The sequence below is a fragment of the Sphaerodactylus townsendi genome, linkage group LG01 (assembly GCF_021028975.2).
Source record: "Sphaerodactylus townsendi isolate TG3544 linkage group LG01, MPM_Stown_v2.3, whole genome shotgun sequence".
Lineage (NCBI taxonomy): Eukaryota > Metazoa > Chordata > Lepidosauria > Squamata > Sphaerodactylidae > Sphaerodactylus > Sphaerodactylus townsendi.
Window position 1 is genome coordinate 13,946,009 of NC_059425.1, and position 64,252 is coordinate 14,010,260.

At 55.7% G+C, this 64,252-nt stretch overlaps 2 protein-coding genes across 3 annotated transcripts; one reads left to right on the forward strand and one right to left on the reverse strand.

The window, feature by feature from the left end:
* Positions 1–3,079: 3,079 nt before the first annotated feature.
* MSTO1 (misato mitochondrial distribution and morphology regulator 1) lies at positions 3,080–5,886 on the forward strand. 2 transcript variants are annotated; one of them, XM_048511327.1, is made up of 4 exons: positions 3,080–3,380; positions 4,402–4,506; positions 4,597–4,715; positions 5,346–5,886. In XM_048511327.1, the coding sequence occupies exons 1-4, from the start codon at positions 3,130–3,132 to the stop codon at positions 5,576–5,578; spliced, it is 708 nt and encodes a 235-aa protein (XP_048367284.1). In that variant the 5' UTR covers positions 3,080–3,129; the 3' UTR covers positions 5,579–5,886. The 2 variants fall into 2 exon arrangements, with proteins under 2 accessions (XP_048367284.1, XP_048367294.1); XM_048511337.1 differs by having other exon boundaries at positions 3,084–3,380; positions 4,600–4,715.
* Positions 5,763–57,521, reverse strand: GON4L (gon-4 like). The gene is given in 38 exon segments (XM_048511267.1): positions 5,763–6,282; positions 7,171–7,273; positions 8,132–8,930; positions 10,590–10,782; positions 12,092–12,205; positions 14,624–14,743; positions 14,979–15,122; positions 15,972–16,115; positions 17,230–17,427; positions 18,370–18,551; positions 19,813–20,095; positions 20,662–20,772; positions 20,775–20,938; positions 20,941–21,076; positions 21,079–21,198; positions 21,200–21,387; positions 21,390–21,750; positions 21,752–22,243; positions 22,246–22,359; positions 23,593–23,709; positions 26,438–26,588; positions 27,225–27,369; positions 28,898–29,069; positions 30,361–30,447; positions 33,144–33,339; positions 35,114–35,217; positions 37,418–37,458; positions 38,480–38,581; positions 41,164–41,356; positions 43,968–44,141; positions 45,647–45,766; positions 48,122–48,217; positions 51,242–51,292; positions 52,669–52,719; positions 52,846–52,920; positions 53,818–54,017; positions 55,054–55,200; positions 57,003–57,521. Coding segments are annotated over 38 exon segments (6,831 nt in total). The 5' UTR covers positions 57,496–57,521; the 3' UTR covers positions 5,763–6,132.
* Between the last annotated feature and the right edge of the window lie 6,731 nt (positions 57,522–64,252).

Here is a 64,252-nt window from a genome sequence, read left to right on the forward strand (position 1 = left end):
GGGGGGTGGGGGGGGGGGGGGGTGGGGGGGGGGGGGGGTGGGGGGGGGGGGGGGTGGGGGGGGGGGGGGGTGGGGGGGGGGGGGGGTGGGGGGGGGGGGGGGTGGGGGGGGGGGGGGGTGGGGGGGGGGGGGGGTGGGGGGGGGGGGGGGTGGGGGGGGGGGGGGGTGGGGGGGGGGGGGGGTGGGGGGGGGGGGGGGTGGGGGGGGGGGGGGGTGGGGGGGGGGGGGGGTGGGGGGGGGGGGGGGTGGGGGGGGGGGGGGGTGGGGGGGGGGGGGGGTGGGGGGGGGGGGGGGTGGGGGGGGGGGGGGGTGGGGGGGGGGGGGGGTGGGGGGGGGGGGGGGTGGGGGGGGGGGGGGGTGGGGGGGGGGGGGGGTGGGGGGGGGGGGGGGTGGGGGGGGGGGGGGGTGGGGGGGGGGGGGGGTGGGGGGGGGGGGGGGTGGGGGGGGGGGGGGGTGGGGGGGGGGGGGGGTGGGGGGGGGGGGGGGTGGGGGGGGGGGGGGGTGGGGGGGGGGGGGGGTGGGGGGGGGGGGGGGTGGGGGGGGGGGGGGGTGGGGGGGGGGGGGGGTGGGGGGGGGGGGGGGTGGGGGGGGGGGGGGGTGGGGGGGGGGGGGGGTGGGGGGGGGGGGGGGTGGGGGGGGGGGGGGGTGGGGGGGGGGGGGGGTGGGGGGGGGGGGGGGTGGGGGGGGGGGGGGGTGGGGGGGGGGGGGGGTGGGGGGGGGGGGGGGTGGGGGGGGGGGGGGGTGGGGGGGGGGGGGGGTGGGGGGGGGGGGGGGTGGGGGGGGGGGGGGGTGGGGGGGGGGGGGGGTGGGGGGGGGGGGGGGTGGGGGGGGGGGGGGGTGGGGGGGGGGGGGGGTGGGGGGGGGGGGGGGTGGGGGGGGGGGGGGGTGGGGGGGGGGGGGGGTGGGGGGGGGGGGGGGTGGGGGGGGGGGGGGGTGGGGGGGGGGGGGGGTGGGGGGGGGGGGGGGTGGGGGGGGGGGGGGGTGGGGGGGGGGGGGGGTGGGGGGGGGGGGGGGTGGGGGGGGGGGGGGGTGGGGGGGGGGGGGGGTGGGGGGGGGGGGGGGTGGGGGGGGGGGGGGGTGGGGGGGGGGGGGGGTGGGGGGGGGGGGGGGTGGGGGGGGGGGGGGGTGGGGGGGGGGGGGGGTGGGGGGGGGGGGGGGTGGGGGGGGGGGGGGGTGGGGGGGGGGGGGGGTGGGGGGGGGGGGGGGTGGGGGGGGGGGGGGGTGGGGGGGGGGGGGGGTGGGGGGGGGGGGGGGTGGGGGGGGGGGGGGGTGGGGGGGGGGGGGGGTGGGGGGGGGGGGGGGTGGGGGGGGGGGGGGGTGGGGGGGGGGGGGGGTGGGGGGGGGGGGGGGTGGGGGGGGGGGGGGGTGGGGGGGGGGGGGGGTGGGGGGGGGGGGGGGTGGGGGGGGGGGGGGGTGGGGGGGGGGGGGGGTGGGGGGGGGGGGGGGTGGGGGGGGGGGGGGGTGGGGGGGGGGGGGGGTGGGGGGGGGGGGGGGTGGGGGGGGGGGGGGGTGGGGGGGGGGGGGGGTGGGGGGGGGGGGGGGTGGGGGGGGGGGGGGGTGGGGGGGGGGGGGGGTGGGGGGGGGGGGGGGTGGGGGGGGGGGGGGGTGGGGGGGGGGGGGGGTGGGGGGGGGGGGGGGTGGGGGGGGGGGGGGGTGGGGGGGGGGGGGGGTGGGGGGGGGGGGGGGTGGGGGGGGGGGGGGGTGGGGGGGGGGGGGGGTGGGGGGGGGGGGGGGTGGGGGGGGGGGGGGGTGGGGGGGGGGGGGGGTGGGGGGGGGGGGGGGTGGGGGGGGGGGGGGGTGGGGGGGGGGGGGGGTGGGGGGGGGGGGGGGTGGGGGGGGGGGGGGGTGGGGGGGGGGGGGGGTGGGGGGGGGGGGGGGTGGGGGGGGGGGGGGGTGGGGGGGGGGGGGGGTGGGGGGGGGGGGGGGTGGGGGGGGGGGGGGGTGGGGGGGGGGGGGGGTGGGGGGGGGGGGGGGTGGGGGGGGGGGGGGGTGGGGGGGGGGGGGGGTGGGGGGGGGGGGGGGTGGGGGGGGGGGGGGGTGGGGGGGGGGGGGGGTGGGGGGGGGGGGGGGTGGGGGGGGGGGGGGGTGGGGGGGGGGGGGGGTGGGGGGGGGGGGGGGTGGGGGGGGGGGGGGGTGGGGGGGGGGGGGGGTGGGGGGGGGGGGGGGTGGGGGGGGGGGGGGGTGGGGGGGGGGGGGGGTGGGGGGGGGGGGGGGTGGGGGGGGGGGGGGGTGGGGGGGGGGGGGGGTGGGGGGGGGGGGGGGTGGGGGGGGGGGGGGGTGGGGGGGGGGGGGGGTGGGGGGGGGGGGGGGTGGGGGGGGGGGGGGGTGGGGGGGGGGGGGGGTGGGGGGGGGGGGGGGTGGGGGGGGGGGGGGGTGGGGGGGGGGGGGGGTGGGGGGGGGGGGGGGTGGGGGGGGGGGGGGGTGGGGGGGGGGGGGGGTGGGGGGGGGGGGGGGTGGGGGGGGGGGGGGGTGGGGGGGGGGGGGGGTGGGGGGGGGGGGGGGTGGGGGGGGGGGGGGGTGGGGGGGGGGGGGGGTGGGGGGGGGGGGGGGTGGGGGGGGGGGGGGGGGGGGGGGGGGGGGGGTGGGGGGGGGGGGGGGTGGGGGGGGGGGGGGGTGGGGGGGGGGGGGGGTGGGGGGGGGGGGGGGTGGGGGATGGGAATTGTAGTCCATGAACATCTGGAGCACCATAGGTTGACCACCCCTGGACTAGGGTGTCAAGCTTCACTTATTTGAAAACTTGATCCTTATTTTATTTTGGAAGGGAGGGTTGCGTACCACAAAAGCATAAAAGGCTTGCTATATTTTTAAAATAACAACATCTGCCTCTGCCCTCTTTCTGAGCAGACAGATGGAACGGCTGTTGCATGGAATTCATCTGTAAGGAGAGGAGCCAGATGGCCAAGGTGGGGGATGGGTTTTGCTATTCACCTTCCCCTCCAAATAATTCTGGTTTCTCAACTATGGGCCATTGGAGAAGACATTTTTCCTCGGTTGTAGAGCGTCACTTACCATGTTTTGACCAAAACAACATTTCCTCTTGAGGCAGTTTGATTTTGCATCATGCTTACAGCTCTGACTGATATGGGTGTTGGAGAGTCCGATCTTTTCCAATCCTTTCTCTCTGGGTAAATGTCATATGTCAATCATATCCCTCAAAGAAACCCAGTAAGTCCCTTATTCCCATTTCTTTGCCAGGTTGTAACTGCAGTTGCTGCAACACCCTTTCCCATGGCCCCATCACAGTCCCTCCCTGATGCTTTGTGTACCCACCAGTCAGGCCTGCCCTGGAGCCCGCTATCTTCTTGTGGCAAGCAAGGAGACAGCTGCTGTTTTGCCCAGTCTGTTGTGCTGCGGGGAATTGCCAAAGAACGCCTGGTCAGGTAGGAAACTGAGACAAGCTGCTGAGTTTTGCATTTCTGAGTCTCTGTCTGGATCAGCTTCGCGGGGTCTGGAGGGTTTATTCTTGCTGCTGTGGTTCCTCTGCCTCGGTGGAACTGTGGCAGCAGAAGGAGCTGGCTTAAAGGCAAACTGATTTTAGCTGTAAGGAGAAGTTAGGACTGGTCACTACCAGTAGAACACTGGAGAAACCATCTCATAATCTGACCTAGTCTTCACTGAAATAAGTCACCCTGTATCTGGATTGTACCGCTGCAGAATGAAGGTGGAGTGGGGTGTCACATGAAGGACACTCATGATACTTCCTGATAGGGAAACCAGCATGTCAAAAAGAAAGCTAAACGAAGAGGAACAGCAGTGGCGTAGTAGTTAAGAGCAGGTGGAGTCTAATCTGGAGAACCAGGTTTAATTCCCCGCTCTGCCACTGGAGCTGTGGAGGCTTCTCTGGGGAACTAAGATTAGCTCGTGCACTCCCACACACGCCAGCTGAGTGACTTTGGGCTAGTCACCGCTTTTTGGAGCTCTCTCAGCCCCACCCACCTCACAGGGTGTTTGTTATGGGAGGGGGTTGGAAGGCAAAGTAGATTGTATTCCCCTTTGAGTCTCCTTATAGGAAAGAAGGGGTGTGTGTGTATAAATCCAAACTCTTTTTCTATTATCCCCATACACCTTTAACAGGAGACCAGTCTTTTCTGGTGACATTTACCCTCAAGCCACGCACTCCAAAAAGAGTTTGACTTGCACAACCCTTTTCAGCTCCTAGGAGAGAACAAAAGCTTGCAAAGGAGGTCACTGCTGCCAGTCACTATGATCGGTTGGGCACATAGTCTGCCTGCCATTTGAAACAGATCCAAAGCCCAGGTTGGGATGGTATTTGTTCTTCCTTGGGTCTGTTCAGAGAGACCGGGGTCACCCGAGAGACTGCAAAACCACTTGGGGAGTCGTAGCTTCAAGAGGAGCGTTTCCATGCCCTTATCAGCCAAGCCCTTCTTGTGTCTCTCAAAGCAAACCCCCTCCAGGCTGTGAGCCCAAGTCTGTCCTCCACATGTGCGAGACAGGAGAGGAGGTCCTGGCCCGCTACTTGTACACAACGTCCCCCACCACCCTCAGGTGAGTGAAACTCACCACTTGTGGGGGGGGGGGAGCAAGGGAGCAGGTTGACCCCTGCTCTTGCCGGTAACGCCAGCTGTTTTTGTGCAGCAGCACCCTGCACCTGCTACAGGAAGGTTGCCAGCTGCGGGCCCCCTATCCCCAGTTCTTCTCCCCTCTGTTGGACAAGCGAGGATTCCTCTTGGCCGCACCTACAAGGGCCTCAACAAGTAAGGAGCCAAGGGGCGGGTGTGGGTATGAGAGCCGACATTGGGACAGAATGGCCAAGCAAGGTGTCCAAGCAAGGTGTGCTGCAACTGCTGCCATTTAGAATTTGGGGTGTGAAGGGGCCCCTGAAGCATTGGGCAATGAACAAGGTCAGCTGCGATGCAGAGGACAAGCGGGGTGGGGGGCATCTGCAGCATCGGCCTTCCTGTCCATTTCATTCAGAAGGCCACCCAATTAATAGAGCAGGGGTAGTTTTCAGCCAATCAATTGATATCCTGTTTTGGAATAATAACTGGTGATATGGAAAGACCACCAATGGGGGAATTCACTTGTTATAACCAGGGGGCCACAAGTGGGATCAACTGTGTTTCACTGAGTTTGGGGTGCAAGCTCCTGCCCTGATAAATAATACTGACTTATCATCTTCCCTATCACGCCCACATGGAATTGCCGAGGGATAGCTGGGGCAAATCCCCACTTGCCACGAAGCAAAGGGCTAGCAGCTCTGCACAAGGCATAGCCCTGTTTGAGACCCAACCAGGGCAGAGAGCTTTTTCCTCTGTGGTGCTCCGCCAGGTGAAGCATCGCTCCTGCAGCCCAGGCCTCAATCCCTTTCTCTTTCCACCCTCCAGCTGTTGAAAGCATTCCCGTCATCAGTGCCCTGCAGTCTTCCGCTCTTCTGCACAGAACCCTTGGCGCTTTTTACAAAGAACTGCACCAGTTGGACGTCCGGCGCTGGGCAAGCTTCTTTTCTGTGGGAGTTGAGCTCGATGACTTCCAAGAGGCCTTGGAGCAGCTGAGGACATTGTCCCACTGTTACAGAGAGAGTGGAGTGGAAGAAGAATCGGGGGACGAAGAGGACTGACTGTCCCTTGTGCGAGGAGGCCTCTGGGAAGACTGTAAATAAATCGAGCTGGTGTGCCTCTTAACTGCCCTTCTGTTTCATGCTGCGATACGGGTGGTTCACAAGGACACTCCACACCCACATGCCTTCCACTCCGGAACCTTGCTGATTGGTGCTAGGAACAGAGGGAAGCTGATCCATCTACTCCAAACGAATGGCTTTATTCATTAATATTAAACTGCACAATAAATATTCATACAGAAGAGGCACAGGAAAGACTGTACACCATTCCTACTATTAAAATATTTACATCACGTATTGTCCAAGAACAAGTGCAGCCCTGTCTATTTCCACTGCACAGCAAACCCCCTTTTCCCGAGCAACAGTTCTTCAAAGTCAGCTCCTGCTGGATATTTGGGCGTGGGGCGGGCAGCAGCCGGTATTCTCACCAAGTTGCAGCACGGAGGGGTGGACGAACTCACTGTTGTCCCCAGAGCAGAGCACTGCAGTGAACAAGATACCTCGTCCCCTCCTCAAAGCCACAGTCAGGGGCAAGAACACAGTTTCTGTGGCCTTCATGCCTCCTGCTCTTCTTCAGACAGAGCGGGATCTTTGTCCGAGAGCTGGTCAGTGTTGCCAGTGCTGGCACCATCATCTTCATCGTCCGAGCTGACATCACAGGCCGTGTGAAACAATGCCATCAGCTCCCTGAACCGGTGGGCCACCTGAGGGAAGAAGGGCACAGGTTAAAGGTCCAGAAGAACCAGAGAGAGATTCCATCAATTCTATGGCTTTGCTGAGCTGAGTTTCCCAAAATAATTAGAATAATTGTAAATGTCCTGTGTCTTGTAAGCCTCGGAAGGAGACTGGATAAGTGCACCACCTGCCCCAAGCCACTCCTTCTCAAATTCACCACAGAAGTTGTTTGCATCCCCAAGTAACTCCCACGGATAACTTGGAAGCGATGTAAAGTAACTCTAGGAAGTACCAGAAACTTCGGTAAAGCCACAGAGTTGCCGGCAAATCCTAGGGCTCCTTTAAATCACTTCTGCTTTTTCACACAGTAGTGGCGCAACCACTGTGATGCCCCCCTCCACAATTTCCCAGCACCCAACCCTCCCACCTGTCGCCAGGTATGCAATCTTAATGGGGATACATGTTCAGTCTGCTCCTACTCAGACAGAATTAAAAGACCCAACCATCATAACATCAATAGCAAGGGGAATGGGATCTCTGGATATCTTTGACTAAAGAAGGAAGGCCATGGCAGTAAATGTGAAAATAACTATAGCTCAGCACACTTTTTTCCAAAATCTTATTACTTCTTGGCCACATCCCACCCACCTCTCACCCACCTCTCAGCGATGCTTTCTGAGAATAACCTCATCCTTGTTAAAACCTCCGCAGCCAGTCCATTCTCTCCCTTCTGGCCCTGAGAGTCCTTCAACCAGTGCTCAGTTCAAGTGGTGGGCCAAGCAACTACATGGCCCAAAGCTTGGGGGGTGGGGGTGGCACTCCACTGGAAAGCAAGAAGCACGAACCCTGAGCCCTGCTCTCCAGTTAAAGTGGGAGCCTTTCCCTTCCCAGCCGTTTTGTTTCCCCGAAAGACTCACATCCTCAGCCGTTTTGTTGCGTAGCTGCTGCGAGATGGCCCGGAACGTGTCTTCTTGAGCGCCTCGTTCTTGGCAGGTGGTCAGGATGACGCGGTCAGCTTCCCTGCAAGAGAAACCCCCCCGTTCTAGAAAAAAGCAAAGCAGATCCCTGGGCCAGCTGTCATGATGCTACTGACCAGCGATCGCAGTGAGAAGCATTCCGGCCCTTTACTCAGTGTAAGGCACATGTCAATACAGTCCCACCAGAATGGGGCCACTGACCAGCGCTATCCACTCTCATGGTCTGCATTGCAACTGACAAAGCTGCTGACCTCCTGCCCTCCTCAAAAAGCCCCTCTTCCATCACTCTTCCCCTACTCATCCCATCCACTCCTTTGGAACCTGCCATTGTAGCGTTCTCCTATCTGTGTATGTGCTCCCTAATCCTCAGTGTGGGCAAGCAGACTTGATTGAACGGATCTCAATGGGAGTGCTTTTGATTGTGTGTTCCTGCATGGCAGGGGGTTGGACTTGATGGCCTTGTGGTCTCTTCCAACTCTTCCATGATTCATTAAGGCGCTCCACAGGCTGAGGCAGTGGCTCAATGGTAAGGCATCTGCTTGGTACGCAGACGATTCCAGGTTCGATCCCCACTGTCTGCTTGGCCCGCAGAAGGCCCCAGGTTCAATCCCCTCAGGCGTGAGACCCTGAAAAGCCACTGCCAGTTGAAACAGAGAAGACTGTTTAGCCTGTGGGAAGCCTCCACGCTCCTTGGGCGTCGTGAATGGACTGATGACCTGACTCAGGGTAAGGCACATGTCAATACAGTCCCACCAGGATGGGGCCCTTACCGGCAGGCAGGTACAGCTTTTTTGTCCCATTGCAGACCTTCCTGCCTGCTGCGGTCCCTGTGAATAAGATCCCCCCCTGCCCAAAACTACACTGTTTTCTCCAGCCTTGCGGTTCACGCCTCAGCACCTACCTGGTCCACAGGACGACCTTCTCCCCCGTAGAGCTGACCTTGATGTTCTTGGCGCAGACCATGGCTTCCGTCGCTCTCTGCTGCAGCTCCTCCCCCCTCGGCCTGGGCGGACGGGGCAAAGTACGCTCGGTGCCTGCCCCCGATGGCTGTGGCTCTTGCAAACTGTCACTTGCAGCCAACGCCCCTGCGGCCTTCACCTTTTGATCGCCGGCTGGAGGTCGTGGGAGGCAAGCGCTAGAGGGTTCTGTGCGAGCCAGCAAGCTACAGTTCTTTCCCGCTCCTGCCTTCGGCCCAGGGTCTTTGGGAGGTGACCTCTCTATTTCCTGTTCTTTCATTTTTGTGTCTGCAGAAGCAGCCAATTTTGCCCCCTCCGTTTCCTTCAAGATAACAGCAGTGGGCTCCTCTGATAGGCTGGGCTGAACAGCAAGGTTCTGAGGCAAACCCTTTGCCGAAAGAGGACAGGGGCCCTTACCGGCTGTCCCTGCAGAAGCCTCAGGCCCTGAGGTATCTTTGCCAAGCCCACGGGAAGCCTCCACGCTCCTCAGGCCTCGTCCGGCCTCGCTCTCCCCACCCGTGGGGCAAGAGCCACCTTTGGCTCGCTGTTTCGGAGCGACAGTCTTTTGCGCCTGTGTCGAATAGAATGAGGGAGTTGCCGACGCTGCGGCATCAGCTGAGGGTGCCTTCTTGGGGCAATGGGGTCCCTGCAGAGCGCACGGTTCTCCGGCCCTGCTGGCCAGGAGCCCGCCCCCCTCTAATGAGACCTCTCTGCAGGACGGGAGCTTCCCATCCACACGGGAACCTGTAGAAGGAAGATCGTTTCAGAGGATAGCTGTTGCTCTGCAGTAGAACTGTTAGAATCAAGTCCAGTTTGAGACCAACAAGATTTCCAGCTTTCAGAAGTCAAAACTTCCTTTGTCAGATACTAGTGAGAATGGAGATCAGAGAGCCGGTGTGGTATAGTGATTAACAGCAGGTGCACTCTAATCTGGAGAACCGGGTTTGATTCCCCGCTCTGCCACTTAAGCTGTGGAGGCTTATCTGGGGAACCAGATTAGCTTGTGCACTCCAACACATGCCAGCTGGGTGAACTTGGGCTACTCACAGTCCTTCGCAGCTCAGCCCCACCCACCTGACAGGGTGTTTGTGGGGGGGGGGGGGAGGAGATTGTAAGCCCCTTTGAGTCTCCTTACAGGAGAGAAAGGGGGGCTATAAATCCAAATTTTTCATCATCTTCTGTATCTCCCCCTACCCCATGGGGTAGAAGGGCTTGGGCATCTCCATGACAGCTTATATCCAACAAAGGGAGCTTTAACACTAGAAAGCTGGACTCAAATGGAGAGGTCAGGAAAAGGGAGGAACGTGATTCACATGAATCTTTTCAACACAGGAATGCAAGTTGGGGACATGATGTGGTGATGAAGAGGCAGTGTGGTGTAATGGTTAAGAGAAGTGGACTCTAATCTGATGAACCGAATTTGATTTCCCACTCCTCCACATGAAGTCTACTGGGTGACCTTGGGCCAGTCCCAGTTCTCGTCGAACTCTCTCAGTCCCACCTACCTCACAAGGTGCCTGTTATAAGGAGAGGAAAGGAAGGGAAAAGGAGTTTGTAAGCCACCTTGAGTCTCTTTACAGGAGAGAAAGGTGTGGTATAAGTTCAAATTTTGCAGGTGAAGGAAATCTAAAAATTATTCCTTGCCAAGGGATTTTAACCCTTGATGTCCTCAGGCAGATGGAGCTACTATGATGGATCTAAGATCACCTGGGCGTTCAAGCAGGACGACCTTAGCCCTTGAGAACACCACATGGGCAGACTACTCAGCATCTTACACTAGATACCAAAGCTCCACCAATCTCTCCCAGCAATTAACTTACAAACTGGATTCTGAAAATACAGCAGACACCAAATCAAAACACACTCCTGGGATTCATGGGTGTTGACAATCACATATTGACATTTCTTTTCCTTCAAGGGGCAAAAGATGGCCTACAGAGTTCTCCCTTCTTCCCTTTTATTCTGAAAACAACCCTGTGAGGTAGGTCAGGTTTTCAGGAGTGACTGGCTTACTGAATCTCACTTTCCCCAGTCCTAAAACCAACACATCTACCACTAATCTCAGTAGATTGAATACCGAGAGATAATGAGATTAAAGAGTTTTGTGCTCAGATAAAATTAAGTATATTTTGGGGAGGTTTTCTACACTGCATGCTGTAGAGATCCAGCCCACATTGGAACTTTGCTGTGTGCTTTTCCCTCAGATTTAGACTGCACCTCTTTCCTCCACTTAAATGCAAGGCTGTTTGCCCCTAGAATTTTGTAAGGATCCCCCTAAACCAGGGGTCTGCAACCCATTAGCCCCTGCCAGCATGGCCAATTGGCCACGTGACCCAGCTCGCTTCCCACCATGCACAAGCATGCCACGTGCAATCGCCTCCCCAGCCCTTCGCCCCAACACACCCATTGCAATGGCAGAGTCCATCTTCCTGGCAGTTGTCTTCATCCTGCTCTGGGGAGCCTCCCCGTCATCTCTATGATCCAGGTTTTCCTCTGCAAGTTCCTTCCCTTCAGGGCGGGGGCTCAGTTCTCGCGGGGCAAGGCTGTCCGTAGGCTCCTGGGCATCCTTCTGCTTGCAAGATTTGCTGTCTCCAGCCTGTAGACCGAGAGGGGCTCTTTAGAAGCAGTTCAGCTCGCTTCCCACCACTCCAAGCCTCTTCCAAAATTATTCCAACATTTGCAAGTTTTTCATCCAAAATTCTATCAAAGGTCTATCAAAACATGACCCCAGACACAAATAGCCTACACTGTCGCTAGCAGTATTAATTTTTTTAATACTGTTTATTTGTGAAGGAAAACAGCATTGATTACCTGAACCTTGTCAGATCTTGGAAGCTAAGCAGGGTTGTTATGTGGATGGAAGACCACCAAGAAGGCTCTGCAAAGGGAGGCAATGACAAACTACCTCTGCTTCTCACTTATGTCGGAAGCTGAGAAAGCTTTGCAGAGTCATAAAATTCTCATAGTAGGGGGTGTACAATGAAGGAGACAGGTGTATTAATTTACCTGGCAGGTGCAGATTGCAGAATCCATTCAGCCTCGTTGCCGAATTTAGATTAGTTTTGTGCAGAGTTCTAAAGGCTTGAGTAATGGGTTCAAGGGGAAGGAAAAGAAATTCCACCTAAACATCAGGAAAAACTTCCTGATTGTCAGGGCTGTTCGACAGTGGAATACGCTGCCTCAGAGTGTGGTGGAGTCTCCTTCTTCGGAGGTTTTTAAAGAAAGACTGCATGGCCATCTGTCAGCAGTGATATGATTGTGTGTTCCTGCATCACAGGGGTTGGACTTCAGCCCTTGGGGTCTCTTCCATCTCTATGATTCTATCATTCTGTGACTTATCTGCTGCAGAGTCCCAGCATGATGCAAAATATTCTGGAACACGTTCTTGACTCCATTTGTGGCGCCCCTACCTAACAGCAGCCAGATCTGCTTGGACTGAGCGTGGGCCCTAAAAAACATAACTCTGTTTCTGCAGCTGCAGTTCCAGAGGAAGCTGGAGTCCACTTCTGCAGGCAGCTTGCACACAAAAGTTCCAACCTGCTCCTCGGAAAGCTCCAGCAACCGCCTCCCCCACAATCTCCAGAAACAGCCAGGTGCCTCAAGCCACGCGGGCTGAAAGCCGCTGCTTAAAGTATTTCAGCTCTAGCTCACTTACTCATCATGGAAGGATAAATCGGAAACCAAGAACAGAGAAAACCGATCCCTACAGAGTTCCATGCTTAGCCCTGGGCCTGGCACACAACAGCCGTTGCTTCTTCAGGTATGCAAAACTGAGCTCAGAGGGACCTACCATTTTAAGTAGAACCCCCAGAATCCTCTGCAAATCTTCACAGTATCCACTCCCTTGCCCTGCAAGGAAGACATTTGCCCACGGAGGGCCCTCTGAGGGTGGCCCATTCACTGACCTTGCTGCTGCAGTGGCTACAGCTCTTCCGCTTGCTCCTCTTCAGCCTCGTGTCGCTGTTCCCCTCGTGGCAGGCGCAGGAGCATTCCTTCGCCCCCTCTGCCCACTCCGCCTCCTGAAACAGCATGGCAAAGCAGAGATGAGCGGACCTGCTGGGGGGGGGCGGGATCTTTGAAGGGGATGCCACCCCCTAGTGGAAAGTCTGACTTCTGCACCTTTAAAGCCTGCAAAACTAGGCACCTTGAAGAGGGGCGGGACAGCCATTGAGGGACAGCTCTGCAGAAAAAGATGCCTTGGCCAAACCCAGCACCAAGGAGAATATCGCTTAATACATAATACATAGACCTGTGGCCCATTTAGTTCAATACTGCTGCCTCTGATCCAGAGCTGTTCTCTGGGATCTCAGGCAGAAAATCTATTTCCTACTGCCAGCGATGGTCCCTAGGTGTTGACACTGAAACTCAGGGCCTTCTACAAGCCTGGAGACCAAGCTCTGTGAGGAAAAGCCGAGGGACTCGGGAACGTTCAGTCGGGAGAAGAGGAAGTTGAGAGGGGACACAATTGCTCTCTTGATATATCTGAAAGGCTGTCAGAGGACGGGCAGGGAGCTGTTCCTGATGGCAGCTCCCTGCCCCTCCTCTGGGGCAGGATAAGGATAAGGATAAGACTTCCCAAAATGGGTATACATTACGGGGAGAAAGATTCCAACTGAATATTAGGAAAAAAGTTTTCACAGTGAGAGTCGTTCATCGGTGCAATCAGCTGCCAAGGGAGGGGGTGAGCTCCCCTTCACTGACTTTGCAGACGGAGTGGTGATAAAAGAAAGCAGTAGAAACCACAGTCTGGGAAAGACGACACGAATATGTTGTGGTCCTAGGTGGGGGTTGAAAATATTGACTAACACCCCAGGAAAAGAAGAGAGTCGATAAAGCCTGGACGAAATCACAACTAATCCGGAGACCGCAGGACTTGATGGCCCTTGGGGTCTCTTCCAACTCCCATGATTCTATGATGTGCTACTGTGCAGAGGGCCAAACAGGAAACTCCCCTCCCCGCTGGAGGAAAAAACTATAAGGAAAGTCCCTCTTTGTTTATGTTGCCCGATTCTTTGCCCTGGGATGTCCATAAAAGCCTGCGTGCTTCACACTGCGACGGACACCCCAAGCCTGCCTCCTTTCTTTGCACAAAAGTCCTTGTCTCTGTGAGACCGGGCAGGGAGGCTGGCCGCTGGCACACGCTACAAAAAGCAGGGGAAATTAGAACATAAGAACATAAGAACAAGCCAGCTGGATCAGACCAGAGTCCATCTAGCCCAGCTCTCTGCTACTCGCAGTGGCCCACCAGGTGCCTTTGGGAGCTCACATACAGGATGTGAAAGCAATGGCCTTCTGCAGCTGCTGCTCCCGAGCACCTGGTCTATTAAGACATTTGCAATCTCAGATCAAGGAGGATCAAGATTGGTAGCCATAAATCGACTTCTCCTCCATAAATCTGTCCAAGCCCCTTTTAAAGCTATCCAGGTTAGTGGCCATCACCACCTCCTGCGGCAGCATATTCCAAACACCAATCACACGTTGCGTGAAGAAGTGTTTCCTTTTATTAGTCCTAATTCTTCCCCCCAATTCCGCTTTGCTCTCAGTATGAGCATGGATAATGGTGGACTGACTGAAATGTGATTTCACTGCCAGCAGATGTGGCGATGGCCACAAGGGTACATGGTTTTAAAAGACCACTTCAGAGTCTGGAAGGAATAAGCACCACTGTTAATCACAGCCCCCATGGGCTAGCATACGGGGAGACTGGGTCCCTAGTGCAGTGTGGTTGTTAGTGATTCCATGCTACCAACGCAACTCTCTTTTCCTTTGCATTTCCCATTTCTTGTGGTGCATTAAAACACCACCTTGTGTATGTGTCCAGTTCTAGCATGGCCATAACCCTAATATTCTTTGGACACATGCCTCTGGTGTGTGGAAAGAAGACCACAAACTTTCCAACCTGTATTCATAACCTTAAGGCTCTGAAACTTGAGTTTAAACAACTAAAGTGGAGATTTTCAAGGTCTAGGACAGGGGTCTTCAACATGGTGCCCACTGACACCTTTCCTAGTGCCTGCCAGGTGTTTTTAGAAAGTAGGTGGGGCCAGGTGGGTCTTTTGCCCACAGGGTTTCCGATTGATCACAGGGTTTCCGATTGATCACTAGAGATCTGATTAGCTGTGCAGATACAAAAACTCTTTGCTTCAGCAGCAGCTGTTGCCAATACTCAAGGATCTTCACTGCATGATTTATAGTAAGTTGTGTGTCTGCAAGAAAATAAGTTTAAACAAGATGTCCCTTCAGGCAACATTTCTGCCAAATACATGGCGAGTTACTATTAAGAGTTATGCCGGATCTCCAACCTTGATATTTTGCTGTTGGCTCCGCCTCCTGTGGCAGCCATTTTGTGACAGAATTTCGAAGGTGCACACAGGATCAAAAAAGGTTGGGGTCTAGACTTGCGAGCCTGCTACCAAGTTTGGCGAAGGGCTAGTCACCTTGTCGGGGTTCTGCCCGCCGAGCTCCTTCCGCTTCTTATTTTTGGAGGAGGCATGGGTTTTGGGGGGTTCCTCATCCTCTTCCACGTCCGGCAACGACACCTCTTCAAATCCATCCAACTGGAAGAAGTGCGGAAGCTGTGTTAACCCCACAGTCCTTCCGGTCCAGCTGCACAAGTTCTCTCGTGGGGACAGCCCACTGTCTTGAGGGGATTCCTGCCACTCAAAACCACCCATCGTGCGACCAAAAGCTGGAGATGTTTCTCCCTACCCAAGAGGTGTCTGCAGCTGCTGACGACTAGCCTCCCGCACGAGCCCAGGGAGGGAGGGGGCGACAGGGGCAAAAGGATCCTACCTCATACTCTTTCTCCTCCGTCCAGCTGACCTCCTCGAAGTCTCCCATGCGGCTGGCTGATGGGCGCAAGTGATCGAAGAAGACTGAGAATTCGTCCTGCAGGTGGTCGTGCCCTTTCAACAGCTGCCACATCTGGTTCTTGAGCTGGACGTTTTTTGGGGGGGGGGAGGAAGGAAAGGTTTAGCGCTTGATTTGATCAACGTGCTTTTTCACTCTTCCATAAGAGCCCAAAGGATGTCCGACTGGCTTCCACAAGGTCCAGGGATGTAAAAGCCCTGGACCCTACCTGATGGAATAAGCTCCCTAGCGAGATCAGGGCCCTGTGGGACTCGAGTGGTTTCTGAAGGGCCTGCAAGATGGAGCTTTTCCGCCAGGCGTTTCCATCTAGCCAGCCAGCCTGTCCTGCTATCACCGTTGGCCTCCCGTGGGCGCCGTGGCGGGGTGTGTGTGTGTAGCCAACTATGTGTTTTTTTTAAACATTTATTATGTTGATTGATTATTGTTTTGATTATTATGCTGTTCGCCACCCTGAGCCCTGTTGGGGAGGGCAGGATATAAATGTGAATATAAGAGCAGCAGTGGCATAGTGGCTAAGAGCAGGTGCACTCTGATCTGGAGGAACCGGGTTTGATTCCCAGCTCTGCTGCGTGAGCTGTGGAGGCTTATCTGGGGAATTCAGATTAGCCTGTGCACTCTCACACATGACAGCTGAGTGACCTTGGGCTAGTCACAGCTTTCCGGAGCTCTCTCAGCCCCACTAACCTCACAGGGTGTTTGTTGTGAGGGGGGAAGGGCAAGGAGATTGTAAGCCCCTTTGAGTCTCCTATAGGAGAGAAAGGGAGATATAAATCCAAACTCTTCTTCTAAAATAAAATAATAAAGCGTGCAGCTCAAACCCACCAGGGCCCAGGATCCGATGCCTGAAAGAGATGTGTGGAGCAGACTGGACAAGGGTTACCTCTGGGCACCTGGCACCTGCTAGGGAGCCCTCACCTCCACGATCTCCTGGGGCAAAGACTCGGCACAGCCCTGCAGCACTTTGATGATCTTCTGGTGGTGGGAGGGGTTTTCAGCGAAGCAGATTTCCAGCTGCCGCAGGAACTTCCGGCTTTTCTCAAAAGCCTGCTGCTCTTCAAACTGCCCGGGAAGAAAGTGGAGGAATGTCGACCTTGTGCACAGGCTAGGCAAATTATCACCAGCATCAACCAACTCCGGTTTTGGTTTGGGGCAGAGCAAGAAGCACACAGGTTGCCTCCATGGCTAAAAGGTATCAGGGGTGATGATTACAGGAATGGCAGCCCAAGCTTGCATAGCTTCATTTCTTGAAAAGCGTTAGCCGGGCTTTCCGCTTGTGAAGAACCGGGCTAGTACTGCTCGTGGACTCAGATCTGGCTGTTCTACTATAGACCAACATGTCAGCATCACTGAAATCATCTGATTGTGAATCAGTTGCTCAACCACTGATTCAAAGCCTCAAGAAGGACATTTTACAAGCTGGAACGGGTCCTGAGGAGGGCAACCAAAATGGTAAAAGATCTGGAGTCCATGCCCTACAAGGAGAGACTTAAGGAGCTGGGCATGTTTAGTTTGGTGAAGAGAAGGTTAAGAGGTGACATGATAGCCATGTTTAGGTGCTTGAAGGGATGTCATGTCGGTGAGGGAGCAAGCTTGTTTTCTGCAGCTCCAGAGACAAGGACCAGGAGTCATGGGTTCAAGGTGAAGGAAAAGAGATTCCACCTGAACATCAGGAAAAACTTCCTGACTGTCAGGCCTGTTCGACAGCGGAATGCACTACCTCGGAGTGTGGTGGAGTCTCCTTCTTTGGAGGTTTTTAAACAAAGGCTGGATGGCCGTTTGACAGGAGTGCTTTGATAGTGTGTTCCTGCATTGCAGGGGATTGGACTTGATGGCCCTTGGGGTCTCTTCCAACTCTATGATTCTAACCTGCTGAGGTCTGAAAATCTGGGGCAGGGGGGAGTGTTTCTGTAATCTGAAAACAATTTGTATGTGTGCATGCGCCACTATCAGGATCCAGGAAAAAAATATGACTTCACAGGTATCCTACACCCTACTTGAAATTTCTCTGTTCTATTGCAGACCAATACGGTTGCCCTCTGAAACTACATGTGTTAAACACAGAGACCACACTCTGCCGTGGCTGTGATGCTAAATCACAGCCCAGAAGATGGCTTCTAGAGCAATCCCACCAGCCCACACTCACACGTGCCTCTTCCCCCTCACACCTACATACCAGCCCGCACTCTAAAGCTTGCTCAGGCAGCAGAAAGGCGGCGAAGTCAGTGAGCAGCTGCGGCCACTCCCGCAGGATGCTGCGCAGGTGGGCGTAGAGGTCCACGGCCGTCTGCTTGTGAGCGTTACTCTCAAACTCATAAATGACACGCAGGAACTCCTCGTACTTGACCGGCACGTGCCTCAAGGCCTCACGGACCTGCAAAACAATAAATGAGCTATTGTCAGAAAATGAGCTCCAAATTCAGCTGTGGTCAGGACTGGCTGTGCAACGGTGCAGCATGTAACGATCAACAGCATCTGGGCATAGGCAAAGATCATGGTCAAGACCTCTGAGACCGAGCCTCGGAAGACCTATCCCAGGGGTCTGCAACCTGCGGCTCTCCAGATGTTCATGAACTACAATTCCCATCAGCCCCAATTGGGCCATGGTGGCAGGGGCTGATGGGAATTGTAGTTCATGAACATCTGGAGAGCCACAGGTTGCAAACCCCTGACCTATCCCATTAACAAACTCTAAGCCGGAGGACTCCTGTATGATCTGGAGGCAGGGCAGGGCTGCCATTTCTTTGCCTCCTTTTTGGAAAGAATCGTTGCTAGCATGCACGTGCAGAAAGCCAGGGCACGATGCAGCTTCCTGCATGCAAGGTTGGAAGGCGGCTGCGGTCAGTGATCAGTAGGGTTGTCAACTCCGAGCAAGGAAATTCCTGGAAATGTGAGGGGGAAGTTTGGGGAGGGAAGGGTTTCAAGAGGAGAGGGACATCAGGAAACTCAAGGTGGATTACAAGCTCCTTTCCCTTCCTCTCCCCACAACAGACACCTTGGGGGGTACATGGGGCTGGGCGAGTTCAAAGAGAACTGTGACTAGCCCAGGGTCACCCAGCAGGAATGTAGGAGGGCGGAAACACATCTGGGTTCACCAGATAAGCCTCTGCCACTCAGGTGGAGGAGTAGGGAATCAAACCCGGTTCTCCAGATTAGAATCCACCTGCTCTTAACCACTACACCACGCTGGCTCACACAAGTCACCCCGTCCCAGTATCACAAAGATCCCATTTTACCCTACAGTCTTGGGAGCAAGCAAAGATTCCGTTCCCTTCCCAAGTAAAAGAGCGCAGGCTCTGGCTTGGCATCTCCTTACCCTGCTCAGGTATGCCTGGGCAAAAGCCAAGTCCTTCTGCTCCCGCAGCGGGTCCCTCTCCAGGATGTTCTCGTCGTACAGCAACAGAAGCTTGGAGGTGTCTTTGCTGGCCCGGCCCCGGCCCCTCTTGGCTCGGGCTCTGTGGGAGCTCCGGCTTTTCCCAGGAGCTTTGGCGCTCTCTCCTGCAACAATACAACCGCAGAATCACAGGAGATGGGAAAGGTGGCCACCAAACCCTGTGCCTGGGTAACAGCCCTCTGCGGAAGGAGCCCCACTGGAACACACTCAGTAGTGCACGTGCAAGCCTTTATTGATTTAACTTAACACATGAAGGAGGAGGAGGAGGAGGAGGAGTTTGGACTTATACCCCACCTTTCTCTCCTGTAAGGAGACTCAAGGTGGCTTAGCTCCTCCTCACTGGCAGTTTTCAAGCAGAGGCAGGACAAACATTATCAGGGATGCTTTAGGCCAGTGGTGGCGAACCTTTGGCACTCCAGATGTTATGGACTACAATTCCCATCAGCCCCTGCCAGCATGGCCTATTGGTCATGCTGGCAGGGGCTGATGGGAATTGTAGTCCATAACATCTGGAGTGCCAAAGGTTCGCCACCATGGCTTTAGGCTGATCTCTTTCTTTCTTTCTTTCTTTCTTTCTTTCTTTCTTTCTTTCTTTCTTTCTTTCTTTCTTTCTTTCTTTCTTTCTTTCTTTCTTTCTTTCTTTCTTTCTTTCTTTTTCTTTCTTTCTATCTAAATATTCATATAGAAGCATAGTTGGAAGAGACCCCAAAGGCCATCCAGCCCAACCCCCTGCATTGCAGGAACACCCAGTCAAAGCACTCCTGACAGATGGCCATCCAGCCTCTCTTTTAATACCTCCCAAGGAGACTCCACCACACTCCATGGTAGTGCATTCCACTGTTGAACAGCTCTTACTGTCAGGAAGTTTTCCCTTCAACCCATTACTCCTGGTCCTGGTCTCTGCAGCCGCAGAAAACAAGCTCGCTCCCTCACCAACATGACATCCCTTCAAATATCTACACATGGCTATCATGTCCCCTCTTAACCTTCTCTTCTCCAGACTAAACATGCCCAGCTCCCCAAGTCTCTCTTCCGCCTTATGCCGGCATCTCTAGGCAACTTCCAGGTTAACAAATGGATTGAGCGTCGGGTTGGACTAGACAGCCTGTATGGCCCCTTCCAACTCTATGGTTCTATGATCTCAGAAGCGAAGCAGCATCAGCCCAGGTGAGTACTTGGACGGGAGTCCAGGGTCACTATGCAGAGGCAGGGGACAGCACGGCACCTCTGAACGTCTCTTGTCTTGAAAACCCTACTGGATTTCGCTAATGGGCGAGCTGCAATTCTTGATGGGTATGTGGGGTGCTCCACTGCGGTGTGAAGCTCCAGGGCTATTGCCCCACTCCCCCAAAAAAAAAACCTTACCTGGTGGGTTCCTGCTTGGCTCCACTGACAGCCTCAGGAACGCACAGGTCATTAGTATGCAGAGACGACGATCTACCTGCCCATCTCGAGGCCCTCAGCCTGAAGCCCGCCCCATTTCGTCCTCCTTCTGCATGCTCTCCAGGTTCTCCCCTTCCCCTTCTTCCTCCTCTTCCTCTTCTTCCTCCGGCTCAGAGTTCTCCTCCTGCGAATTCTCCTCCTCCGAGTCGCCCTCTTGGCTCAGGCGTCTCTCCGAGGCCAGCCACGTCAGCTTCTCCATCGTCTCCTTCAGAACGAGACACCTTTAAGCTCTTTGACAGCTGCTCCCCATCCTCTTCCCCCGAGACAAAAGATACCAGATGGGGAGCAGATGCAAACCCTTCACTTCCTCCCAGTTTGGAAGCCTCCTGCCTGCTAAGGCCGCTGCCCAAGCGGCTCCATTATCCACAGGAAAGGAACAGCACTTGGAAGGGGAGAAACATGCTTGGGCTGGGACACCCCAAGGAGATCTTAGGTCTGCCAGTCAGAAACTACGCCAGACCATTCAGAAGCTAAGGTGGTCTTGATAGGGTAGAAGAGGTCACAGAAACATGGGGTGAGGATCATTTTCCCACTGGAAAAAACTTCGAAATACTCGGGAGGAGCTGGATTTATATCCCCCCCTTTTCTCTCCTGTAAGGAGACTCAAAGGGGCTTACAAACACCTTCCATTCCTCTCCCCACAATAGACACCTTGTGAGGTAGGTGGGGCTGAGAGAGTCCTGCGTCATGAATCCGTATAGCCCAAGGTCAAACCCGGTTCTCCAGATTAGAACCCACCTGCTCTTAACCACTACACCAAAAAGGCTTTACCTGAAGCTCCGGCACGGACAGCACCGATTCCTCCGACGCCGATGACATTTCTTCGTCTTCCTCGTCTTGCGTGAAGTCGTCAAAGTCCTCTTCCTCGTCCTCCTCTGGACCGGCCCTTCGTCGGCCTTGCCGCTCTCCTGGCCAGCCGGCACCTCTGCAGCGTGGCTACCCACACCAGAGGACTCCTCCGGCTTCACAGAGGGGCTGCCGGACCCTGCCTGAGCAGCTGCCGCGCTGGATACATTCTCAGGGGAACCGCCTTCTGCTCCAACGAGTCGCGGATTCCAGTCTTCAGATATAATAACAGCTCATCTTTCGCTTTCCTTCCTGTGCATGCCGCTGTGTTGCCCTCCGGGGTGGGCTCCACATCCAACCCCTGTCCAAGACCTAGCATCAGTCCCTCGTCCACTGAGAGCTCCGGATTTCCAATCTTGTCTCTGCACCCAAAGAACCGGACGCTTCCCGCGCTGAGCAAAAATTCTTTCAGAGTCAGCTCTTCATTCCTGTCCGGGCCAAGCGCTTACTTAAAGGGGAGAGAAGGGTCTTCAGCAGGGCTCCCCTGCAACTTTCTCTTGCCCGCTTCCACAGGAGTCTGGATGGAAGCCACCGCTTAATTCCCCACCCTCAGAGAGACTAATAGCGCTGGACCCCACATTCCTCCCTCAGCAAGCCGCTCCTTGTGCACAGGGACTGGCCTCAAGGGTTCCGCTGGGCTCTGGAGTTCAGGGGAACGGGGCACCCGCTTTCACTGCCTGTGGTGGCTGGGCTTACAAATTCGGCTTCTTTGGAAGCCGCGGAAGCAGGAAAGCTGGTGGAGTTTGCAGGGATCACCAAGGAAGGAGACGGAGGAGTCACCAGCGGCTGGCTCAACGGGCAGGGAAAGGGGGCGGGATTCACTAGCAGGGTCGTGATGGGAATGGGCTGAGCAGCCCCCCCAGCGCCGGTGGCCAAGGGCTGCAGCACACTGCAGCCGTTGGCAATGCTGACCGTCTTCACGGCAGCAGCCGGAACAGTGAACACGACGGGAGCCGAGGGGGCAGCCGAGCGGTGGGTTTGGGGCCCTTCTTCTTCCTGGTTCTTCCTTGGAGAGAACTCGAGCTTCCCAGATTTTGGACACAGGCAGCACCGGGAGCATCATTTTGGGCTGAAAGGTGACTGGCACAGACGAGATTAAGTTCTGGGGCACAGTGGCAGCCAAGCAGGGTCGGGCGCCAGAGTGGGGAGCTGAGAAAATGCCCTGAATCTCGAATCCACCCCCATTCGCCACCGCCGGCTGCAGGCTCACGTGCTGGATCCTGGGCAGAGGTTGGACCACCGGGGCCGGCTGGATCCAGCGGGGAACGCGAGCTGCAATTTTGCTGGGAGAGGCTTCCGGCTGGGGCTGCTTCATAGACACTTTCATGTAGTTGCCGGTGCCACCAGTCCGGACGGGGAGGGGTTTTATGTGGCCGTAAAGCCGCTGTCACTTCCCACGTACCCTAGCTTGTAGAAGTGGCTGGGGAAGCCGCCCTTCAGGACGAAGTTCTAACCCCTTTAGCTAATGCGGTGCAGAGTGATATTTTCCTTTCACTCGCCACTGGGTTCAAGCATTGGACTCTCTTTCCCCACATGGCCGAGTTTGGGATCGGAGCTGCAGAGATCAGACGATGCTTCTTTGGAATGCTGCTCCAGCGCTTCTTGGATGTATGGCAAGCTGGCCTAGGTGGAAGAGAGGAGTTACACATAAACCTATATGCACGCACGCACGCACACCAAGGAAAGGCAGACATCCCAATGTATTTATTTGAAATTTGTACCAGCAGGTTTCTCCATAAACTCAAAGCAGCCTATGAGCGAGTCATCCTACCAGGTAATTTCAGCAACATTTAATGTTTTGTGCTTAAAAATCTATGCTTTGTTTCAGTTCTGGATAAGACTGCTGCTTGATTTTCACCCTTCTGCCACCCAAAACCTACTGCATTGTTTACTGGGTGTTACAGCCGTTGAAGAAGGAGGAGGAGGAGGAGGAGGAGGAGTTTGGATTTATACCCCACCTTTCTCCTCTCCTGTAAGGAGACTCAAGGTAGCTGACAAACTCCTTCCCTTCCCCTCCCCACAGCAGACACTTTGTGAGGTAGGTGGGGCTGAGAGCATTCTGAGAGAACTGTGACTAGCCCAAGGTCACCCAGCAGGAATGCAGGAGTGCGGAAACACACGCTCCTTTACCAGATAAGCCTCTGCCACTCAGGTGGAGTGGGGAATCTTCAGATTAGAACCCACCTGCTCTTAACTACTACATTACGCTGGCTCAGGATGATATTGCCTCACACATACTGTCCAATCTGCCAGGAGTTTCAGTGATAAAGGCAGGCTACACATGACATGCCTTGACCTGGATAGCCCAGGCTAGCCTGATCTTGTCAGATCTCAGAAGCAAAGCAGGGTCGACCCTGGCTAGTATTTGGATGGGAGAACTGTACGACGGGGTGTGATACGGAGGCAGGCAATGGCAAACCGCCTCCCAGTAACTCTTGCCTCGGAAGCCCTGCAGGGTCATTGTAAGCCAGCTGTGACTTGATGGCAAATTTTAAAAAATCATGAATCAATAAAGAGTAAAAAATAATCCACGCTTATGAGACACACCAACAGTCTGACTCTGCAAAGGGAGCTTTGTGTGTCCCACTGGGTAAACAATGGAAGAATACATTTGGAGCCTTCCGGCTACAGGGTCTTCCAGCCAACGGCTCTCAGATGTTCATGGCCTGTAGATGACTCCATGGATCTGTCCCCTGCCAGCATGGCCAATTGGCCATGCTGGCAGGGGCTGATGGGAATTGTAGTCCATGAACATCTGGAGAGCCGCAGGTTGCAGACCCCTATGCAGAACGGAGGCCAGGCAGCAACGTTCTGGGCACCGGGGACACCTTTCTGCATGAAAAGAACAGGAGGTACCTTCAGCCAGGAAGGCAGGAGATGTTCCTCTTTCTCGACGGGAGGCTTCCAATCTCCGGGCTGAATCTCCTCACAGAGCTGAAACAGAACGGGCATCTGCTTCGTCTTCTTGTAGTACTGGGGATTTAAAAGAGAAAGGAGGCGGTTGTGACGATTTTAAATGTGTGTGCGTTTCTTGAAATGGAGGGTAAAACTGTAGAAGGACGAGGGGTGAAAGGGGGATGAGAGAGCCTGGTGAAAGGTTGACACCCTGGAAAACTGAGAGGGGCCGAAGTAAACAGAGAACAGTATGATGTTAAGGAGCAGCAGTGGCGTAGGAGGTTAAGAGCTCATGTATCTAATCTGGAGGAACCGGGTTTGATTCCCAGCTCTGCCGCCTGAGCTGTGGAGGCTTATCTGGGGAATTCAGATTAGCCTGTACACTCCCACACACGCCAGCTGGGTGACCTTGGACTAGTCACAGCTTCTCGGAGCTCTCTCAGCCCCACTTACCTCACAGGGTGTTTGTGGTGAGGGGGGAAGGGCAAGGAGATTGTGAGCCCCTTTGAGTCTCCTACAGGAGAGAAAGGGGGGATATGAATCCAAACTCTTCTTCTTCTTCTTCTTCTTCTTCTTCTTAACAGCTCAGAAAGCAGATTTCTGACCAGAACCCTTCTTAGTGTTGTATAAAGTACAAAACTGCCCAAAGAATTGGGAGACAGAAGTAAGGTGGACAAACTCTAATGTGTGGTCACAGATATATAATGGAGCGGGAGAGTAGATTGATGCGAAGTCAAAGTCACCTCAGAAGTTATTGCCTTAGATTGTTTGATTCACTGTAGAGATGAGATCAATTGTATTGTCGAAGGCTTTCACGGCTGGATTCAACTGGTTGTGGTGGGCTTTCCGGGCTGTGTGGCCATGGTCTGCTGCAGTGGTGGCGAACCTATGGCACGGGTGCCAGAGGTGGCAATCAGAGCCTTCTCTGTGGGCACGCGCAAACAGAGTCCCCCTCCCCCCCACATCTAGGCTGGCCTGGGCTGCTGGGCTCGATTATTAGCATTAAACCTAAGACCTGGTTTTGGGGAAGCTGTGTAAGTAACCCCGTTAAGTGCTGTTAAACCCCACTGATTTTCATGCGAAGAATTAAAGTGCTGCATTCTTTACCTGGAAATAAGCTCGGTTGCTAGCAATGGGGCTTGCTTCTGAGTAAACCCTCCTAGGGTCATGATTCACCCATTGGAAGAGTTGCATGGTTGCTTCAAAGCAAAGCCACCAACTACCACCAAGCTTACTCCCGAGTAACACATGCCTCGGAGCCCACCGTTTTTTCTAAACTGAAACCTCAGTATTCAGGTTAAATTGCTGTGTTGGCACTTTGCGATAAATAAGTGGGTTTCGGGTTGCAATTTGGGCACTCGTCTCAAAAAGGTTCGCTATCACTGGTCTGGTGGATCTTGTTCACAGTGTGTAACAGACTTCCCACTGTGATGCACCTCTGGAGATGCCAGCCACAGATGCAGGTGAATCGTTAGGAACAAGATCCACCAGACCACGGCCACACAGCCCGGAAAACCCACCACAACCACATGAGATAAATTATTTCTTGTAACCATTAAGCTAAAGAAAATATACAAATAAAATTTCAGTTTGTTCAAATCAAACTGGAATCCTACACAATAGCTTTTTTCAGGATAATGATGACATCAGATTTGAGAATTCACCTGTTATTTCCTGGGCTGTTTTTGTTCTAGAACACTCCACTTGGGTTCTAGGGAAACTACTGAAGACAAGAATCCATAGGTAGGCTTCTAGACCCAAAGCCGGAGCATTCTACAATTTAGGAAATGGCAGATGAATTTTCTAATCTGTTGTCACCTTTATCCTGACAAAAGGCTTTACCCTGAAAACTTGTGAGGGCTTCTTCCTCAGGACCTCTTCAAAACTGCGTGGCGTAGTGGTTAAGAGCAGGTGCACTCTAATCTGGAGAACAGGGTTTGATTCCCCGCTCTGCCACTTGAGCTGTGGAGGCTTATCCGAGGAACCAGATTAGCTTTTGCACTCCAACACATGCCAGCTGGGTGACCTTGGGCCTTATTATGAGTTTGCTGTTCATATCATGCAAGTGCCCTGTTGGATCAGATCAGCAGTCCATTTAGTACAACATGCTATCTCACACAATGTTCAATGACATAGAGGACAAGGCCTTCCCTGTTCCCTCCTGGCACTGGGATTTAGAGGTTGACTGCCCCTGAACATGGAGGTTCCCTTTAGTCACCATGACCAGTGGCCATTGCTAGACCTCTCCTCCATGAATCTGTCTAGTCCCCTTTTAAAGCCGTCTTCGCTTGCAGTCACTGCTACATCCTCCAGCAGCGAATTCCACATTTTAATCACTCGCTGTGTATTTCCTTTGGACCGTCCTGCATCTATTCCCCATCATCTTCACTGGGCGCCTGTTAAGTTCCACTATTTTCGGAGACAGAGAAAAAGAAAAGTTTGGATTTATAACACCAACACTTTTTTCTCTCTCGTAAGGAGACTCAAGGTGGCTTACAAGCTCCTTTCCCTTCCTCTCTACACACAGACACCTTGTGAGGTAGGTGGGGCTGAGAGAGTTCTGAGAGAACTGTGACTGGCCCAGGGTCACCCAGCAGGAACATAGGAGTGGGGAAATGCATCTGGTTCGCCAGATAAGCCTCTGCCACACCAGTGGAAGAGTGGGGAATCAAACCCGGTTCTCCAGATTAGAATCCACCTGCTCTTTTAACCACTACACAATGCTGTTGTGGTCACCAAGAACCCCAGGGATGGAGGGCAGGTCACATCTGAAGCCGGCCGGAGATGGCACACGCCACGCACTCACTTTTATGATGTTGTCTGGAGCCCGGTTCATGGTGAGGTTCTTGATATGCACCGTCAGTTGGTGGGCTGTCTTGGTTGTCAGGAGGTACTTGCTGATCAGGGGCTTCGGGAATTCCGTCCCATCAAAATGCTTCAATCCCAAAGCTACCAAGCTGGAAAGCGGGGGAAACGAGGCAGGAGGGGGGGGGTGTCATTGCTCAGCCCAAGGCTTTCCTCGCCTATGGCCGACCCGACCCGACCCTCCCCTTTCCTCTTTTGGCAGGTTTGTATCCCTAACCCAGAGCCATTCTTGGAAACCACATTATTAGAACTGCAAACAGAGAACAGATACAACAACAAATATAATCTCAGAGAGCAGTCAAAGATTCAAGTGCAGTAGCGCCTTGGGGGCTTTGATTCTCGAAAGCTCGTAGCCAAAAAAATCACGTCGGTCCCCAAGGTACTAACCGGACTCAAATCTTGATCTTCAACGGCAGACTGACACAGCTGTCCTCTGAAATTATATCAGCCATATCTGTTTTCTGTTTGCTACCGGACTCAAATCGAGCTGCACAACAAACCGCGTTCGACTAACAACGGCCCCTTCCCCCCTTCACAAGAAACGTGGCTGCTTGTGTTGGAGGAAGCCACCACTGCTGGCAGGACAGATTCTCATGATCCATTCCTTAACAGCTGGAAAAAGATCGGCTTCTTGAGTGTCTCCTGCCAGCACTTGCAGCCCAGCAAAAAGACTTGCGATGGGCAGGGCACTTGTCTTGCCACCCGCTCGGATCCCCTTGGGCACCTACTTGTCCTCCCCTTTCGTGAAGATGATCTTGTCGCGGGGTGTTTTGGCTTTCAAGGAGCAAATGGGCAGCAGCTGAGGATACATGAAGACTCGGCTCGTGGCCAAGATCCACGCAACTTGATTTGGCAGGCACTGAAAGTCTTGGGCTGCAGAAAGAACACACGAGTGGGGGAGGGGGTAGAAGGGAGAGATGAGGAGTAAGTCGAGAGAATACTCCTAAAGCTCCTGACCAAAAAACCCTACCTTGTTGATAATTCCTTTTTCCTTGAAAAGCAGCCTCGGAATTAATTCTACAGGCTGCTACTGTTCCAAGACCACGATCGTAGAATCATAGAGTTGGAAGAGACCCCAAGGGCCATCAAGTCCAACCCCCTGCAGTGCAAGAACACACAATCAAAGCACTCCTGACAGATGGTCATCCAGCCTCTCTTTAAAAACCTCCAAAGAAGGAGACTCCACCACTCTCTGAGGCGGTGTATTCCACTGCCGAACAGCCCTGACAGTCAGGAAGTTCTTCCTAATGTTTAGGTGGAATCTCTTTTCCTTCACCTTGAATCCATTACTCCGTGTTCTAGTCTCTGAGGCAGCAGAAAACCTTGCTCCCTCTTCAACATGACATCCCTTCAAATATTTAAACATAGCTATCATGTCCCCCCTTAACCTACACTTCTCCAGACTAAACATCCCCAGCTCACTAAGCGTCTCTTCGTAAGGCATGGATTCCAGACCTTTTACCATTTTGGTTGCCCTCCTCTCGACCTGTTCCAGCTTGTCAATTGCCTTCCTAAATTGCAGTGCCCAGAACTATACACAATATTCCAGGTGTGAGGTCTAACCAATGCAGAATAGAGAGGTACAATTACATCCCTCGATTGTGACACTATAGTTCTATTGATGCAGCCCAGAATTGCATTGGCTTTCGTGGCCGCATCACACTATGGACTTATGTTTTGTTCATGGTCTACTAAGACTCCCAGATCCCAGTCAAATGTAGTGTTGTCAAGCCAGGTGTCACCCATCCTATATCTGTGCATTTCATTTTTTCTGCCTAAGTGTAGTATCTTACGTTTATCTCCGTTGAAATTCATTTTGTTTGTTTTGGCCCAGCTCTCTAATCTGTCCAGGTCATTTTGAGTTCTGACCCTGCCCTCTGGGGTATTAGCTACTCCTCTATTCCATCATCCAAGTCGTTGATAAAAATATTGAATAGCCCTGTGGCATCCCACTAGTCACTTCTTTCCAGGATGAAGATGAATCTGGTGAACCAGATTTGTTTCCCCACTCCTACAATCTTGCTGGGTGACCTTGGGCTAGTCACAGTTTTCTCAAGAACTCTCTCAGCCTCACCCACTTCACTAGGTGTCTGTAAGGAGACTCAAGGTGGATTACAAGCTCCTTTCCCTTCCTCTCCCCACAACAGACACCTTGTGAGGTAGGCGGGGCTGAAAGAGTTCTGAGAGAACTGTGATTAGCCCAAGGCCACCCACCAGGAATGCAGAAGTGTGGAAACACATCTGGGCCACGAGATAAGCCTCTGCCATTCAGGTGGAGGAGTAGGGAATCAAACCCGGTTCTCCAGATTAGAATCCACCTGCTCTTAACCACTACACCATGCTGGCTCTTCAATGTGGTTCAATGGATGACCAAGCAAACTAAACAGGCACCTCCACATACCATTCTTTTTAACAACTTTGCGGGGGCTCCACTCCACCTTGACATGGGTCTGGAAGTCCTCTATGAGCTGCAAAGCTTCTTTCAAGTTGCAGGGCTGGAACACGGTCTGGGGTTTGGGGCTGAGTGGATGGTGGAGGAGCGCGGCACTTTGGGCAAAGCTGTTCAGCTCAACCTGCAGAAGAAAGAAGAGCAAGATGCAGAGAGTGATGCTTGCTTGTCCTCACTTAATCAGTATGAGGCTCTCTGGCCAGGGTCATGGAAGCAGAATTGGTAATTGAACCACCAAGCCAGGACTAGGATCATTGAATCACAGAGTTGGAAGAGACCCCAAAGGCCGTCAAGTCCAACCCGCTGCCATGCAGGAACACACAATGAAAGCACTCCTGACAGATGGCCACCCAGCCTCTCTTTAAAAACCTCCAAAGGAGACTCCACCACACTCCGAGGTAGTGCATTCCACTATCAAACAGCCCTTATGGTCAGGAAGTTTTTCCTGATGGAAAAACTACAGCTAGCAAACAGACTCAGAATTCAACATAGCACTGAGCTAGATTCTGAACTGCTTACTGCAAAGCACTAAAACAAGGTGATATAGAAGTGATTTTAGTCTTTTTGACTCAGAAAGAGGGCGAACCTTTGGCACTCCAGATGTTATGGACTACAATTCCCATCAGCCCTTGCCAGCACAACCAATTGGCCAAGCTGGCAGGGGCTGATGGGAATTGTAGTCCATAACATCTGGAGTGCCAAAGGTTCGCCACCACGGGACTAGAGGATTTTAGTCCTTGTGATTAGGATTTTAGTCCTTTTGACTAGAGAAGCCTATAAACATCTGGGTGGTTTGGGGAAACATAGGGGAAAGGATCAAGGGCACAGGTGTCAAACTTGCAGCCCTCCAGATGTTATGGACTACAGTTCCCATCATCCTCTGCCAGCATCATGCATCATGCTGGCAGGGGATGATGGGAACTGTAGTCCATAACATCTGGAGGGCCGCGAGTTTGATACCTATGATAAAGGGGATGTTTCTGATAACTATGCATTTGCTCAGCTCCCTGTCTGCTTCCGACCTCCTCTAAGCCTCATTCAACTTTTGCAAATTCCTTCCTAAATCGATAAACAAAGATTCCGGTCCTCATGAAAGCAGAGAAAATTGCGAGTGGGGTGGGGGAGGATCACACATACACAGAAAATGTTCTACTAAATGCTTCACTGCGGTTTCCCCACTGTGCCTTTCAGTCACGATAACGCTTCCCCCCCCCACCATCCCACACTTCGCAATCTCTCTCCTTTCGCTTCCACCCGTTTGCTCGACGTCCTGCCCCCCAAGGGCCACCCCCATTCTCCAGTCATCTGGAAAAGAAAATCTGCATGCCCAGAAGAGCGCTGAGAAATTGGGATGAAGCATAAACAGTAAAGGAAAGATGACTGGCTAGCACCCAGCTCCAGTCCTGCTGCCTTACCAAAAAAAGCCGGGTGGTGCTGGCCTCAGAGCCCAGGCTGGGGTTGGAACTGCAAAGGATGTGGATCTGGGTCAGGAGCTGCACGTGCTGCGGGCAGAAAACGGGAAAGCAATTGTTGTCCTCCCATGGGAAACGGGTGTTGTCCACAGGCACCCCAAGATACGCCACCCCAGAACAGCCTCTCCTACTTTTCACTTAAAAGCCCCAGCCTGCCTCGTCCCTAAGGCATGATCCTCTACTCGCAGCATTTCTGAAAAGAAAACCAACAGCTTTCAAAAAATTCTCCAAACAAAATTAAATCGGGAGGATCAGAAGTCCAGAAGTCACCCCAGGCCACTCAGCTTAAATGTCCTTGTAAGAAGAAGAAGAAGAGTTTGGATTTCTATCCCCCCTTTCTCTCCTGTAGGAGACTCAAAGGGGCTTACAATCTCCTTGCCCTTCCCCCCTCACAACAAACACCCTGTGAGGTGGGTGGGGCTGGGAGAGCTCCGAGAAGCTGTGACTAGCCCAAGGTCACCCAGCTGGCGTGTGTGGGAGTGTACAGGCTAATCTGAATTCCCCAGATAAGCCTCCACAGCTCAAGTGGCAGAGATGGGAATCAAACCCGGTTCCTCCAGATCAGAGTGCACCTGCTCTTAGCCACTGCTCTTAGCCACTACGCCACTGCTGCTATCACTACGCCAATGATGCTATCACTACAGCAAAGGGAAATCACAAGCGATTGCAACCCACAATCTAGGGAAAGGTCGCAACATGGAACGTGTGCAAACCTGAGTGCTGGAAGCCCTTTTACGCTGCCACCATGTCGCGACCTTTCCCTAGATTGTGGGGTGCAATCTTGCAATCGCTTGTGATTTCCCTTTGCTGTAGTGATAGCATCATTCCATGACAGTCCTAACTGGCAACTCTCTTCAGGGCCTCCTGGCGCAACTGAATGGCAGCAGTATCAGGACCTACATCTGAGTTGGGCAGCCCTTTAAAAGACCAACAAAATTCCCCAGGGTATAATGGAAGGGACTGTAGCTCAGCAACAGAGCATCTGCTTACCATGCAGAAGGTCCCAGCAGTGGCGTAGCGCTCAGGGGAAGGAGGGTGTCTTGCACTGGGCACACACTGGTGCAGGGGCGTGGCGAGGCACAAGGCATACACATGCCCCGGGCGCAGTTCCCCCTCACTATGGCTCTGGGTCCCAGGGTCTCCAGTTCCAGTTGGCAGCTGATGTGAAAGTCCTCTCTGCCTAAGGACCTGGAGAGCGGCTGCCAGTCTGAGTAGGCGACACTGACCTTGATGGACCCAAGGTCTAATTTAGTATAAGGCAACCTCACGTGTTCAGTTTCGGAGAGGGGCTGTGGCTCAGTGGTAAAGCATCTACTTGGCATGCGGAAGGTCCTGGGTTCAATCCCGAACATATTCCAGTGCAAAGGACCAGACAGTAGGTGATGCCAAAGACCTGAGATCCTGAAGAGCTTCTGCTAGAGTAGGGACTATGGCTCAATGGAAGAGCATGCGCATGGCCTTGCAGATGGTCTCAGGTTCAATCCCCGGCATCTCCAGTTCAAAGGACCAGGTGATGTGAAAGACCTCCACCACCTAAGACCAAAATGGTAAGAGGTCTGGAATCCATGCCCTATGAACAGAGACTTAAGGAGCTCTGTATGGTGAAGAGAAGGTTAAAAGGTGACGTGATAGCCGTGTTTCTGAAGGGATGTCATGTTGGTGAGGGAGCAAGCTTGGTTTTCTGCTGCTCCAGAGACAAGGACCAGGAGTCATGGGTTCAAGGGGAAGGAAAAGAGATTCCACCTGAACATCAGGAAAAACCTTCTGACAGTTAAGGGCTGTTGGACAGTGGAATTCACGACCTTGGAGTGTGGCGGAGTCTCCTCCTTTGGAGGCTGGGTGGCCATCTGTCAGGAGTGCTTTGATTGTGTGTTCCTCCATGGCAGGAGGTTGGACTTGATGGCCCTTGGGGTCTCTATGATTATATGATTTTATGAAGAACTTGCCTACAGCACAGAAGCTGGCCAAGCCATTTATTCAACATGTGCATAGACTACATTCCATCCCTACTAAAACAATTTCAGACTGAGAGTCACACTTTGTTTCACAGTTTTGGAAAGAATTTTTAAAACTGTTGGGAGTGCAACAAGGACTGAGTTCGGGACGCCACCCTCATACTGATGGCCAGATGGAGCGGGTGAACCAGGACGCAGGAAGCTGCCTTATCCTGATTCAGACCATCGATCTGGCAGTGACTCTCTCGGGTCTCAGGCGGAGACCTTTCACATCACAAACTGCCTGGTTCTTTGAACTGGAGATGCTGATGGTTGAACCTGGGACCTTGCGCATGCTCACCAGAAGCTCACCAGAGAGCCTGTGTGGTGTAATGGTTAAGAGCAGGTGCACTCTAATCTGGAGAACCGGGTCTGATTCCCCGCTCTGCCACTGGAGCTGTGAAGACTTCTCTGGGGAACCAGATTAGCCTGTGCACTCCAACACACGCCAGCTGGGTGACCTTGGGCTAGTCACAGTTCTTCGGAGTTCTCTCAGCCCCACCCACCTCATAGGGTGTTTGTTGTGGGGTGGGGGGAAGGGAAAGGAGATTGTAAGCCCCTTTGAGTCTCCTTACAGGAGAGAAAGGAGGGGTATAAATCCAAACTCCTCTTCCACTGAGCCAAAGCACCTCCCACAGAGGGGAGTTCACTGGAAGAGACACCACAGGAGACCCCAGATGCGGCTGACTCTTGAGAAGAAAAAAGATGGCGCGCAGCACAAAGTGGGCAGACCTGCTGCATCTGGTGCTGGATCTTCCTCCTCTGCCGAGCGTCCAGGGTCAGGGTGGGAGGCTTCTTGTGCGGCGGTTTAGAAGCCTCCGCCTCCGGGGGTAGCTTGCCGGCCGACTTCTTCATGCGGAGTTGCTCCAGCTGTTCCTTCACTGTCCGGTGCTGTTCATTCAGAAGGTTGGCCAGCGGTTCTTCAAACCTACAGGAGGACCAAGGGGTGGATTTGCAACAAGGTTCGGCACAGCAGCCCAAGAGACTGCTCTATGGTTAAGGACACATTTGGTGTTTATGTCACTCTCAGAGCAGCCAGGTTTTGGGGTGAGGTGCAGCTGGACATAGGAAACCACCTCATGGCCAAGTTTCCCTCCTCCCTGCTTTCTAGAGATACCAGGAACTGAACCTGAGACAATCAGCCTGCAAAGTATGCCCCTACTGAGAAGACTAGCCTATGGCCAGCAGGTCTGTGGCCAATGGAGCAGCAGTGGCATGATGGTTAAGAGCAGGTGCACTCTAACCTGGAGATCTGGGTTTGATTCCCTGCTCGGCCACTTGAGCTGTGGAGGCTTATCTGGTGAACCAGATTAGCTTGTGCACTCCAACACATGCCAACTGGGTGACCTTGGGTTAGTCACAGTTCTTCGGAGCTCTCTCAGCCCCACCCACCTCACAGGGTGTTTGTTGTGGGGTGGGGGAGGAGCTTGTAAGCCCCTTTGAGTCTTCTCACAGGAGAGAAAAGGAGGGGGGATAAATCCAAACTCTTCTCAACCCAGGAACGCCTGACAGCTCACGACTCTCAGCTGTTGTGACACACCATTCAATTCAGAAAAGCAAAAGACTCAGGGGGTAGCTGCGTAGGCATCTGCATCTTTGAGCATCTTTCTCCATTTCTCTCTCTCTCTCTCATATGCACCCACACACCCTCCTTTACCCCAACCAACTCCACACGGGATGCCGAGACAATGCCTGCTACCACATCAGGCCTGTAGCTGAGCAGAGATGGTCATGCCCGTCCCCTCCAGTACTGCTCAAGCTAGAGAGGACAGCCGAGGCTCAGCAGTTCTTTTGCCTCCCTTCCCAAACAGAATCGGCAACCCCTTCAGCCAACCTGCCCCATAAATAAGGAGACTCGCGCCCACGTGCACTGTGGGAAGGCTACAGCGTTGCTCGTTGGAAGAACAGCTAGCTTTATGTCTCGGACCTTAAGCCAATAAACAGGCTCTGGATTCTTGATCAGCAGTGTTTATCGAAAGGCAGCAAGCACCTAGCTGGAGAAAGCCAGATCTGTTTGGCCTGGCTTTCCCGGGTTCCTTTATCCTTGCCCAGTTCCACCCTCCCGCTTTCCCAGAGAAAGTGTGAAAAGGTTTGTTTAGAGCAGGGGTGTCCAACTCTGGTACCCCAGATGTTCATGGACTACAATTCCCATCAGTCCCTGTCAGCATGGCCAATTGGAAAGGAGCTTGTAAGCCACCTTGACTCTCCTTACAGGAGGGGGGGGGGGAAATAAATCCAAACTCTTCTTCTTCTTCTAAAATAAATACATTCTCCCAAGCACTCTGTAAGGTAGGTTAGGCAAAACTTTTTGTGCTTCCTACCCTTTTCTGTGCTCATTTCTGCCCCCAAGCACTTCTCCCCCTGCTCTGATCAAGCACTGTACCTCTGCATCCTGACTCCTTTCGTTGCAACACCCCTCCCACCTTCTGACTCAAGACGCAGAAATCCCCATTCCGACTTTTATCTGATGAAGGGAGCTTTGGCTATTGACAGCTTAGACCCCAAAAATCTTGGTCTCTAAGGTGGTGCTGGATTCAAAACTGGCTACCCTTTTCCATGTTGGTGTCCCCATCAAAGAGATGGTTTCAGGGGCCGGCCAGGTAATGCAGAAAGGTAACAACATGCAGGCATTAAACAAGATCCTTCTCGCATGATGACGAGAGAGCAAAGTTAGGGCCACAAAGAGGGGAAAAGAGTCCTACCTGAGCACCTGGGGAGTGTTAAAATTTGGCCGGGCCTCCGCAGCACTGTCTTCGTCCTCCGGTCCTTCGTCCTCCACATTGGGGAAACCCATCTCGTCCTGAAACTAAACAGAAACACAGGGCAACCAGGTGAGTGAGACAGCCCCAGGCGGGTGGGGAGAACGGATTTCAACTGAAGATCAGGGGCAAGAGATTCTCTGAGTCCAAAAATCAGAAAGAGCAGAGGCCTGTGAAAAATTCAGTCCACCTGTCTGAGATTCCAGGATCAACTGACAGGTTTTTAGCACCTTGCAGAGACTGCAAGGAGAAATCTTAAAAATATAAACCCATAAAGATCCTTCTTGGTGATGCTACTCTGACTTTGGCCTCCCTTCCCTTTCTGGCACCAGAAGGTTCAGGCACCTGGTAAACCCATTTATATTTTTCCTGTATTTGTGTTGATTTGCAATTTATCTGCTTTTGATTTTTTTAAAAATGAAATAATTTTGGCAAATGCTGCTGTCCTAAAACATATTTGACCATTCTTAACATAGGAATTTTGTATATAAGCTGCCTTGTCCTCTCACAGGGCCCTCCCAGACTCAGTGGATACAAAATCGATTTATTGACTGGAGTTCAGACAGGATACGCGTCGTGGATTTTGGCAAAAAGGAAAAGCTTTCACACACAGCCTTCCCCTTAATCTCACTTTGCACCCCCTCCCTCTGCAATGTTGCTAGGCAACCCCCTCCTTTCATTTTCCCAGTTTGTCAGCCTTATTCTAACTGCCACCACTTGGGTATTCTGATAGCTCTGTGAGGGGATTTTTACCTTTCCCTCCAAAACTGATGTCTCTTTCCAGGCTGGATTTGGGCACCCTTAAATGATTCTTGAGGCTTATTAACAGGCAAACAAAGATGAGACGTTTATTTATAGATTTACAAGAAAAGAAGTTACAGAAATAGTTAAAACTTTTCTTTTTCTCTGGCAGGAATATTTTACTAAACATTTTAGTTGTTTCAGATATTCTATTATCTGCCACCACTTGGGAGCAGCAGTGGCGTAGGAGGTTAAGAGCTCATGTATCTAATCTGGAGGAACCGGGTTTGATTCCCCGCTCTGCCACCTGAGCTGTGGAGGCTTATCTGGGGAATTCAGATTAGCCTGTGCACTCCCACACATGCCAGCTGGGTGACCTTGGGCTAGTCACAGCTTCTCGGAGCTCTCTCAGCCCCACCCACCTCACAGGGTGTTTGTTGTGAGGGAGGAAGGGCAAGGAGATTGTAAACCCCTTTGAGTCTCCTGCAGGAGAGAAAGGGGGGATATAAATCCAAACTCTTCTTCTTCTTCTATAGTTTCCAGACAATTTTCTGACTCAGTTTTAACAAAACTTCCTTCTACTAAACTTTCTTCACAGGGAAAATGTTTCCTTCACAGAACCTGACAGATATTTAAATATCCAACTCCTTTCACTAAAAGAGAGGCACGCTGGGCTTCCCAGAGCACGCTCTGGGGTATTCCACCTGGAAACCCACTCCTGACTCTATTAACCAATTAACACACACCCTCAGAGACTTCACTGTCCCATATCTAGGAGCCTTCTCCGCAGAGACCTACAAAGAAGCGCTCTGTGTGATTTAAATATTGATTCAAATGGTTGTCATAGGTCAGAAGCGGTCTGATGGCACTCAACACCCACACACAAGTGGAATGAAAATGAAAATATTTTAGGGTTAGTTAACAGGACATTTTGGAGGACAACGATCCATAGGGTTGCCATGAGTTGGAAGCGACTTGACAGCACTTAACACACACACGGCCTTTGGGGAATTATTTTGCCCAGGCTAGCTTAGGTCCATGTGGAGCCACAGGACCGCTCACATGGGCCTGTGCGGGTGCCCCTGAAGCCGCTGCAGGCTGCCTCCAGTCTGTGTTGTTTTCTTACCTTTTGTCCCTTTCAAAGCACTGGAGGGAGGGAGGGACACACCTACACTGTCCTCTGACCCCCCAGGGGTGGCAAGGCAGCATGGGCGTGTCTCTTCTCCCTCCGGAGCCTTGGAGGGAAGAAAAGGTAAGAAAACAAAACAAACAGGTAGCACCTAACAGTGGCGCCCTCACGCTGGTGCTCTTTGTACAGCGCTGGCAGGCAGACGCCGCTTTCCAAATAACTCACTCATTGAGCAAGTCAGGAAAAAAGCATTTTCCCACCATTTGGGGGGGGGGAGCACGGCAGCAGCAGCTGTGCAACAGCACCCCAGAGATGGTGTTTTCACCATCCCTGGGGCGCTGTTTTTGACCCATGCAGAAAGGGCCTTAGAGTCTTACCGTCTCAAACAGCTCCTCCATCAACTCGTTCACCTCTTTCTCTGCAAGATACAAAACAGGCACAATTCTCAACAGGATGACTCAACTTGAAAAGATGTGGTAATTTCTTGCAGTAAGAAAGGTATAGCAATATTTGTAACCTTATTCCTATCCCCTTTGACTAGATCTCTGCTGCTCTCAACAGTCCCTGCCTCCTGGGGCAGGTTCAGTCCTCATCAGGTCAGGTTTTCCCTTCCAGTTAATTAATGGATCTAGCAGCAGAAAGAGACAGAAGTGCCAGAATGTAGGGCATTAAACACTCTCAGAGTCTGAGTGACAGGCTGGGGGTGGGAGGAATTTTAGAAGCACTTAGAGCTTCAGACAAGATTTGAGAGGAGTTCAACTCTGAGTTCAAGAGAGCAGACATATTTTAGTGTCTGGGAGAGATCTGTGGTTTTGGCAGGAAGAGAGCGTATTGGGGGAGAGAGAATCCCTAACTCTAGCCAGGAAGGGAATTTTCTGCTGGGTAGAGAAGAATTCCTAGCCCAGATTCTTGGTACATAGTTAATCAATCTTCTGGACAGAGTGGGTAGATCTGAGGGAACCGATAGGGAAAGAGAGTGTCAGTAAGGGACCAATTCTCTTGTCAGAAAGGTAAATCACGCTGCATGTGTGAGAGAGATTTCCCATCCCTAGCTCCATAGGAGGATTCACTTCAAGCACTGTATGGTAATTGTAAAATTTGAAAAGTCTGAAGGGGAAAAGTGACAGGAAATACGACTTTCCATATAGCCAGAAGGCCCCGGAATTACCTCATGAACCTCTAGGTACGTGCTCGAATATATTCTGTGAAAAATCTTGAAAAGTTTATCGTATTTTACAAGCATTAAGATTTTTGGGACATTAGGTAAAAATGAACTAGACAGGTATGTTGATCTTGGTCTGCAGCAAACAAGGACCTGGGACTGAGTCTGGGGCACTGGCTACCTTCCACCCCTCCTCGCAGCAGGAAGAAAACCAACAAGGGGCGTTTTGTCTGACAGCCACAAAAAGGGCACAACACACTGCAGCTGGGAAACGTACTTGTGATTCTCACGGCACGGTCGTTGCGGAAATCCTCCGTGTCTGGCTCGTCCAGATCCTCCAGGAAGTTGTATTCGGGGTCGTCGTCGTCGTCTGCCTCATCTGGGAGGGAAAAAAAACGTTCTTAGCTGGGGCCAGAGGAGAAGTTTCCTCCCTCGTGATCACATGAAGCTACCTTAGGTAGCAGTGATGGCGAACCTATGGCACAAGTGCCAGAGGTGGCACTCGGAGCCCTCTCTGTGGGCACACACACAGAGTTCATCATGTGGGGGGGGAAATCACACACACACACACACACACACACACACACACACACACACACACACACACACATCTAGGCTGGCCTGGGCCACTGAGCGGTGAGCAGGGAGGACTCGGCTAGTGGGCCTGGTGCCTGTGCTCCGGGTGACTACTGCCCAAGGGGAGGGGGTGCAGAGGAGGCAGAGATGCTAGAGAGGCACAGAGCGGTGCGCGCAGGACTTGCTAGAGGCAAGAGCAGGCTGGCCCCTGCTCGAGCATGTGGGGCGTAGGAAGAGGGAGCCAACCTGTTTTTTTCTAAACGAAAACCTCAGCATTCAGGTTAAATTGCCGGGTTGGCACTTTGCGATAAATAAGTGGAGTTTGGGTTGCAATTTGGGCACTCGGTCTCCAAAAGGTTCGTCATCACTGCCTTAGGCCCATTCAGACCATCCGTCCGTCAAGGTCAGCAGAGGCGACTCAGGCTGGCAGCAGCTCTCCAGAGCAGCTGAGGTCTTTCCCATCACCTGCTGCCTGGTCCCTTGAGCTGGAGATGCTGGGAATTGAACCTGGGATCTTCTGCACACAAAGCACAGGCTCTTCCACTGAGCCTCAGCCCCGGCTAAGACTGGCAGTGGCTCTCCAGGGTCCCATGAGGAGGTCTTTCACATTACTTCCTCCTTGATCCTTAACTGGAGATGCCAGGAATTGAACCCAGGACCTTCAAGTCAAGCGGAGGCTCTAGCTCTGAGCTACAACCCCTCCTTCAGTGCTGCTGCCCCACTGGGCCTGTGAGGAGAAGACAAGCCTCCTGTGGGAAGCAAACAGTGGTGGCCAGGAAGGGCACAAGATCATCCACGAGCATCCCAGGAAGTTGATTTATTATTGTCAAAGGCTTTCACAGCTGGAATCACTAGGGCAGGGGTCTGCAACCTGCGGCTCTCCAGATGGACTTCATGAACTACAAATCCCATCAGCCCCTGCCAGCATGGCCAATTGCCAGCCACAGATGCAGGCAAAACATCAGGAGAAAATGCTACTGGAACACCGCCATACAACCCATACAACCCACAACACCCTAATTTATTATTATTTTATTTCAACAGGCTGAAGCAGCCTGAGTAGTTCAGTCCTAGCCGGAGTTGGTCAGAGCTCGGGAAAAGATGCAGGGTCAATCCCAGCTAGCATTTGGATGTGAGACCCTCAGGGAATACCAGGGCTCCCATGCAGAAGCAAGCAACGGCAAATCACTTCTGTCCTTTTTCTGCATTGAGAACCCCATGGGGGGGTCACCAAAAGTTGGCCATGACTTGACAGGGCTTTATTTTTGTTTTCCTGAACAAATATACCAAACTCGTTAAATCAGAATGCAAATCTCGGCAGCTCCTTTTACTCCCATTCTGATAACAAGGGATTTGCACTGATGGCTGCATGCGAGGGTTGTATGCGTCAGGCGTGACTCCTGCCCGGCCTGGCATTGGCTGGCTGGCGCCAAGGGCACACCTGCACATGCGGTTACCTGTGTATGTTAATGGGTCTTTCTGTTTTAATCGCTGTGCTTGTAACCTAGTGAAGTATGCCTCCCTCGCTCCTGCCCCCCACCACACACGGGGGCCAGAATGAGTCTATCACTCATCCTTGAATCCTGGGGCACATAACAATACTGGTCTAAATACTGTACTTCTCTTATTCACTCTATGGATAAGCAGTGGCGTAGTGGTTAAGAGCAGTGGGAGCAGCAGTGGCGTAGTGGTTAAGAGCAGGTATACTCTAATCTGGAGGAACCGGGTTTGATTCCCCGCTCTGTCGCTTGAGCTGTGGAGGCTTATCTGGGGAATTCAGATTAGCTTGTGCACTCCAGCACCCGCCAGCTGGGTGACCTTAAGTTAGTCATAAGAGCTCTCTCAGCCTCACCTATCTCACAAGGTGTTTGTTGTGAGGGGGAAAGGGAAATGAGTTTGTAGGCTCCTTGTTGGAGAGAAAGGGGGGATATAAATCCAATCTTCTTCTAACCCTAACCCTGAGCCCTTAGGGCAGTGGTGGCGAACCAATTGGCCATGCTAGAAGGGGCTGATGGGAATTGTAGTCCATAACAGCTGGAGTGCCAAAGGTTCGCCACCACGGCCTTAGGGGGAGGGCAGTCTATAAACCGAATATATAAATAAATATAAAATAAATAAATAAATATTGTGCAAAAATCAGGGAAGGGGGAGTCTGAGAAAGCAAGAAAACTTGGATATATGCAGGCTACAAAAGCCAGGGCCCCAGCTCTGCCTTTTTGCAGCTCAGGTCCTGACACAGTTCAATAAAGCTCTTGAACCTTCCATGAGTCTCAGTTATTGACTGGAGTAACAGAGACTCTCAGTATGCTGTTAAATTGCTTCTGGTTTTTGGCAATCCCAGTCAACTGACCCCCCCCCCCCCGCCCCCAGCAGCGACTGCCTTACCTTCATTCCCCACGTCATCGTTCATAAGGCCCCCGAGCCACCTCTTCCATTCTTCGTCTTCTGCCGTGTTGGGGTCATACATGTCTGGGGTGATATCCGGGGCACGGAGCTCAGCCTCCAGCTGGCCGAGGGGTACATCCTTCAGGGGCCTCTTTGAGCGGGTGCGGAGGGCGATCAAGCTATCTTCCAAAGGCTGGAAGGGGGGGGGGAAGGGAAAGAGGGGGAAAGTGTCAGCACTGCAGGCCTCAAACTGGGATCTGCTTCCAATCTAAAATGGCTCTGACAGCACAGGTGGTCAGAGGAAGAAACTCCAGGCAATTCCCGCTGGGATAATTGAACAACAGCTCCTGACCTGAGAAAACAGGCAAGACGAGACAGTGGCCATCTTGTACTGCCTGCCCAGAAGGTTTATATTAGTTTGTTAATGATCAATAGTATTGTGGCATGTCTGTTTAACTTTTAAGTGTTATATTGCTCAGACTTGGCGGAGCCTCCCTCTTTGGAGGTTTTTAAACAGAGGCTGGATGGCCATATCCCAGGAGTGCTTGGATTATGTGTTCCTGCATGGCAGGGGGTGGGACTGGATGGCCCACCTGGTCTCTTCCAGCTCTATGATTCTACGACTTCAGTTTAAAGGCCTTTAAAATCTTCGTTAATTGAGTGGCGTTTTGATGGAGGGAGGCGAGTACATTGACTGCTCCTTGAAATATCGGCAGAAACAGGATGGAGACAGATTCAAGTCCAGGATCAACTTAGAGCCAGACAAGGTATTCAGGGAATAAGCTTTCGAGAGTCAAAGCTCCCTTTCAGGGGTGTAGCTTTGTTTTTAAAAAGTGCCCAGGGATCACCCTGACCGGAGGTGGAGCTTGAGGGGGAGGAACCAAGGGCCGAATTTAATCCCGGCTTCAGTGAGGCTTGGGTCGAGATCAAAGCCTGCAGTTTAAACCTGGATCCGGGCAAGCAGAGGCCAGCATCACTCCCGAGCTCCATCTGGAGTCTGGTGTGGGGCAAGCTGGCCAGTGTTCAACTGCACCCCCACCCAAAACCCCATGGGAGTTCAGGGGCGGGGCAGAGTTCCAAGGGAGGGAGGCCCTGAAATGCACCCCCCAAGAAGTGGTACCGTTGGCTCTCCCCCACCCCCCAATGCTGTGCCCCAGCTTTTTTTGTCGGATAACGGCAGAATGCTTTAAGAAGAAGAAGAGTTGGATTTATACCCCTCCTTTCTCTCCTTTCCCTTTTCCCCTCACAACAAACACCCTGTGAGGTGGGTGGGGCTGAGAGAGCTCCAAAAAACTGAGACTAGCCCAAGGTCACCCAGCTGGCCATGCGTTGGAGCGCACAAGCTAATCTGGTTCACCAGATAAGCCTCCACAGCTCAAGCGGCAGAGCGGACAAGCAAACCCGGTTCCTCCAGATTAGAGTGCACCTGCTCTTAACCACTACGCCACTGCTGCTCCTGCTAAGAGCCAATTTAGTGCTGCTTGCTGATCTAAGAGAACCCTCCTCTCCACTCAAACTGTTGCCATTTGCTAAACAGAAAGATTCAAGTCCAATCACATCTTAGAGACGGACAAGATTTGTGGGTTATAACATTTCAAGAGTAAAGCTGCCTTCGTCAGACACCAGCAGGGACAGAGATCGGAGTCTATCTATTTAAAACAATCACGTCCCCGAGGCCCAGCGGATAGCAAGGTAACTTCCAATAGGAATATGAAAAGCGATCGGATAATAAATGAGAAACAACAAATGACCTACAAAAATATGTCAAGCATCAGATCTCAATAGTGGGGGATAAAACTAGAAAAATGGGAAACGGACAAAAAGGAATGGGAAAGGACGGGGGGAGGGAAGAGGGAAGAAGTGGGGGAGGCCAGATGACACCAGGGTCGCCTCAACCATATGCCTGGCGGCCCTGCGGAACTGAATCAGATCCCGCAGGGCTTTGGTCTCACTGGACCACCAAAAAGGCTCAGGTTCAGACTAAAGCCAGAACGGTGTAGTGGTGAAGAGCAGGTGGGTTCTAATCTGGAGAACCAGGTTTGATTCTCCACTCCTCCACCTGAGTGGCTGAGGCTTATCTGCTAAACCAGATGCGTTTATGCACTCCTGCATTCCTGCTGGGTGACCAGAGCAGCAGTGGCGTAGTGGCTAAGAGCAGGTGCACTCTGATCTGGAGGAACCAGGTTTGATTCCCAGCTCTGCCGCCTGAGCTGTGGAGGCTTATCTGGGGAATTCAGAGTAGCCTGTACACTCCCACACACGCCAACTGGGTGACCTTGGGCTAGTCACAGCTTCTCGGAGCTCTCTCAGCCCCACCCACCCCACAGGGTGTTTGTTGTGAGGGGGGAAGGGAAAGGAGATTGTAAGCCCCTTTGAGTCTCCTATAGGAGAAAAAGGGGGATATAAATCCAAACTTCTCCTCCTCCTCCTCCTCCTCTTCTTCCTCTTCTTCTTCTTCTTGGGCTAGTCACAGTTCTTTGGAACTCTCTCAGCCCCACCTCCCTCACAAGTTATCTGTGGTGGGGAGAGGAAGGGAAAGGAGCTTGTCAGCCACCTTGAGTCTCCTTAGAGGAGAGAAAGATGAGGTATAAATCCAAACTCTTCTTCTCCTCCTTCTAAATGCCCTTCTCCAGGACCAGGGACCGCCAATAAGTCACTATTACCTGATCCCGGTGCTCTCTGGAGAACGGACCGGGAGAGGTAGTCCCTAAGGTACGCTGGCCCCAGACCATCGAGGACTTCGTACCAGTGCTCCACCTGAAGCCCATGTGAACAGGCGCTCTGGGAAAACAAACAGATGTTACCTGATAGGATTCCATGCAGACAGGGCTGGACGCCAGTTCCTCCTCCACTGCGTGGAGCTTCTCCATGAAGGCACTGTCTTTGCTCTGCTTGGGCTTGGGGGGTGGCGGGGGCCCCATCGGTACAACTTCAGCACTGATGTGCCGCTGAACGGGGGGTACCAAAGCCTTCTCTGCCTGCATGAGAAAAGCAGGATGAAAGTTTGCCGGCCATCGGGTTTGAGAACCTGGTGCAGGCAAAAGGGCCAAGAAGTCTAATTGTTTAGATACTCAGTTGCTTTTGTTCTTCTTGGGCCCCCTCCGCACACACAGAACGGTGCACTTTCAGACCACTTTTGCAATTGTTTAAGTGGATCTGGCTATTCTGCACAGCTGCAAAGCGGATTGAAAGTGGATTATTCTGCATATGCGAAAGGTGCCCTCGTGTGACGAGAATGCTGTTGATCTATTTCACATTTTTTCCCTGGGATGCATTGAGTATTATTCTCTGTCCTAGTGACTGCCTTTCCCCTTCAGATTCTTTTAGCCTTAAAGAATCTAAAGTGCCGCTTTTGTCAAAACCACTATCGTCTGCACTGTTATACACTGAAATTTGAAAAAGATAATTTATATTGCCCTGGAGGGCTATTAGCAAGATTTCCTTTTTTTGCAAAGTTGTGCCCGCCATTTTGTTTCCAAGAAACAAAATGGTGGGTACAAATTTACAAAAAGGAAACTCTTGCTAATAGCCACCTGGGGCAATATCATAGAATCATAGAGTTGGAAGAGACCAGCAGGGCCATCCAGCCTTTTCTTTTTAAAACCTCCAAAGAAAAAGACTCCACCACACTCCGAGGTAGTGCATTCCACTGTCCAACAGCCCTTACTGTCAGGATATAAATGCTCTTTTTTCAAAGTTTGATGTTTAACAGTGCAAGCAATAATGGTTTTGATGAAAGCAGCAGTTAAATAGGATTCCCTAAGGCTAAAAGAGAATCTGCATTATTTTTCCCAGCAGAAACAGTATCCTTTCGCTTCTGCCGCACAATGAACAACCACCGCACTGTCATCTTTCCCTGAGACATAGTTGTTTGAAATGCAGTTCTCACATCAAGGACTTTAACATAAATGTTCAACTAAACATAATACATGCCTCGACCCAGAGGACCCAGGATAGCCCGATCTCATCAGATCTTGGAAGTTAAGCAAGGTCAGCCCTGAACTTGTTTGGAAGACCACCAAGAAGTCCAGGTTTGCTTGGCAGAGGCAGGCAATGGAAAACCTCCTCTGTTTGTCTCTTGCCCTGAAAACCAGACTGGGTCGCCTTAAATGGGGAACCACTAAGGAAGTCCAGGCTCATTGTACAGAGGCATGAAACCTCAAACCACCTCTGTTTGTCTCTTGCCTTGAAAACCCCACAGGAGTCACCATAATTCAGCTGTGACTTGACAGTGGTTTCCATGACCCAAATACATTCACTCAACTGGGGCTTCTGCTATTCTCTTTTCCTTCCCTTCCTCCATTTCCAGGCCGCTCTGAACAATCTACTGTGAGGTTCACACTGAACGACGTACAGCAGGATCAACCCTCCAAACTACGGTTTGCCAATCTTCAAACCGCAGCTGGAGGCGGCCTGAGGCTGGCATCCGAGAGATAGGCTGCTTACGAGATGTTTCTTAGCACCAAGGAAAAGAGGCCCTTACCTCTGATGGTGCTCCTCCCTCCTCATCCACTTCCATCGCGTCGGACGCCTGTCTTGTTCGGGACCGCTTGGCCCCGTGTGGAGATGAGGTGGCACTTTCCACGTCGCTCTCCAACAAGCTCTGTAGAGCAAAGGGAGAAGATTAAGGGAGCACTGACAAGCATCCTCTTGTTTGCACTGCAGGCCCTTGGGCATGGCAAACGGCTGAGCTGACTCTGCCAAGCAAGAATCACGCTAGGATGGACACAGGAGAAACCCTTTGAACAAGAATCCGAAAACGTACAAAGGATTTACGTCCCCTCCCATTTACTCACATCACTGGACTAAGGCTCCTCAACAAGTGACCCGTTTTTTGGAGCAAGCAAAGGCAAGGAGCAGGGCCTTTTCAGTGGTGGCACCCAACTATGTGGTATTTGTGGTTCACAATAGGTTTTCTAGGTCTGCACATGCACTACTGTGCTTTTTCACTGAACAACTGAAGACAACAGGTTGACTGGCTTGTCTGGGGACTAGTTATCTGTCAGGATTTATTTATTTATTCTTTCGATTTATTAGTCGCTCTCCCCCAGAGGGCTCAGGGCGACATACAACATAAAATCATGCTTTTGTACTAATGTAATCATTTCCTTCGTACTTATCCAGCCAGTGCTGTTTGATCTGCATTTTGTTTGATCTGTAACTATCCTGACCTAGGCTTATGGCTTCCTTGTAGCTTTTAGACAACTGGGCCTCCCCTGGCTGGAGTCTGGCATGCCAGCATCCTAAGGAAGCGTAATCGTTGATCCGGTCTCTGGGCTGCCAGCCAGGTGGCTCACTGAAGTTATCAGCTACTGATAGAGCAACCTGAGTACCCAGTACAACTGAAAGTGTAACTTTTGCCAGGTGTTCTGCTTTGAGAAAGCGGGGATTTGACTGTAATAAATGACAGAAGAACTGAAACTACGCAGTTCTTTAGCAGAGAAAGTGCAGCAGAGTTACAGAAAAAGGAGCTTTAATAAAGTTCTAAATATAAAAAGTCAGGCTACAAAAAATACATTTACAAAAATAGGAAGACAAAATTGTCACGTGCTAAAAAGCACTGGCAAGCAGACAGGCAAATAAGCAAACGAGGAAATACATACAGCAGAATAGCACAGCATACAATAATGCAACATAAGGACAAGAGCAAAAGATAGAAGAAGAGAGATAAGGAGCATGGAAAAGCCACACCATAATACGCAGCATTGAAGGTTAGCCTCAATCAACCAATTAACTGCCCAGCTGCCCAGCATTAACGTACAGCAACCAAATGGTGCAACTCTCTTGCTCCTGCAATTACTTACATTAAGAGATCCCAAATATTCTAATAATAAATGTGTATCAACCAGCCAGATTCCCCAGAACTGGCTTCTTCACATGTATACTCGATCTATGTATCCATAATAAAGACCATTGAGGATTACACCAGAGTCTAATTATTAAAACAAGATTCAGAGATTCTAACATTATCACTGTACAGTATCTGGGCTATATTGCTTCAGAAAGAAGGTGGAGACTCACATGACTGCATGATCCTCATACAAAAATATATATTTCTTCCATATAGAAAACTAGCACTTCAGGATAAACACTGGCAAAGTGGAAGGGTTTTTTTTGGGGGGGGGGGGGGGCATGAAAGCTCTTTTCTGAAAAAGGGACAACGATTCCACAAAGCCCCCATGGGCTTGGAACGCATCTCATCTGCACCAGGGAATCAGACAGTTCGTAATTTGTATTGTTTTCCAGTTCTGAAATCCTAGTCCTATTGCACTGTTTATTGGAAATCATTGCTGTCTGGTTGTATTGAGTTTCCATATTTTGTTATCTGCCTTGAGTCTCAGTGGAAAAGGCACAATGTAAATTAAGGTATTTTCTTCTCTTTCTTTAAAGCTAAAACAGCAACAGGAAAAATGATGGGAGGAATGGTTCAAAAGTGTGGCAGTGTCCACGTTGCCAGTCCAAACCCAGCAGCTGAAGACAAACGGCTCCCCCCCTGCCTGGCAACGCCTGGCCGGGCCAAGGTCACACCTGGTTTTGCTGTTATCTCTTTTTGTTAATGGGCCTTTCTGTTCTAATCGTTGTGCTCAGTAGCATAGTGAATCAGGCTTCCTCGCTCCAGCCCCCACTCAGGCCCCGGAGCGTTGTCCATAGCATGCCCTTGAGATACTTGTGTCCCATAACAAAGCTGTTCTCAACTCGTTATTCTGTTGTTCTATTAAACTATTCAACTATGGGAAGATGGGACGGAGGGGGGATGAACGGGAACCTGGTTCAGATAAATGTAGTGGCAGAAGCCGGACTCTTTAGACCTGGCTTTCTGCTACAAGGGCCATTGACCCAGTTCATTAAAGACTACTGAATTCTTCCAGAGTCTCAATTATTGACTGTCGTACAAGAACCTTACACAGTATCAACAGATAAGGCAGCTGAAGCAGCTATAGAAATCCGGAAAAATTACCTCATCTGCGGTTTCATCCTCTTCCTCCTCCTCTGGCTGGTACTCTTCATCAGAGGAATCATCCTCCTCGAGGGGAATGTCCACAAATTGGGGGGGCTGCAGAAGACAGACACTGATTAAGAACAGAGAAGAGGACAAGCACCCAAATGGAAATACGGTGGGATGAACAGGGGGGGCATCCCGTCAAAGACAGCTGGCAGAAAGCCGGGGAGGATGAGAATGGGGCCGTTTATGCCAGTGTGTCTGTGTTTGCTTAAGGGTTGCGCTCTCTTTACCACTATATAGTGCAGTGGTGGCGAATCTTTGGCACTCCAGATGTTATGGACTACAATTCCCATCAGGCCATGCTGGCAGGGGCTGATGGGAATTGTAGTCCATAACATCTGGAGTGCCAAAGGTTCGCCACCACGGATATAGTGCCTCTCTGGGTTAATGGTTCTTTCTTTTCCCCTCTCTCATGCTGGCAACACAGATAATTAGAAGCATCTCTGGCGCCTTCCCAAGAAGGGGGGCGGGCAGATGGCCTCCTATCTCTTCAACGACCTTGGAGATAGACTTTTGCTTTCTTTCACTTTCCTGCTTTTGGCTTTCCCAGGAATGGGGAAAGAGGGGGCATAGGCATTGGAGGAGATAAATCAAGGGACAGGTATGCAAAAGGTTAGAACTGGCTTTAGCAAAGGCAGGCGCATGCTGTTCATTTCAGTAAAGGCTTCTCATTTACAAAGATCCAGAATCAGTCATTGAATGAAGTCACAGACCTGACAGTTTAGCTGTGACAAAAAGAGGACCGCCAAACACCACTGCAGGGCGAGCGTCGGGACAAAGAAAAAGAGATCCGTTCCTGAACAAAGCCACTAAGCAAATATTTTGGATTAACGGGAAGAAACAAGATACGGCTATAAAAACTGTTGGAATACTCAGCTGAGGAGAAAGGAGCAAAGAATGCCCAAGGGAGCAATAGAAGATTCCTTGTACAAATAGCACCTTCGCTCCCAGCGAAGTTCGTTTCTGTAACAGGTCTTGGCTAATTTTCTTTGGCTCTGGAATCAGCCCCATTTTTCATCCATCCAAGTTACATATAAGAACATAAGGAAGAGCCTGCTGGATCAGACCAGAGTCCATCCAGTCCAGCACTCTGCTACTCACAGTGGCCCACCAGGTGCCTTTGGGAGCTCACATGCAGGATGTGAAAGCAATAGCCTTCTGCTGCTGCTGCTCCTGAGCACCTGGTCTGCTAAGGCAAGAACCTGGTCTGCTAAGGCAAACGATCCCTTCTTTCTAATTATTGTAATGCAAAAATATAATCCTAAACTCTTCAGTTTCTGATTTATCAAAGCTACAAGGTAAGTATTTGAGGATATAAATAAATGTGGAGGCAACCCTGGACGGTGGCACCCAAAAGTTAAACTCTAACCCCAGCCTAACCTTTCCCCAGTGTTCCTTTGTTAATTTCAAAAGCTAATTCGATTGGATATTGAATGTTGTTGGCCTTGAAGGTGCTACCGAACTTGAATTGGCACACCTGATATACTATCTAATTAGCACTGTCCCCTTCCGGCCTTGCTGCTGCTGTGTTTTATGGTTATAGATTTGTAAATTATTTTAAATTACCTTAGTTTTGTGTATAAAATGTTTTTAGCCTGCTGTGTTTAATGTTATTATGTATTGTTGTTGCAGGCCTGCTGTACGCCGCCCAGAGCCCTTCGGGGATGGGTGGTTTAAAATCTAATATATCAATTAACTAATTAATTAACTAATTAATTAACTAATTAATTAACTAACTAATTAAATCTTGCTCTTCCACTGCAAATCAATATGGTGTTAGGGATGGCACCTAGTTGACTGAGGTGAATTCCTAACTCCATGTAATGGCTCCATAATATATGGATGGTGGTTGTATCTGGGTGATTGAGATGCATTCCTGTCAATGTAACTGCTTTTACATGTAACTGTTTTCAGCCTGCTATATGTTAACACCGCTGTAATGGAACATTCTTTCCTTGATCTTTCTTCTATGGTTTCACACACTTGGTAGATAACTAGGATTGTTTCTGACACTGTCTACTCCCATGGGTGCTTCATTACTTTGCCAATAAACGCTGCTGATCAACGATCCAGAGTCCGTTTATTGATTCAAGGGTAGAGATCTAACACGCGGCTACCTGCCTGAAACTATTTTTACAATTGTACAACAAAACATTCCAGTGCAAAATGATAAACGTGGGTTGGACCCAGCCAGCTTTCTTGCTCAATCTCAGCACACCTGTCTCCTTATTAGAAGAAGAAGAAGAGTTTGGATTTATATCCCCCCTTTCTCTCCTGCAGGAGACTCAAAGGGGCTTACAATCTCCTTGCCCATCCCCCCTCACAACAAACACCCTGTGAGGTAGGTGGGGCTGAGAGAGCTCCGAGAAGCTGTGACTAGCCCAAGGTCACCCAGCTGGTGTGTGTAGGAGTATACAGGCTAATCTGAATTCCCCAGATAAGCCTCCACAGCTCAGGCGGCAGAGCTGGGAATCAAACACGGTTCCTCCAGATTAGATACACGAGCTCTTAACCTCCTACGCCACTGCTGCTCCTTATTACAGCTCCTATTCCACATGACTGTTGTTCATGCAGATCCCATGATCCCAAACATAGTCCCTCTGGAGGTCAAAGGGGGGGCCCTTCCCCTTTTTCACCAGCAGAAAAACTGGGCAGATGGAACCTTTCATACTTCCACTGAGAACGCTGACAGAGACTACTACACTAGCCACTGCAATGAAATTTCTAGGTGTCATGGTGAACTGGCGCCTGGGATTTATTGAGCCCTGCTCTGTAACATGTCAGCCTAAACACCCATTTATTTATTTATTTATTTATTTATTTATTTATTATTGGGTTTTTTATACCGCCCTACTCCCGAAGGGCTCTGGGCGGTGAACAACATAAATCGCATATACAATAACCCTTAAATACATTAAAACAGTTTAAAACGCAGCGATCAGTAAAACAATGTCCGCAATAACCCTCATTAAAAACCTCCCAAAAGGGGGAAGAAAACGGGTCCCATAGATGGTGAGGGACCCAAAAAGATAAAGAAGAGGAGGAGGAGGAGGAAGCAGGGGGCAAGACAGTAACCTTGATTTCATTTGCCTTCTTGATCGGAGAAATATTCCACGTCGGGATAACCTGAGGAAACAAGAGACAAATGTTAGCATGCCCTTGTAAGCCAAGGAAATGAAGTGAAGGAGTTTATTGGCGAGGTTACACCAAAGTTCATTGCTCTCTGAAGGCTATTAAAAAAAGACTGGCCTGCGTAGAGATTCTTTCAAAATGTTTGGGAAAACAGGATTCAGGAATGTGGCAATTGGGGGACATGATAAGGGGACTCACGATAGCCATGTTTAAACATTTGAAGGGATGTCATGTCAAAGACGAAGCAAGCTTGTTTTCTGCTGCCTCACAGACTGGGACACAGAGTAATGGATTCCAGGTGCAGGAAAAGAGATTCCACTTAAACATCAGGAAGAACTTCCTGACGTTTGGGGCTGTTGGGACAGTGGAATACTCTTCCTCGGAGTGTAGTAAAGTCTCCTTCTTTGGGGGTTTTTAAACAGAGGCTGGATGAACATATGCCGGGAGTGCTTTGATTGTGTGATTCCTGCACGGCAGGGGGTTGGACTTGATAGCCCTTTGTAGGGGTGAGCCCCGCGAACCCAGCAGAGCCTCAGAAAGAGAACAGGCACACCTGCGCCATCTGTGCCCTTCTGGGCGCACACGCTCACCTGCCCCGAGACCCCCATGAGTCACAGGTCATGAGATGCCTGACTCACTGTCACAAGATGTCCCAGACAAAGGGACAAAGGGGCGCTTGCCCCCAGGTATGGATTAGGCCAGGACAGGAACGTTTCCTCTCTCACGTATGCAGCCCCTATGAGTCATATACTGTACAGTATTTTCCCGCTCTCCCGCCTCCCGACCCGCCTCTTGCGAAACCCTAATAAAAGGTGCCAGGGACCAGACCACGGCAGAGTTGCCAGATCCACGGATCACGCTTCCTGCCTTTGGCTCTCTCCACTGGATGATATCGCTGCGTCTCGCCTCTTCCTTGCGACCCTCGCGGGCCGACTTCAGCCCTTGTGGCCTCTTCCAACTTTATGAATCATTCAACTAAAATGAAGCCTCACTATACTTCCTGAGAGCATGAGGTCGTACTAGATTAGGGAGGTTAACAACTGGAAGCCCCTGAGCTAAATTTGGCTCCAACTCTGGATGCCAGAAACGAAAGGAGCAGTGAGTTTACCAGCAGACCACTCTTTGGGGGTTGTGTGGTCTTCACTGGGAAAGGAAGCCACGAGAGGACCTATCCTCTTCACACTGCCTTGCCACGGTTTCCCTAATTTTCTCCTTTGATCCAGATCTAGGAAAACACACTTATTAACTTTAATAAAAACAACTTTTCACCAGGACTTCCCATTCAGGGTGCGGAGAAAGTGGCTCCTCAACCACGTTTCCCCCCCTCCCCACCCTTTTTCCAGGTCAGAGCAAAACACCCAGCCACTCACCACTCCTTTCTCCACCACCTCCTTCAGTTTGGAGCGAGTCATCTTCGGCTCCTGGAGCACAGGAGGAGGAAAAAGGAAGCCCATTAAGGTTTGCGCCACAGAAAGTTCACCCAACGTGGTCTCCACTCTTTTTCATCTCAAACCCTCTTATTCCGGGACGGGAATGCAGAAACTCACAAACATGGGGATGTCGTCAGTCTCACTGATGGCGGCTTTCATCATGGCCACGACGTGCTCGTTTGTGATCACCTCCTACAGTAACACACATACAAAGGGGGGAGAGGGTGTCAGCAGCGGTGGGATCCAAAAATTTTTAGTAACAGGTTCTCATGGTGGTGGGATTCAAACTGTGGCGTAGCGCCAATGGGGCTGGGCGGGGCATTCCGGGGGTGGGGCATTCCTGGGCGGGGCTGTGGCAAGGACGCAGCCGCTGCACCGGTCCTTGGGCGTGAAACGAATGTACGCAGGCGCAGGCTGCCACACACACGCTACTGTTGAGAAGAAGGGCATAACTAAGGCAAAAGTCACATGGCAAAATCACCAATTAGTAACCCCCTCTCGGCACCCACACATAATTAGTAACCTACTCTCGGGAACCTGTGAGAACCTGCTGGATCCCACCTCTGGGTGTCAGCCATCTTTAGCCCCGAAGAAAAAAGAAGAGGTGGTCTTTATACCCAGCTTTCCTCTACCTTTAAAGAGTACCAAAGAGATTTACAATGGCCTTCCCTTCTTCCCCCAAATAGGCACCTTGTGAGGCAGGTGGGGTTGAGAGAGCTTGAAGAGGACTGTGACTGGCCCAAGGTCACCCAGCAGCCTTCCTGTGGAGGAGTGGGGAAACAAATCCAGTTCACCAGATAAGAGTCTGCCGCTCCTGTGGAGGGGTGGGGTATCAAACCTGGTCCTCCAGCATAGAGTCCACTTGCTCTTGACCACTACACCTCACTGGTTCTATCAGTCCAATTGTATTTTTTGGCCATCAGTGAGCTACAACTGTTTAATGCAGAGATAGTGGGCAGGCAGGCTAGTGAATTCTGCAGCTTCTACAGAATTTTTATGTGCACGGCTACAACACGCACCACGTTCCCTCACGATTCTAAGGATCGAGGCCCTGACAGGAGAGGTCCTGCAACTCTACCCGTTACTCACATGGAGGATGTTCCGCACATTAATGGCAGTCAGGTTGTGCTGTTTCGCCCCGTCTTCCAAAGCCCGGTCGAGGCTGTCATCCAGCTTGAGGCCGCAAGCCAACGGTGCCTTCTCCTCCTCTTCCTCCTCCAAGCTTTTCCCCTCCCGTTTGCGCTTCGCGGCCCTCCTCTTCTTCCTCTTCCCGCCTTCTTCTTGCTCTTCTACAAACCGGACACAAATCACCACCACTTCGCACAGAATCGTAACACCAAAATTCAATACAGCACTTCTTACAAAGCAGACGACAAGGGGCAAACCCCCTTGCTAACTTTTCCAGGCCCGGGGCCTTCCATGAGCCATGAAAATGTAACTTATTGGACGTTATCTTCTGCCTTTCCAGCAAACAGTACCCCAAATGAATCAATTTTTAAAAGTTTGTAAATCCCCAGCCCCTTGGTGCTTGTACTGTGATGGGGAGAGATGCCAACCCGGCAGCCTTTGCCTAAGATTTTGGGCTCTAATAGAGCTTGCCTTGCGTGACCTATTTTGTCATTCCTTGATGATGCCAAGGCGGCCTTTTCCCGTTTTGATTGTGAATCCTCTCTGGAGGATCAAGGCTATGACGACCTGAATATTATGGGAATCTACTGAAACAATGAGACAGACTTCCTGAGTCTGGTTTATACAAGGTTGGAAAAAGCAAAACACGTTGCGGGACAACGACAAGACAGAAATGAGCCTGGCCAAAGCTAAGGAAAAATATGAATGAATAGGCACTTTGATTCACAAAACTATGCACATGAATATGTTCTTATAAGCGTATATTAGTGATGAACAAGTACATATAGTCGTGGCGAACCTTATATCTCCAGATGTTATGGATTACCACTTATACAAGGTTGGCCAAAGCTGACGGAAAAGAACTGCTGGAAGAAAACAGAAGAGGTGAGTGCTATTGGACAAAAGGGAGCACTTGACTCTGGAAAGATTGTATCCTGGAAAACCTTGTTGGTCTCTTAGGTGCTACTGGACTCCAGTCTAGCTTCTCACTGCAGACCAACACTGTTACCTTCTGAAACTACCAGGATAACAGAGCCACCCTTGTTAAAGAGGGCTCTTTTACATCTGGCAATTGTGCCTCCTATCATGACTGCTCTGGCCCAAATCTGGGACTTCAGGGGGAGAGCTCAAAACGTTTCAGAGGCTTCTGATCGGGGGTCAATTCTAGGACTCAGTTGGCGCACTGGCGATGCTCACCCACTGGGATAAACAGCCCCGTCTCTTCAGCTTCTTCCTCAGCCTCTGGAAGAGTGTCGCTGCCCTGCGTGATCCTCGGGGCCTTCACGTTACAGGCAGCATTGCCCTCCTCACATTTGGTCTCCGGCTTTGGTGAAAGTCTGCCAGCTAGAACCAACAGATCAGACATTCACTGTAATCCCACCTCTGACAAGTGGCACAAATAGAGATGCGAAGGCCGGGGGGGGGGGGGGTATGTCCCCGCCCCCGGATCTTTTCAGTGAGAAACCTGAAACATTATTACGATTTGTTCAATTTACACGCTGCTTTTCCTCTCACAAGTGCGTTTGCCTAAGCCCCCCAAACCCCTCCTAAAAATATTTTCCCTTCCAGAAATGAGTGAAACGCTTCATATAGCCATTCAAAATGCATAGCATGAAAGAGTTTCAGTACTTTTCAAATTATTTCAATGGAAAATTTAGGGGATTTGGGATGACGCTAAAAAAACCTCACCTGAAATATTTTCTCTTTTTTTAATAAGGAAAGAATGCTCCCAAAGCATGTCACTCATTCTAAAGGAACAGCACGAAAATCTGAGGGTTTTCTGAATTTTTCCAATAGAAAAACTGGGGAATCTTGGGGAAGGTTGAAAAGGGCTAATAGAAGAGACGTGGGCAACATTTTCAAGAATGCTTAAATAGAAATAATTTGGCCAACGATACGGTAAAATGTGTTTTGTTTTCACAAAAAAACCTTTGGTGTTTGTCAGTGTTGAGCTTAGTATCCAACTATGCCAGCACTCATATTTACTATGACTGCATAATACAGTTTGTGTCCAATTGACAGACTTTGGCTTTTCTATTTATCCTACCTCTAAGATTGCAAAAACAAACAAACAAACAAGGGAATACATGCTCTCACAAACAAACAAACAAACAAACAAACAAACATGGAATACCAGCACAGGGTGCAGCAATTTCCAACTCTTTCTCAAGTACTGAATATACGTGCAATTTTTCTCTTATAGGAAATGAAGATATTTATACTTTCAGTTTTCATAAACATGATAGATTGTATATTGTTAAATCAATACATTGTAGTTTGATACCGTTTCCCCTAATATAAGACATCCCCAAAAAATAAGACATAGTAGAGGTTTTGCTGAAGTGCGAAATATAAGGCATCCCCCGAAAGTAAGACATAGCAAAGTTTTTGTTTGGAAGCATGCCTGACGAACAGAACACAGAAAAATAAGACATCCCCTGAAAATAAGACATAGCGCATCTTTGGGAGCAAAAATTAATATAAGACACTGTCTTATATTCGGGGAAACACGGTAGGAAAGTAAGTATTGTATATATTTCAATCCCTCCACCCCATTCCCATTTTTCCCCAAAATTATATGGAAAAATATTTATTGAAGCAATTTATAATTATTGATGCAATAATTTTGAAGCAATTTTAAAAAATTTAATTAATTATTTTAACTCTTTAATTAATTAATTAATTAATTTTCCATTTTTAAGCACAAAGGGACTTTCATTTATTGATTTTATTTATTTGAAACATTAGCGGCCTTCACACTTTGCAGAACTCAAGGCGGCATACAATGTAAACTAAACAACAAAACAACAGCTGTTTTAAAACCCTAAAAGAATACAGTTTGAAATCTCAGGAGTGCCAGTAATGAAAAAACTAAATTAGCTACAGTTCTAAATAAAATGGTCCTCAACTACCTCCAAATGATTGAAAATAAGGGTTCTATAATCTCGGGGCAGACACCGAAGAGTTCTTCTTTCATGTCCCTTGGGTGGTCTAGGGCATAAACTCACACCTAACTTTCCAGGTTTGTTCAAGATTTCTTTCTCAATCTATTACAACAGTGGGAGATGAATGTATTATCACTTGAGAACACAGGATCAACAAAAGGATTCATTATTTCTGCACTACGTGGCCAGTTCTTTGCTTACCTGCATGGTTTAGTGTCTGAGCCTTCTCCACAACAAAGTTGGGCGCCACATTTGAATCTGGACTTGCCTCACCTTTCTGCTGGCAGGTATCTGACCCTGGCCTAGGGCAGATCTTCTTCTCACCCTCTGAAGAAGCCTCTGCTGTTTCTCTGCAGCCTTCCTGAGCAGCATTTCCAGATGGAACTTCAACTCCCTTTACTATTTCACCACCAGGGGCTTCCAAGAAAGGCAAGTCCCTGACAGGTAGCGGCAGAGTCGGTGCTGATGAACAGGCAGGCCTGTCAGTAGACTGGCTGAGCTGGGCCCTCCCCTCGGTTGCGACGGCTTCCTCATCTTGCTGCACAAATCCCTTGAAGGGATGCATCCCACTGGAGGAAGATGTCTCCATCGTAACAGACTGCACATCTGATGAGGGGCTCGTCTCTTCCTCACAGGAATCCACTGGGACGGCTCTCCTCTTCTTACACGGCAACATCTTCGCAGACAGAGACATCCCGACTAAAGCTCCCCTGATGCCGCTCTGCAAAGATAAGATGATGATGGGGTTTTACTGGAACCAGCCCATGACAGAAATTCAACAGGCTTGGAGTGACCCAAAGGATTCCCATCTTCTTTTTAAAGGGAGCCCTACAAGACTGACCCTCACTCCTACCTTTCCAGAAACAGATTAACGTCCCTACAATGTTTCAGGGTTGGTCTAACCTCAGAATTAAAGAAGGAGCTACACAGGCTATCTAATCCGAACCCCTGCTCAATACAGGATCAGCCTAGACCAGGGGTAGGGAACCTGCGGCTCTCCAGATGTTCAGGAACTACAATTCCCATCAGCCTGGGGTGGGGGGGGGGGGGGGTGGGGGGGGGGGGGGGTGGGGGGGGGGGGGGGTGGGGGGGGGGGGGGGTGGGGGGGGGGGGGGGTGGGGGGGGGGGGGGGTGGGGGGGGGGGGGGGTGGGGGGGGGGGGGGGTGGGGGGGGGGGGGGGTGGGGGGGGGGGGGGGTGGGGGGGGGGGGGGGTGGGGGGGGGGGGGGGTGGGGGGGGGGGGGGGTGGGGGGGGGGGGGGGTGGGGGGGGGGGGGGGTGGGGGGGGGGGGGGGTGGGGGGGGGGGGGGGTGGGGGGGGGGGGGGGTGGGGGGGGGGGGGGGTGGGGGGGGGGGGGGGTGGGGGGGGGGGGGGGTGGGGGGGGGGGGGGGTGGGGGGGGGGGGGGGTGGGGGGGGGGGGGGGTGGGGGGGGGGGGGGGTGGGGGGGGGGGGGGGTGGGGGGGGGGGGGGGTGGGGGGGGGGGGGGGTGGGGGGGGGGGGGGGTGGGGGGGGGGGGGGGTGGGGGGGGGGGGGGGTGGGGGGGGGGGGGGGTGGGGGGGGGGGGGGGTGGGGGGGGGGGGGGGTGGGGGGGGGGGGGGGTGGGGGGGGGGGGGGGTGGGGGGGGGGGGGGGTGGGGGGGGGGGGGGGTGGGGGGGGGGGGGGGTGGGGGGGGGGGGGGGTGGGGGGGGGGGGGGGTGGGGGGGGGGGGGGGTGGGGGGGGGGGGGGGTGGGGGGGGGGGGGGGTGGGGGGGGGGGGGGGTGGGGGGGGGGGGGGGTGGGGGGGGGGGGGGGTGGGGGGGGGGGGGGGTGGGGGGGGGGGGGGGTGGGGGGGGGGGGGGGTGGGGGGGGGGGGGGGTGGGGGGGGGGGGGGGTGGGGGGGGGGGGGGGTGGGGGGGGGGGGGGGTGGGGGGGGGGGGGGGTGGGGGGGGGGGGGGGTGGGGGGGGGGGGGGGTGGGGGGGGGGGGGGGTGGGGGGGGGGGGGGGTGGGGGGGGGGGGGGGTGGGGGGGGGGGGGGGTGGGGGGGGGGGGGGGTGGGGGGGGGGGGGGGTGGGGGGGGGGGGGGGTGGGGGGGGGGGGGGGTGGGGGGGGGGGGGGGTGGGGGGGGGGGGGGGTGGGGGGGGGGGGGGGTGGGGGGGGGGGGGGGTGGGGGGGGGGGGGGGTGGGGGGGGGGGGGGGTGGGGGGGGGGGGGGGTGGGGGGGGGGGGGGGTGGGGGGGGGGGGGGGTGGGGGGGGGGGGGGGTGGGGGGGGGGGGGGGTGGGGGGGGGGGGGGGTGGGGGGGGGGGGGGGTGGGGGGGGGGGGGGGTGGGGGGGGGGGGGGGTGGGGGGGGGGGGGGGTGGGGGGGGGGGGGGGTGGGGGGGGGGGGGGGTGGGGGGGGGGGGGGGTGGGGGGGGGGGGGGGTGGGGGGGGGGGGGGGTGGGGGGGGGGGGGGGTGGGGGGGGGGGGGGGTGGGGGGGGGGGGGGGTGGGGGGGGGGGGGGGTGGGGGGGGGGGGGGGTGGGGGGGGGGGGGGGTGGGGGGGGGGGGGGGTGGGGGGGGGGGGGGGTGGGGGGGGGGGGGGGTGGGGGGGGGGGGGGGTGGGGGGGGGGGGGGGTGGGGGGGGGGGGGGGTGGGGGGGGGGGGGGGTGGGGGGGGGGGGGGGTGGGGGGGGGGGGGGGTGGGGGGGGGGGGGGGTGGGGGGGGGGGGGGGTGGGGGGGGGGGGGGGTGGGGGGGGGGGGGGGTGGGGGGGGGGGGGGGTGGGGGGGGGGGGGGGTGGGGGGGGGGGGGGGTGGGGGGGGGGGGGGGTGGGGGGGGGGGGGGGTGGGGGGGGGGGGGGGTGGGGGGGGGGGGGGGTGGGGGGGGGGGGGGGTGGGGGGGGGGGGGGGTGGGGGGGGGGGGGGGTGGGGGGGGGGGGGGGTGGGGGGGGGGGGGGGTGGGGGGGGGGGGGGGTGGGGGGGGGGGGGGGTGGGGGGGGGGGGGGGTGGGGGGGGGGGGGGGTGGGGGGGGGGGGGGGTGGGGGGGGGGGGGGGTGGGGGGGGGGGGGGGTGGGGGGGGGGGGGGGTGGGGGGGGGGGGGGGTGGGGGGGGGGGGGGGTGGGGGGGGGGGGGGGTGGGGGGGGGGGGGGGTGGGGGGGGGGGGGGGTGGGGGGGGGGGGGGGTGGGGGGGGGGGGGGGTGGGGGGGGGGGGGGGTGGGGGGGGGGGGGGGTGGGGGGGGGGGGGGGTGGGGGGGGGGGGGGGTGGGGGGGGGGGGGGGTGGGGGGGGGGGGGGGTGGGGGGGGGGGGGGGTGGGGGGGGGGGGGGGTGGGGGGGGGGGGGGGTGGGGGGGGGGGGGGGTGGGGGGGGGGGGGGGTGGGGGGGGGGGGGGGTGGGGGGGGGGGGGGGTGGGGGGGGGGGGGGGTGGGGGGGGGGGGGGGTGGGGGGGGGGGGGGGTGGGGGGGGGGGGGGGTGGGGGGGGGGGGGGGTGGGGGGGGGGGGGGGTGGGGGGGGGGGGGGGTGGGGGGGGGGGGGGGTGGGGGGGGGGGGGGGTGGGGGGGGGGGGGGGTGGGGGGGGGGGGGGGTGGGGGGGGGGGGGGGTGGGGGGGGGGGGGGGTGGGGGGGGGGGGGGGTGGGGGGGGGGGGGGGTGGGGGGGGGGGGGGGTGGGGGGGGGGGGGGGTGGGGGGGGGGGGGGGTGGGGGGGGGGGGGGGTGGGGGGGGGGGGGGGTGGGGGGGGGGGGGGGTGGGGGGGGGGGGGGGTGGGGGGGGGGGGGGGTGGGGGGGGGGGGGGGTGGGGGGGGGGGGGGGTGGGGGGGGGGGGGGGTGGGGGGGGGGGGGGGTGGGGGGGGGGGGGGGTGGGGGGGGGGGGGGGTGGGGGGGGGGGGGGGTGGGGGGGGGGGGGGGTGGGGGGGGGGGGGGGTGGGGGGGGGGGGGGGTGGGGGGGGGGGGGGGTGGGGGGGGGGGGGGGTGGGGGGGGGGGGGGGTGGGGGGGGGGGGGGGTGGGGGGGGGGGGGGGTGGGGGGGGGGGGGGGTGGGGGGGGGGGGGGGTGGGGGGGGGGGGGGGTGGGGGGGGGGGGGGGTGGGGGGGGGGGGGGGTGGGGGGGGGGGGGGGTGGGGGGGGGGGGGGGTGGGGGGGGGGGGGGGTGGGGGGGGGGGGGGGTGGGGGGGGGGGGGGGTGGGGGGGGGGGGGGGTGGGGGGGGGGGGGGGTGGGGGGGGGGGGGGGTGGGGGGGGGGGGGGGTGGGGGGGGGGGGGGGTGGGGGGGGGGGGGGGTGGGGGGGGGGGGGGGTGGGGGGGGGGGGGGGTGGGGGGGGGGGGGGGTGGGGGGGGGGGGGGGTGGGGGGGGGGGGGGGTGGGGGGGGGGGGGGGTGGGGGGGGGGGGGGGTGGGGGGGGGGGGGGGTGGGGGGGGGGGGGGGTGGGGGGGGGGGGGGGTGGGGGGGGGGGGGGGTGGGGGGGGGGGGGGGTGGGGGGGGGGGGGGGTGGGGGGGGGGGGGGGTGGGGGGGGGGGGGGGTGGGGGGGGGGGGGGGTGGGGGGGGGGGGGGGTGGGGGGGGGGGGGGGTGGGGGGGGGGGGGGGTGGGGGGGGGGGGGGGTGGGGGGGGGGGGGGGTGGGGGGGGGGGGGGGTGGGGGGGGGGGGGGGTGGGGGGGGGGGGGGGTGGGGGGGGGGGGGGGTGGGGGGGGGGGGGGGTGGGGGGGGGGGGGGGTGGGGGGGGGGGGGGGTGGGGGGGGGGGGGGGTGGGGGGGGGGGGGGGTGGGGGGGGGGGGGGGTGGGGGGGGGGGGGGGTGGGGGGGGGGGGGGGTGGGGGGGGGGGGGGGTGGGGGGGGGGGGGGGTGGGGGGGGGGGGGGGTGGGGGGGGGGGGGGGTGGGGGGGGGGGGGGGTGGGGGGGGGGGGGGGTGGGGGGGGGGGGGGGTGGGGGGGGGGGGGGGTGGGGGGGGGGGGGGGTGGGGGGGGGGGGGGGTGGGGGGGGGGGGGGGTGGGGGGGGGGGGGGGTGGGGGGGGGGGGGGGTGGGGGGGGGGGGGGGTGGGGGGGGGGGGGGGTGGGGGGGGGGGGGGGTGGGGGGGGGGGGGGGTGGGGGGGGGGGGGGGTGGGGGGGGGGGGGGGTGGGGGGGGGGGGGGGTGGGGGGGGGGGGGGGTGGGGGGGGGGGGGGGTGGGGGGGGGGGGGGGTGGGGGGGGGGGGGGGTGGGGGGGGGGGGGGGTGGGGGGGGGGGGGGGTGGGGGGGGGGGGGGGTGGGGGGGGGGGGGGGTGGGGGGGGGGGGGGGTGGGGGGGGGGGGGGGTGGGGGGGGGGGGGGGTGGGGGGGGGGGGGGGTGGGGGGGGGGGGGGGTGGGGGGGGGGGGGGGTGGGGGGGGGGGGGGGTGGGGGGGGGGGGGGGTGGGGGGGGGGGGGGGTGGGGGGGGGGGGGGGTGGGGGGGGGGGGGGGTGGGGGGGGGGGGGGGTGGGGGGGGGGGGGGGTGGGGGGGGGGGGGGGTGGGGGGGGGGGGGGGTGGGGGGGGGGGGGGGTGGGGGGGGGGGGGGGTGGGGGGGGGGGGGGGTGGGGGGGGGGGGGGGTGGGGGGGGGGGGGGGTGGGGGGGGGGGGGGGTGGGGGGGGGGGGGGGTGGGGGGGGGGGGGGGTGGGGGGGGGGGGGGGTGGGGGGGGGGGGGGGTGGGGGGGGGGGGGGGTGGGGGGGGGGGGGGGTGGGGGGGGGGGGGGGTGGGGGGGGGGGGGGGTGGGGGGGGGGGGGGGTGGGGGGGGGGGGGGGTGGGGGGGGGGGGGGGTGGGGGGGGGGGGGGGTGGGGGGGGGGGGGGGTGGGGGGGGGGGGGGGTGGGGGGGGGGGGGGGTGGGGGGGGGGGGGGGTGGGGGGGGGGGGGGGTGGGGGGGGGGGGGGGTGGGGGGGGGGGGGGGTGGGGGGGGGGGGGGGTGGGGGGGGGGGGGGGTGGGGGGGGGGGGGGGTGGGGGGGGGGGGGGGTGGGGGGGGGGGGGGGTGGGGGGGGGGGGGGGTGGGGGGGGGGGGGGGTGGGGGGGGGGGGGGGTGGGGGGGGGGGGGGGTGGGGGGGGGGGGGGGTGGGGGGGGGGGGGGGTGGGGGGGGGGGGGGGTGGGGGGGGGGGGGGGTGGGGGGGGGGGGGGGTGGGGGGGGGGGGGGGTGGGGGGGGGGGGGGGTGGGGGGGGGGGGGGGTGGGGGGGGGGGGGGGTGGGGGGGGGGGGGGGTGGGGGGGGGGGGGGGTGGGGGGGGGGGGGGGTGGGGGGGGGGGGGGGTGGGGGGGGGGGGGGGTGGGGGGGGGGGGGGGTGGGGGGGGGGGGGGGTGGGGGGGGGGGGGGGTGGGGGGGGGGGGGGGTGGGGGGGGGGGGGGGTGGGGGGGGGGGGGGGTGGGGGGGGGGGGGGGTGGGGGGGGGGGGGGGTGGGGGGGGGGGGGGGTGGGGGGGGGGGGGGGTGGGGGGGGGGGGGGGTGGGGGGGGGGGGGGGTGGGGGGGGGGGGGGGTGGGGGGGGGGGGGGGTGGGGGGGGGGGGGGGTGGGGGGGGGGGGGGGTGGGGGGGGGGGGGGGTGGGGGGGGGGGGGGGTGGGGGGGGGGGGGGGTGGGGGGGGGGGGGGGTGGGGGGGGGGGGGGGTGGGGGGGGGGGGGGGTGGGGGGGGGGGGGGGTGGGGGGGGGGGGGGGTGGGGGGGGGGGGGGGTGGGGGGGGGGGGGGGTGGGGGGGGGGGGGGGTGGGGGGGGGGGGGGGTGGGGGGGGGGGGGGGTGGGGGGGGGGGGGGGTGGGGGGGGGGGGGGGTGGGGGGGGGGGGGGGTGGGGGGGGGGGGGGGTGGGGGGGGGGGGGGGTGGGGGGGGGGGGGGGTGGGGGGGGGGGGGGGTGGGGGGGGGGGGGGGTGGGGGGGGGGGGGGGTGGGGGGGGGGGGGGGTGGGGGGGGGGGGGGGTGGGGGGGGGGGGGGGTGGGGGGGGGGGGGGGTGGGGGGGGGGGGGGGTGGGGGGGGGGGGGGGTGGGGGGGGGGGGGGGTGGGGGGGGGGGGGGGTGGGGGGGGGGGGGGGTGGGGGGGGGGGGGGGTGGGGGGGGGGGGGGGTGGGGGGGGGGGGGGGTGGGGGGGGGGGGGGGTGGGGGGGGGGGGGGGTGGGGGGGGGGGGGGGTGGGGGGGGGGGGGGGTGGGGGGGGGGGGGGGTGGGGGGGGGGGGGGGTGGGGGGGGGGGGGGGTGGGGGGGGGGGGGGGTGGGGGGGGGGGGGGGTGGGGGGGGGGGGGGGTGGGGGGGGGGGGGGGTGGGGGGGGGGGGGGGTGGGGGGGGGGGGGGGTGGGGGGGGGGGGGGGTGGGGGGGGGGGGGGGTGGGGGGGGGGGGGGGTGGGGGGGGGGGGGGGTGGGGGGGGGGGGGGGTGGGGGGGGGGGGGGGTGGGGGGGGGGGGGGGTGGGGGGGGGGGGGGGTGGGGGGGGGGGGGGGTGGGGGGGGGGGGGGGTGGGGGGGGGGGGGGGTGGGGGGGGGGGGGGGTGGGGGGGGGGGGGGGTGGGGGGGGGGGGGGGTGGGGGGGGGGGGGG

Bases quoted from the DNA above. Each gene is read 5' to 3' on its own strand.
- MSTO1 (XM_048511327.1), top strand. From the start codon at position 3,130: ATGTCATATGTCAATCATATCCCTCAAAGAAACCCAGTAAGTCCCTTA. The intron at 3,381-4,401 runs GTAGGAAACTGA...TGTCTCTCAAAG, and splicing joins GCCAAAGAACGCCTGGTCAG to CAAACCCCCTCCAGGCTGTG. The intron at 4,507-4,596 runs GTGAGTGAAACT...GTTTTTGTGCAG, and splicing joins ACGTCCCCCACCACCCTCAG to CAGCACCCTGCACCTGCTAC.